At 38.2% G+C, this 72,089-nt stretch overlaps 1 protein-coding gene across 1 annotated transcript; it reads right to left on the bottom strand.

The window, feature by feature from the left end:
• Window positions 1–30,937: 30,937 nt before the first annotated feature.
• LOC149234394 (uncharacterized) lies at window positions 30,938–57,656 on the bottom strand. Its single transcript, XM_089371825.1, has 4 exons — window positions 57,301–57,656; window positions 57,105–57,177; window positions 31,626–31,745; window positions 30,938–31,355 (listed from the first exon to the last, which is right to left on the bottom strand). The coding sequence occupies exons 1-4, from the start codon at window positions 57,472–57,474 to the stop codon at window positions 31,300–31,302; spliced, it is 423 nt and encodes a 140-aa protein (XP_089227951.1). The 5' UTR covers window positions 57,475–57,656; the 3' UTR covers window positions 30,938–31,299.
• Between the last annotated feature and the right edge of the window lie 14,433 nt (window positions 57,657–72,089).

The raw sequence follows: 72,089 nt of genomic DNA, 5'->3' as shown, positions 1-72,089 counted from the left end.
GAGTTGAAGTGGTAACTCAAGGAATGACAGGAGTTGCGTAGAAGAGAGAAAGAAGCATAGTAGAACACGTAGCATGCACATATTGATGAAACTGTACCCATACAAGTTATAGACTCATCCGAGCAGCTGGCACAAAGCAGACAGGGTGAGAAGTCGCAGGAGCAGGACTTGGCTCAAGAGATTGAACAAATGCTAAATCAGATGAACACAGATATGGTGCAACCAAAGTCAGATTAGGATATTGACCTCATGCCTCAAAACCAAGAGGTCACCCCACCAGCTTCACCAGATCCGAAAGCAGAGCAAGTCCCAAGCAATCAAGGAGACATAGAGATCCTTGAAGACAATCCAGAGGTATAGATGCACAACATAGACTTGTGCATTCACGTAGAGTTCCTACTCTGGATGTTCACACATCTCATACGTCGTTTGAAGAACGAGAGATCGTATCTGAAGTGCGCAAGCATCCAATAGCATTGGCGGATGCTACCAGAGCATATGTCAAAGCCACCAGCTCAAGTGTTTGATTCTTAATAGCGGAGAATGAGTGCATGGATAAGGCGTTACAAGCGGCCAAGAAAGGAGGGAAAAAGGTTACAACATCCACCAGAGTAGAGTTGAGAGAAATACTGAATGAAGTATTGTCTCTCGCGACAGTCATGTGGATGTTGTATTCCAGATTTGTCACCATGCATAACTCAGTTTTCCATCTCAACGGTTGGCAATAGCCTTGTGCTAGGAGAGCAAGCATCTTGTCAGATCTACACATTGTTGTTGATCACATGAAAACATGGACAATGAGGCAAAGGGGAGCCCCATTGCATTTGCCAAAGATGATGAAACCAAAGGCAATAGAGTTGAAGGCACGCATCTGGAGTCAGATCCAGAACTATGAGGAACTCCCGCAGTTCATCACCAGTTTGCAGGCTTCACATGCACAGGTATTCAGAAGCATGGATGTCATTATGCGCACGCATGTGATCCCATCCATTGGCACACTCACCAAGGTGAAGACAAAGAACCAAGTCTGACTGGAGATGGACATGTACTTTGATGAGTTGATGCGCATAGCCACCACCGCAGACTTATAGATCAACAGAGACACTATGCATAAGTATGTTGTTGGTCCGGGTGCGCTCAAGACTATGATGCGCATGTTATTAGACGAGTTGGACAGAGGTACCAAATCAGTGTACCCGGATGCAAGAGAGGCAAGATTTCGCTTTCAGAAGGATGTCACCACAGAGTACACAAACACCATCATGGAAAACCAAGCTTGGCATCAATTCGTCACCATCGATCATCGTGAGGATGTCGAAGAGTTGGTCTTCCCATAGTTTTCTGAGTCTTAGTGATGTCTTGCATGGCTTACTCAAGCCTATTTTGTCTCACATGGGTACATGTGTAGATTGTAATGTAACATCTTGTAAAAGTGAAGGACCAAGTGTCGATAGTAGAATGTAACAGTAATGTAGTAGTTGAAGAGTCGTGAGGGTAGGTGAAGAGTCGTAAAGGGGGATGTCAAGGGTCACTCCACCCTTTGCTATTTATAGAAACTCATAACTCATTATAAGGGCTTTTGGGAGCCAAGCTTCCTATAGGTGTAACTTAGAGAAAGCTTGGAGTGTATTGTAATGCACCTTGGCTTTTCCACGGTGTAGAGTTAGTACATCTCTTTGGAGGAGCAGGCGGCAGTGACTATAATGTTCCGCTGTCAGAACTAGTGGTTGGTCATGGTTGTATTGTATGATTGGATCTTTCTTAATATAACAGAACCAGGACGTTTCATGCATATGTTGTTGTTGTAGTTTGGTTGTCCTGGTTACTCTAATGATATATGTAGTTGTTGTTTACTCATGTATGTATGAACTATTTTGTATATGTTTGTATGAATCTTATTGAAATGTGTTGTTGGTATAACCATCACTTTAGATTGTTGGCTAACCTTCTTTCTAGCTTGTGATGTCTTGTTGCTTGTGTGTTCCCTTTCAAGTTGCATGCTATCGTAGGTTTCTATGGGGTGCACTCATTCCCGTCTCCATGTGTTAGAGCCTTTCATGCACCTTCCTTGACTTGATGCAAAGGTCACACCCTTGCTACCAACCAGGACATCTTACTTACCTCTGCATGCAACCGCGATCAAGGAAATAATGTACTACCCCACTGTTGGGACTCCTACACCAAACGGTGTGAGGTCTAGTTGGGACTTCTTACCAGGGAGATCCCCTAACATGTTGGCCGGTCTAGAACTGTCAACAGAACCCTAGCTCATTAGGGTTTGGTGGAATGTGTGAGCAAGAACCTTATATTGTCTTAGAAATGAATCCTTGGTGTGAGTGTGTTTGTCTGATCAAACCCTAGTGTAATCAAATTGATTGTGTTTTTTGTGAAGATGGCTTTGACTAACACATGAAATGAAATGTATTTTTTATGATGATAAAATCTAGGCATCTATATAGATATGTCTTTTTGGTTGAAGTCCTAGGTTGGTCTACGTCAAATGTATTTATGTTATTGAACATATGATATGCTTACGTATGGTTGTGAATTCCTAGATATGTGTGTTGACCTAGTCATTGATGGTCATGAGTCTTAGGATTTAATGGAAGTCCTTGTCTGAGATTCTAGGATGATGATATCTGAAAATCTAGGGTGTTATAGCTAAACCCTATTGAAGTTAATCTATCTAGTATGTGTGATATAACAATTTGAAATATATTTAAATGATTGTTAGAAAATTAAAATATAGGGTTTTTTAAATACTAGTAGTAACATTGTCTAGTGTGAAATGTAAGAACCTCAAATCTGTTGATTTAATGATTGTTGAGATTGTGGAAATCTAAGTTTTTGAAGTTAAACCTTAGTCAAAGTAAAATCTCTGAAATATGATGATTTGAGATCTATGAAATATTTTTGAATTTGTAAAATTGGAATTCTAGGGTTTTGGAGTTAAACCTTAGTTGAAGTAGAAATATCTGATGAATGTTGACTATATGATAATTTAATATTTGTTGAAATTTTGGTTGAGATTGATGATTGAACGAAAATATAGGATTTGAAACTAACCCTAGTGGTAGTTGGTCATGTTAGTGACAGATTAACGGTTGATTGAAAGTCTAGGGGTTGGAACTAGCCATAGTGGAAGCTGGTCAGGTTAATGACTAAGCTATGATTGACTTTCATTGATTCTTTTGAACGAAATCTAGGATTTGTATGAATCCCTAGTGAGAAGTCTAACATATGTATTTTGAAAGTTTTTTAGATGCTTTGTAGATCTATATTTATGTGAATTGTTTCTAGGGTTTTCTATATGTTGAAGGAAGGTATGTAATACCTTTGGAAGAAACATTGAAACCATATATGGAATGAGAAAGTGTTCTGAAGTCGTCTAGGGTGTGTGACAAAAATTCCCTAACAAGATGTTGAAGATTATGTGTCTCTTGTTTGTAATTGAGTTTGGGTATCTGATAGGTATAAATATGAAATGCTTTTGTGATTCTAATATGGCTAACGTCATGTTTCTATAGATTTGGTTGTACTTTCTATATAAGTTGTGCAAGTACACAATCCTAAATATGGTGAAGATGCTCATTGATGTTATAAACATGATGGGGATGATAATAATTCTGATGAAATGGTTGGAAGCCATGAAAGATTCTCTGATGACGAAAAGAAGAAGTAGAAATCCCTAACTTAAGAGGGAGTCTGGATGAAATCTCCCTAGGTTGAGAGGGAGCTCAAATGGAAGGAAACTCCCTAGGATAAGAGGATGGTTGAGAATATTCCTTGTATAGGAATGATTAGATACTGTCCTTTTAAGAGGGAGTGATAGATATGATTCTATGCTTCATGTGTCATGCACTAGACCAGGACTAACAATCGTAAGTCTTAGTGAGGGCCATGAGTAGGAGAAAGAAATTGGAGAATGCATTTTGAGATGTTGTTGAAAGAAGGAAAGCAAGACGATTCAAGAATATGTTGTTGCATATGAAGTAGGAATAATAATGTATGATTGAAGAATCTTTTGTCAAATATTTGGTTGATATTCCTACTATGGAAAGTTGAGAAGCAACATCTATTAGACCCGAGAGGTTTGTATTTTATTATGTACATGTGAAAATATTATTTATTGGGGTTGTGTTTGTACAGGTGAATCTCTCGAAGGATTTGATAGCATGTTGGTTACCAATCAGTTTGACTGGGAGAGATTGGTAATTCTTGATCTGCTGGATCAAGGGGTATTGAGGCTTTGTGAGTGAAGCATTTCCTGGGAAGACATCTGGTTGACACTATGTGTTGATGTATGAAGTTGGAAAGGTGGTGTTATTGAGCTCTATTTTGGAAACACACCTAGATTTTTGGGTTGATGGTTAACAAGTAAGCCTCAGGGTACCTAAAGGGGCTGAAATCTTGAGTCCATCTTAGTCCCACCTGGATAGATTTCCTTGGTTAGGAATCTATTCCATGGCATTGTGGTGCCTAAACTGTTGAGTGACTGTTTGGATAGATTTCCCTGGTCAAGAATCTATTCCATGGCATTGCGGTGCCTAAAGTTCTTCATGGTTCATATAGTTTGAGATCTTCCATTGTAATTGTACATTATGAATACCTCCCTAGTTAAGAGGGAGTGTTGGAAAATGTAACTATGCTAGGCCTTAACTAATGTACTTGAGTCATCATGTAATGTACTTGTCAAAAGAATAAAGCAAAGAATTTTTATTATTATTATTGTGACTTATTAAAGCATGGGTTTCATGCTTGGGTCGCCATGTTTTAGGTCAAAGTCCCCATTGAGGAGTTATAGGATTTATTCTGAGTGTATAGAGTTATTGTACATTTAAAGAGACTCTTCTTGGGATTTTGAATCCTGTAAAAAGGTTAAGTATTGAGTCAAATATGAATTATGTAACCTCCACACCATGTCGGCCTAAGAGAAGATCAAGTCGGCATAAGGACCCTATTCGACCCCACAAGAAGCCTGTAAAAGGGAGGTCATCGAATTCATTTGGATCATTATTCTCTCACAAGTTTCAATTATCTTGTAGCTAGAAGATGTGTGAAAATATCTTGTAGCTGGGCAGAAGTGCGAAGGTGTCTTGTAGCTGGGAAAAGGTGTGAAGTTTTTTGTCAGGAAGTCGAAGTGAATGCAAGTTTGGGAAGTCTAATGAGACAAGGAAAATCAAAAGTTTGGTGTCTCTCTCTCTCTCTATTTCGTGTCCTGGATTAGGAGATCGAATTCTTCAAAGTTACACTGTTATCGGAATTTTCCAGTTGTCATAAGCTGTTGCCTAGTTGAAGTTGCTGGAAAGAGGTCAAAATTGTGGGAGGCTAACTTGGTGTGGACTGAAGGTCTAGTCTTGGTCTAGGGTGCAGAATCTCAAAGAATACTATTGAAAGGAAGAATTTTCTTGACTGGGGTTTCCCCTCGAGGGGGAGTTTTCCCTGGCATGTGCCTACATCTGGTGTCTATTGTTTTATGTGTTGCTACTTTTGTTAATTGCTTGAAGAAGTAAAGAAAGAAGATATAAAGAATCGTAATAATAAGAATCATCACAAGTAATTATAAAGAATAAGAAAATATTTACTACCTTTATGATTTCTAATGTGTTGGAAAATGCAACTATGTTTATTCTTCAATAATGTACTTGAGTCGTTATGTAATGTACTTGTTAAAAGAATAAAGAAAATTATTATTATTATTATTATTGTGATTTATTAGAGCACGGGTTTTATTATTGGGTCACCATTTTTTAGGTCAAATTCCCCATTTAGAACTTCTAGGATTTATTCTGAGTCTATATATTTATTGTACATTTAAAGAGACCTGTATTGGGCTTTTGAATCATGTAAAAAGGTTAAATATTGGGTCAAATATGAATTATGTAACCTCCACACCATGTCGTCCTAAGAGAAGATCAATTTGGCATAAGGACCTTATTCGACCCCACAAGAAGCCTATAAAAGGAAGGTCATCAAATTCATTTGGAGTATCATTCTCTCACAAGTTTGAATTCTCTTGTAGCTAGAAGAGGTGCGAAAATCTCTTGTAGCTAAGCAGAAGTGCGTAGGTGTCTTGTAGCTAGGAAAAGGTGTGAAGTATGTTATCGGGAAGCCGAAGTGAATGAGAGTTTGGGGAAGTCTAAAAAGACAAGGAAAATAAAAAAATTTGTGTGTCTCTCTCTCTCTCTTTCGTGTCCTGGATTGGGAGATCGAAGTCTTCCTAGTTTCACTGTTCTCGGAAGCTGCCAATTGTCATAAGTTGTTGCCTAGTCGAAGTTGCTAGAAAGAGATCAAAATTCTGGGAGGCTCACTTGGTGTAGAGGGAAGATTTGGTCCCTGTGTAGGGTGAAGAGTCTCAAAGAATACTAATGAGAGGAAGAATTATCTTGACGAGGTTTTCCCCTCGAGGGGGGTTTTTCCCTAGCATGTGCCTACATCTGATGTCTATTGTTTTATGTGTGGCTACTTTTGGTAATTTCTTAATGAACTAAAGAAAGAAGATATAAAGAATCGTAATAATAAGAATCATCACAAGTAATTTTCAAGAACAAAGAAATCTTTACTTCCTTTCTGATTTTCTAACATGGTATCAGAGCTTTGATGTAAAATGAAGAAAAAGGCAGTCTCAAGCACTTGATCCATTCATAGGTACTTTCTCAGGGAAGGATTCTAGCATATTCAAGGAGCATATAACTTCAGATCCTGGAAGGAGCATCTAAATTCAGATCCTAGAAGAAGAGGATTGACCTAATCCTCGAGAAGAACAAGGTGTTGGATTTGGCAAAAGGAAATGTGAAGAAGTCTAGTGATGCCCACAAAGCAAAATTCAGATATTTAGAATTGGTGGCTATGACTCTGATGGTAGAATGGATAAAAGACAATCTTGTCCCATTCATAGTTAACACCGATCATGCTCAAGATATGTATGAAGCCTTGTCAAAGTTGTTCACTATTAAGAACATTGGTCAAGTAGCAAGTTTGAAGAATGAGTTGAGGACTACGAAGATGACTAAAGAAGACATTGTGACAACCTTCTTTGTGAAGATAAGTATTTCATAAATTTTCAGTTTTGGGTTCATGTACTCATATAGTTTTGATTATATTGAATAATAATCACCTTTCTCCCTTTATTTTCTTGACTAGGGAAAAAAATATGAAAGAAGGAGGATCTCTCAACACAAGGTTAGTCAAGAAAGAAAGGTAGGCTTTGAATACATTGATTGAAAGGATTATTTGTTTGATGATCTATTACTAGCTCTGTTATGACTAGTTGTATTGAATCTTAGTTACTCTTGAATGGTTGATTCATCCCTAGACCTAGACCAATGTCAAGGCCTATGTAACTAGACCTAGACCATGTCAAGATCTAGACCTAGCAAGTAAACTTGATGGTACCTCATGTTGGAAAATCAAATATATTATTAGGGTTTGATTCTCCTTTCTTGATAATTACTTGTGATTTTGTTGGCTTCTTTTACTTCTTTATTATCTTATCTTTCATCAAGCAGTTATAGACATATGAAGATCATAAAACAAGAGACACAATATATAGGCACATGCCAGGGAAAAACCCCCTTCAAGGGGAAAACTCAGTCAAGATAATTCTTCCTTTCAATAGTATCCTTTGAGACTCTTTACCCTAGACCAAGACCAGACTTTCCCTCCACACCATGTCAGCCTCCAAGATCTTTGACCCCTTCAAGAAACTTCGACTAGGCAGCAACTTCTAGAAACAGTGAAGCTTAGGAGACTTTGATCTCCCAACCTAGACCACGAAACAGAGAGAGACACACACAAAAAACTCAATTTTCTTCTTCTCTGGAGATTCCCCAAAACTCACACTTCTTTCATCCTCCCTGCAACAGACTTCGCACTTCTCCAGTTCTTCTTGAGATATCGAACTTGCTTGAGAGTGAGTGATGCAAATGACTTCGACCTCCTTCAATATATAGGCTTCTTGTGGGTCGAATGGGGGTCCTTAGGCTAGCTTGATCTTCCATATGTCGACATGATGTGGAGGACACATAATTCATATTTGACTTGATACAAAAATTGTTTACATGATTCGAAAGCCCAAGAAGAGTCTCTTTTAATATACAATGACTCTATAAACTCAATATTAATCCTAGGAGTCTACAATGGGGACTTTGACTAATATAATGATGACCCAAGCATGAAACCCATGCTTTAATAAGTCATTTTTACAATAATAAAAATTCTTTTCTTTATTATTTTGACAAGCACATTACATAATGACTCAAGTACATTATTGAAGACCAAACATAGTTACATTTTGTAACACTCCCTCTTAACTATGGAGGTATTCATAATGTACATATACAATGGAAGATCTCAAACTATATGAAAAACATGAAAAAAAATTACACACCTTAATGCCATGGATTAGATTCCTAACCAAGGCAATCTATCCAACTAGTCACTCAACAATTTAGGCACCGCAATGCCATGGACTAGATTCCTGACCAGGGCAATCTATCTAAGTGGAACTAAGGTGGACTCAAGATTTCAGCCCCTCTAGGTACCATCAAGCTTACTTGCTAACCACCAACCCAAAAATACAGGTGTGTATCCAAAATATAGCTCAATAAACAAAAACACATTTTCAATTATGGGATTCCAGAGATCAACAGAGAGTGTTGGCCTGATGTCTCCCCAGGAAATGCTTCACTCGCAAAGCCTTAAAAAATCTCTTCCATTTCCTTATCATCAATACAATCACCAATATCTACCAAACCCAATGGGTTCCTTAGATATTCGAACTTCTTAATAGGAAGAACCTTTGTCAGAATGTTGCTAACTATTCGTTTGTCAGAACATACTCTAACTTCACGATCCCATCCTGCACCAAGTTACCTATAAAGTGAAACTTGTTATTGATATTTTTTGTCCTCGAATAAAACACGGGATCTCCAGACATCTTGATACAACTTTGATTATCACAATTAATCACAGTAGGACCCAGAGACTTCTTGAACAAATCTATCAAAAGATTCCTTAACCAAACAACCTATTTTCCTACTTCACATGAAGCCACATATTTTTCCTCAGCACTACTCAATCATAGCAGCTCCCAAACTAAATCATCCTCTAGTAGTGCTCCTCACATTGCTCTCACTGCCAACACAATCAAAGTCTGTGAAGCCAATTAGCTTGACTTCCTTACTAGAATACTTTAGGCCAGTGATGTGTAGTGCCATGAAGATACCTCAATATATGTTTGGAAGCTATCCAGTGATCATGACGAGGCTCCAATTGAAACTGACTAATAATGTTCACTGCAAAACATATATCTAGCCTAGTATTTACCAAATACATCAGGGTACCCACCAACTGTCGATATGAGGTAGGATCCATAAGACCAGAGTTGGAGCTCCTCAACTTCTTTAGGTTGGTGATCATAGGAGTAATCATCGGCTTGGATTCCATCATCCCAAATTTCTACAATAACTTGATGATCTACTTTCCTTGCCCCAAATATATCTCCTAGGTCTCTACCATACTTCTAGACCTAGGTAGTAATGCATCAATCCTAGATCCTTCATCTCAAATTCAATTGCTAACATCTTCTTGAATTCTTGAATTCTTTGTTCTACACCAGCGATGAATAGATCATCCACATATAGTAGAATAATGACGGGATCAGTATTCATGACCATGATATATAGATTCGGATCAGCAATACTCTTCACGAACCCAATTCTGAGAAGATATGCATCCATTCTTCCATACCATGCCATAGGTGCTTCCTTCAAGCCATATAGGTCATTCTTGAGTCTGCAAACATGAGAGTCCCTGTTATTTACTTCAAATCCTTCAAGTTGTTCGATGTACACTTCCTCAGCAATGGTCCCATTTAGAAATCCAGTCTTAACATCCATTTGATGGAAGTTCCACCCCATTGTAGCAACCAATGAAACCAACAATCTAATGGTAGTGTACCTTGTTTTAGGTGCAAAGGTTTCTTCATAGTCAATGCCTTCCTTTTGAGAGAAACCCCTTGCGACGAACCTTTCTTTGTACTTGTCTATACTTCCATCAATAGCATGTTTGATCTTATAGATCCACTTCGATGTCACAATTGATTTGTCACTAGGTTTAGGAACAAATTCCCAAACCCAATTCTTCATGACGGGTTGGTATTATTCTTGCATAGCTCTCTTCCAAACCTCTTCATGTTCATCTTCCTGGAATGTAGATGGTTCGGATTCAATCAATTTTTTCATATATGTAGCATAACCAGAATACCTTTTGGTTTCTTATTTTCCCTGGAGGACCCTTTCCCAACTTCATGTCCTTCAGCATACTCTAATGTAGCTCTCAACCAATTTGGCCTCTTCCTTGTGTTTGGGATAACCATTGATTGAATATGCTCACTTGGTCCTTCTTCTTCATCATTAGTAGGGTTCTCATGATGAACTTCATCTTCTTCAAATACAGGAACTTCTTCGTCATCAGAATCAATAGGAATGTCCTTTGATTTATTGTAAGCTTGATTCTCATCAAATATGAGATCCATTCTTACTTCAATGTGTCTTCCTTCCTTTATATAAATTCTATATGTTTTTTAGGAAAGACTATAACCAAAGAATATTCCCTTGATGCTTGTCGAGTCCAACTTCTTTCACTTGTCTTTCAGAATATGGACATATGATGGACTTCCAAATATGTGGGGGTTATCCACACTCAGCTTCTTTCCTGTGAATACTTCTTTGGGTGTAGTATTATCAAGGCCCTTATGAGGACTTCTATTTTGAACATACACGGCATTCATCGTTGCTTCACCCCATAAGAACATCAATAGATATTGATCAAGCAGCATAGTTTGAATGCCTCTTCAATTTACCATTTCTTCCTTTCGGCCAATCCATTCTGTTCGGGATAGTAGGGAACAATTAGCTCCCTCTTAATACCTGCATCCTTACAATATGAAATTAACTCTTTAGAGGTGCATTCCCCACCATTGTCATACCTTAGAGTATTTATCTTTTTTTCGCCCCTGGTTTCCACCTCAACCCTGAACTCCTTGAATTTATCAAATACTTCATCTTTAGTTTTGAGTAGGTAGAGTCAAGTCTTCCTTGAATGGTCATCAATGAATGTTACATAATAGAGATGTCCTCCAAGTGTTTTGTCAGACATGGACACGCATACATCAAAAGGGATGAGATATAATATTTCTTTAGATCTAGATTCACTATGATGAAATGGATTTCTAGTATGCTTCCCCAAAGAGCATCCCTTGCACACACCTTCAGGATCTAACTTCATATTAGGAATACCATGAACTAGTCGACTACTAGTAGAGATGACCCTATAATGAAGATGGCCATACCTTTGATGCCATAGTTAGATGGGATTTATTTCCATATGAACCAAAGCTTGAGGAGATGGAGTGATAACCCGGTAAAGACTTCCTTCACGAACTCCAATAACCCTAGATTTTTCAATACTAGAGCTCTTTCCCCAAACCAATACTTTTCCATCAACAAAATAAATCCTTTCCCCTTTATCTTCTAAACAAGAAATAGAAAGTAAATTCTTTTTCAAACCTGGAACATAGAGAATGTTGTTGAGATGCAGCTTCGATCCATTGTCCAGCTTCAATGATGTAGATCTCGGGCCTCTAACAACATAGATTTTGTTGTCACCCAATTCCACTACATGAGAGGATGACTCCTTTGATAGTGTGTGAAGTTGCTTGCTTTCACCTTCCATGTGTCTCGATGCTCCACTACAAATGATTCATGCATTTTCATTGGTAAGAGAACCTATAAGGGCAACCAAGAATCCTTGACTCTTGACTTTGTTGAATAAGTATTAGATGATCTTCTTGATCCATATTCCAACAGAGTTGAAACCCAATCTTATGTATTTCACCATAGAGGGAGAATCCATGCCAACAAAGTGATATTTGACTTCTCTTGACCTTAGCTCTAATACCATGTTAGAAAATCAAAGATATTATTAGGGTTTGATTCTCCTTTCTTGATAATTACTTGTGAGTGTGTTGGCTTCTTTTACTTCTTTATTATCTTATATTTCATCAAGCAAATATACACATATGAAGATCACAAAATAAGAGACATGAGATATAGGCACATGCCAGGGAAAAACCCCCTTCGAGGGGAAAACCCAGTCAATATAATTCTTCCTTTCAATAGTATCCTTTGAGACTCTTTACCCTAGACCAAGACCAAACTTTCCCTCCACACCATGTCAGCATCCAATATATTCAACCCCTTCCAGCAACTTCAACTAGTCAGCAGCTTTTGTAAATAACGAAGCTTAGGAGACTTTGATCTCCCAACCCGGACCACGAAACAGAGAGATAGAGACACCAAAAACTCGATTTTCTTCTTCTCTATAGATTACCCAAAACTCACACTTCTTTCATCCTTCCGACAACAGACTTCACACTTCTCCATCTCTTCTTGAGATATCGAACTTGCTTGAGGGTGAGTGATGCAAATGAATTTGACCTCCTTCAATATATAGGCTTCTTGTGGGTCGAATATGTGTCCTTAGGCCGACTTGATCTTCCTTAGGCCGACATGATGTGGAGGACACATAATTCATATTTGACTTGATACAAAACCTTTTTACATAATTCGAAAGCCCAAGAAGGGTCTCTTCGAATATACAATGACTCTATAAACTCAATATCAATCCTAGGAGTCCATAATGGGGACTTTGACTAATATAATGATGACCCAAGCATGAAACCCGTGCTTTAATAAGTCATTGTTACAATAATAAAAATTATTTTCTTTATTCTTATGACAAGTACATTATTGAAGACTGAGCATAGTTACATTTTCCAACACTCCCTCTTAACTATGGAGGTATTCATAATGTACAAATACAATGGAAGATCTAAAACTATATGAACCATGAAGAACTTTAGGCACCGCCATGCCATGGACTAGATTCTTGACTAAGGAAATCTATCCAAACAATCACTCAACAATTTAGGCACCATAATGCCATGGACTATATTCCTAACCAAGGCAATTTATCCAAGTGGGACTAAGATGGACGCAAGATTTCAGCCCCTTTAGGTACCCTGAGGCTTACTTGGTAACCATCAACCCAAAAATCCAGGTGTGTATCCAAAATAGAGCTCAATAACACCACCATGTTAGAAAATCAGAAAGGCAGTAATCACATCCAAAATCTTTATCTTAATCACATCTTCATAATGAGCTTGTGATTTAATTTTGATTGTTGGAAACACTGAGAGGGAGCTGAATCAGTGTTTCGTAAATTTCAACAATTTAAGTATCAAAACGATTAATCAATAACATCACATCAAATGAACACAAGATATATAAATATATATATATATATATATATATATTACAAAAGAAGCTATAACTATTGGTTTTACAAAAGAAGTTATAACTATTGGTTTAATAGCTACAACTGGAAGGGATACAACCCCAAAATTTACTAGCTCCCACTGGAAGGAGGCGACAACCTCCTAAAGGAAGCTACAACTTCCTTAGCACCATCTTTTCACCCTATAGAATCAAATATAAAATAATATTTTCTTGGGCTCTCGTACCAGGGACAATATCCTAATTACAACAACACTCAAACAACTTCAACTCTGTCCCTTATCATATCAATAGTTTGACTAAGAAGTGCATACCTTAGATCATCAAAACCCAGGTGATATTATCAAACAATCTTCAAGTGGCTACAAGGTTGCTTTAAAAATGGTTTCTCCAAGGTATGTTTCGAAGAGACTTCAAAAGTTGCTTCAAAAGGTCTTCAATATTTATTCCAAGTTTGCATCAATTTTGCTACAAAGAAGGCTTAAAGGGATGTTATAAAATATCTGCAAGATCTACTACAAAATGTCTTAAAAGACTACTCCAAATATGGTCTTAAATCAACTCAAAAATGGTCTTCAAACTTAGCCCAAAACAATTCCAAATTATGCTCCAAAATGTCTGCTAAAGAAGGCTAAAAACAAAGAATAATGATAGCTCAAAGTATGTTACAAAAGAGAGGTTGATTTCTATACTAGCCACAGGTTTGAATTACCTCAGTTCCAAGTCTTGCAAAGGTTCACAAGTCTGAGTTTCATAGTCCAAGTTTGAGGTTGAGGTCTGCTCCAAAGCTAGGCCAAGTTTTGTCTCAAAAGTAGGTTGAATTTTGTACCAAAATCTAGCTCAAAAGATACTAGGTAGAGTTTGCATCTACCTTAGGGTCGAGGTCTATTCCTCATAGTCGAGTTACCATAGGGCCGAACTGAGGCCACAGGCTGAGATGCACTGTAACAAATGGGCCCGAAATCACAGGCTTGAGTTAGCCGCAGGACCGAGTCTTCCATATTTCGAATATTAGGCTGAATTCTTCTCATAGATAAGGGTCGAGGTATGCACCAAAAACTAGGCTAGTTTCTACTCCAAGTCTCCACAAGAGTGGCCGAATTTTGTGCTATAAAAATGTATGTTTCTACTCCAAAGATTGATCAACATAATGTCAATAACCATAACCCAAAATCACAAAGAAACCAAAAACCATAAATAATGCTTCTTCTTCACTTCACAAAGTTCATGAGTTATGAATCTATCTTCCTTAGTCCAAATTGCCTCACCTCCTCTTGCTTATGATTGGACGAGTTGGTGGTCAAATGAGGGATATTTCTCTTGTATTTATACTAGTTCAATCACCCAACTAAACCGACATGTCTATTGGAGGGGGGAGGGTGACTTGTTTAGGGAGGGCCAACATGGACAGAGGCCAAAATTAGGTATAATTTGACTTGAAAATTCAATTTTGCTTCAACGAGGACTTAGGTGGCATGCAATATCTCATTATAAAGGGATTGAAGTTCTCTTTAAACCTATCCTATTTTCTTCTTAAGATAAGCAGCCTTTGACATATCAAACAATTAATTTCTCAATCGACTTTCTATGGCCCTTTGACATCAATGACAATTTTTCCAATAATCTACCCTTTTGTCATGGATGTCAACACACATGCTCCCTCTATCTCCATGTTGCACTTCCTTTTCTCTCCCCCTTTGACATTACTGGAAAAGGGTGACTTGTGTCTTTAGGACTACTCCAACTGAACATAATATGGCACTCGGCATGACTTCTAACTTCTTATCCTTTCCTTCTTTGTCATTCTTACGACTCTGTTAATTGGTTGTAAGTTTCTTATGCTTTCACTGGTCTAGAACACATATGTTGTTTCGTCTTATTGTGGTTTTTGCAACCAATATTCCTCAGTTTTTTGATTCTACACTTCCGAGAATCAAACAAAGAGATTTTACCCATGATCACACATCTTGCCAACACTAAGAAGATTGTGCTTCAAATCCTTAACCAACAAAACATTGTGTGCCTTCATATGTTCACTTCCAAGACTTGTCACACCTTTTCCAAGTATCTTGACAGAAGATTTTTGTCCAAATGCAACATTGCAACTCTTTTCTTTTAAGCTGACAAATTTGTTTCAATCTCTAGTCATATGTGTTAAGCATCCAATGCCTATGTACCATTCATCTTCTTTATCTTCAGCAGTTAATGCTAAGTTTCAATCTTCCTTATTTTTCCTTTCCCATTTCATAGTTGGCTTTTTTATCTTTATGATTAGAGTATTTTCAAGTCTGCAATTCTATGTTTTGTGATCAAGATTATTGCATTTGTAGAACACAATATTCGGATTCATTAGTGGCTTTGTAGTTTCTATTTGTAGAAACATGAACATTTCTTGATTTGTTCCTTCCATAATAATTATTTATTATTGCATAATTGTATCTTGTATTGATTTTACAAATATGCCCAAAATTTCCGCGGGATTAACAATGACCAAGAAAAATACTTTCATACTTGGGAGAGTAGGATGACCTTATGAAGTTGTTTTGTCTCACAGGAAGTTCAAACCATTGTTGGTTTTGGACTTTCTTAGGAACATCCATAGAGCTTATTGAAGCAACAACATTTCCAAAATCCATTTTAATTTCTTCCTTCAAAGGCTTGGAGCTTGTGCCTTCCTTGCTTGAAGATGTGCCTTCATAACCAAGACCTGTTTTATCTCTTGGAGATCTTTGACAACTAAGAATGTTATCCAACACTAGTGAGTTGTTCAAGTTCTTGTTAAGCTTATCAACTTCAGCTTTCAATGTTACAACTTCCTCTTCAAGCTTCTTACACTCTTCTTCATTCTTCTTCATCTGGATCTTCATCACTTCCTCAATTATTTTTTCTTCTTCAAGATGAACTTTCAAAGAGAATATTTCCTCTTCACAGTTTTCAAGAAAGTCTCAATTCTCAAATTTTATTTCTAAGCAAGGCATTTTCATTTTCACTATTCTTCAATTTTTCTTGAAAATCTTTGTCTTCTTATTCGGTCTTTGAATCTTTTTTGAGTCCCCAGAAAGAGTCTATTCCCCTATCTGGTTCTTCATCATCTGAACCATTGACTCCATCATCATGGTCATTATCTTGGTTTTCATGGGTTATGAAGAGAACTTCCCTTGCATTGGGTTCTTCCCATATCACTTTCTTTTGAAGAGTTGTTGTCCTCTTTAGAATAAATATTTTTTCTTGTGAAAGCTTTTATTTTCCTTAAAAGGACATCTCTTAGCATAATGGCCTATTCTACCAGATTCGAAGCATTTAAAAGGTAACTTTCCTTTGTATTTCCCAGTTCCCCTTTTTAGCTTCCTAATGAAATTTGCTTCTTCTACATTTGAATCATCATATGGAGTTCCTTCAACCTTGATTTCTTTGTTTCTTGTCTTCTTTATGGATTTAAAAGTTCCTTCTCTAGATGATTGTTCGTCTTCTGTGTCTATTCTCATTTGGTATGTTGTAAGAGTGCTATGTAATTCTTCCATTGTCACTCGGGTCAAGTCCCTGGTTTCTTCTACATAAGATACTTTGGCATCTTATTTCAAGGGAAGCAATCTCATGACCTTTTGTACGACCAAAAGATCTTCAAGTTTTCATCCTAATCCTCTAATGGGGCTGACAATTTCATATACTCTAAGTAAGTCAGTCGCAACATATTCCTTTTCATTCATTTTCATATTTTCAAACTAAGTTTTATACTTTTGAAGTTTGACTTGCTTGACTTTCTCATCACCTTCATACAAAGTTTTAATTCTATCCCATACTTCTTTGGTTGTGGTATAGGTCATCACCTTGCACTGAATGGTTCTTGACAAACCACCCATGATGGCATGAAGATATTTTTAATTGCAGCTAAACAACTTCTTCTCGTCGGGATCAATTGGAGGATTTTTAGGCACTTTGTAACCATTTATGATGGAGATCCAAACATCCACTCTTAAATCCTTCAAGTGGGTTTCCATACAACTGCTCCTCCTTAGTGAATAATCATTTCTATCAAACATTCCATTTCCATATTTTCTCATCTTCCCTCCAAGGATTAGACAATTAACATGTAACATGCTTTGATATCAATTGTTGGAAATATTGAGAATGGGGAAGAATCAGTGTTTCATGAATTTTAACAATTTAAGTATCAAAATAATTAACCAATAACATCACTTTAAATGAATACAATATATATATATATATATATTACAAAGGATATTAAAACTTCCATTTTAGCAGCGATAACTAGAAGGGATACAACCCCAAGATTTACCAGCTCCCACTAGAAGGAGGTGACAACCTCCTGAAGGAAGCTACAACTTCCTTCCCTAACACCAACATGCCACTCTATAGAATAAAATATAAAAGAAGATCTTCTTGGATTCTCGTACCAGGGACAATGGCCCAATTACAACAACACAAACAACTTCAACTTTGTCCCTTGTCATATCAATAATTCAACTAAGAAGTGCATATCTTAGATCAACAAAACACACATGATCTTACCAAACAATCTTTAAGTGGCTTCAAGGTTGCTCCAAAAAAGGTTCTCCAAGGTTTACATCAAAGACACTTCAAAAGGTCTTCAACATTTACTCCAAGGCTTCCTCAAGTCTGCTACAAAGAAGGCTTCAAGTGCCACTCTAATAGATCTTCAAGATCTACTACAAAACGCCTTGAAATTCTGCTACAAAAGCTCTAGAAAGATTGCTCCAAAGATGGTCTTAAATCAACTCAAAAATGGTCTTCAAACTCGGCCCAAAAAAATTCCAAATTCTTCTCCAAGATGTCTTCTAAGGAAGGCCGAAAACAAAGAACAATGATATCTCAAAGTCTATTACAAAAGAGAGGTTGATTTTTGTACTAACCACAAGCTCGAATTGTTGAAGAATGCAGTAGGGCGGCTATTAATTCAAATTCTCCTTAATCTTATTAATTGCTTGTCAAATTTATTTTTCTTCTTGTGTTTCTTTATTAGATCATTTCATCAAACAATTATCGAGTGCATATACAGTAAATACAATTGACATTGAAATTGGGCTCCAAGCCAATGCAAAACCCCTCCAAGGGGAAAACCCAAAAAACATATCTTATCTTCTTATAGAATATGATTCAAATGAGAAAACCAAGACCCAAACCTCAATACCAAAGCCTCCTCTTGCACCAAGTCATCTCTCTAAGAAGCCCTTCCAATTAGGTCAAAGTCAATCAAGTCAAAAAGAGTCTAACCCTTCCAAAACTGCACCAAACTCAGAATTTCGAACCCCAACTTCAATATTTCAAACTTGCAGTAGGTATGCAACTTCGGCCCTTGCAACAATTCAGTATATTTGCATGTGTGAGAGAGATTAGAGAAAAACCTTGACCAAAACTTGGATTTATTTATCTTCCATCATGCTTTAGCTTCTTTTCTCCTTGCCTTTCTAGACTTTCTCCTTGAACTTTGTGTTAGTTTTTTATGATTGTGTAGAATCAAACAGGGGTTCTAGTCTCGAATTTGGTCAGAGATGATTAAAAATACAAGAACTCCATAACCCAAAAAAAATTTAGGAGAAAACACCTAGAGATGTCTCAATTAAGTTGATTAGTCAATAATTAAATATTTCCTAACTCTAGCTTAGGAAAAGTGATTAATTAACAAGAATTAATTGAGAAAGGTGAGATTTCTCTAGTAACTAACATGGACCAAATCAAAGATTATCTTAGTCATTGATGAGGATTTAATCATGGTAGTTTGTGAGCCAACGAAAGGTTATAAGAGGAGGTTGATGGGGTTGGAGCAAAAATTCACCAGAGACACTTGAGGTCGAGTTCCTTGGTAGAGATCGAGCTTCCCAATTGCAGTGATTCAGCAGAGAGAGTTTGATACAAAGGGGGCGCAGAGTTATTGAGGGGCAAAAACAATGAGTTTGGAGGAAGATTTCTAGTTTTGGAGAGGCAGCAATAGGAGGTCGATTTATCCCACTAGAGGTTGCACAGGGAATGCGCAAGCAGCTTCAGAGTGGCATATCGATTTAGTTGAACAAGGGCTTGATTTAACTTCCAGAGGCCGAGAAAATTTTCCATAGGGTCAAAGGATCACATACAGCAGCAGCAATAGGCACGATGTCAAACTCAGAGGTAGATTCTAGAAGTGTGACTTACAAGTTGCGCAGCGTTTATGCAGAGGCATGCATAGGGGTTTTGGATGACCATTTTTTCTGAGGCAGGTTGTGTCATGATTGCTCATGAAAAAGGGAAATTTTCCCTCAATAATTTTGCCAGATTTTCTTACTGAGGATTTCCAAGTTTTGGCATCCAAATTGTACTCATATTTTCACTGTTGCATACTAATAAAACCCTCATCTATTGCATCAATTCTCCTGCATTAGGTTTTTCTGACGATAATTGCCCAAAAAAAATTGAGTCAAATTTTATGTGTGCGCATCTATATTTCTCAATTCCTGCTTATTTTCCACAACACTTTTATTTGTGAAGCATTGTACTGTGATTTATTCGTTGTTTATCATAGCAAATAAACTACATAATTAATCAGTTATAAGAATAAATTTCCAATTGTTGCAATTTAAGGAAAATTTCACATGATATCAAAGCTACTTTAACATATCAGTGACTCAGAGATGGAGGAGGAATTTCGCAGTTCAGAGGGAGTCTGAGTGAATTTCTTCAAGGTCTGCGTAGAGGCTATCTAGGTAGTTTGAATTGTTCGATAGGGGTTCGATTTTTCCAGTGGCAGTTACCGCAAGTAGTGGTGAAGTTGAGAAGTAGTTCCGGTGAAGCAGATCAATATTTTCAGAGTGCAGATTCTTGATATGGGCGCAGTTGTTTTTGCAGTAGTTTTGCAATAGCAGAATCAGCATTGAGTGGAAGATAAATAAGACACGGATTATACTCAGGATGTCTCCAGTAAATTTTCCAAAATCCTTCAGTATGGCCATGGACAAATTTAATATTCAGGAGGCTATAGAATTGTCTTCCAGATTGGAGGACAAATATGTTTGCTTAACTAGCTCAGCTTCATAGGGAGTTTGGTATATAGATAGTGGAGTGCCAACTCACATTACAAGAGTTAGAAAAAAAATCTCTAGCTATAATGAGGAGAAAATGGACTTCCAGATAACAATGGGAAACAGGGAAAATGCACTCTAGTAGGGAGAGGTACCATTGACTTGGAGAGGGATTCAAGAGAAAGAACGAGTGTTACAAATGTATTGCATTTGTCAAGATTGGGTATGAAATTGATTTCAGAATCCTAGCTATAAGATAAGGGATATGATGTCCATTTTGTAAGGAAGAAGATGTTGATCAAACATCGGAACTGGAAGAGGGTGAAACAGATTGCAGTGCGAAGAAATACATTGTACAAGTTGCAGTTCAATTCTCTAATGGCATTGGTTAGCAATATCAGTAATAGTGAAAAATCCCTGAATGAGTTATGGCATCAGAGGATGGGAAATTTACATCATGGAGCGCATAGAATGCTCAAGGAGACAATAAAAGGTGTTCCGGAATCAGGAATGGAACATGATGATGTGTGTAAAAGGTGTGTGCTTGGGAAATATGCTAAGGCAGTGTTCCCAAGAAGGCACAATAAATCAAATGGTTTGTTACAGTGTATACACTCAACCATATGTGGTCCTATATCCACTAGATCTCTTTGGGGGTACAAGTATTTTGTCACTTTTATTGATGATCATTCCAGGAAACCCTGGATCTATTTTCTAAAGACGAAGGATGAGATCTCTGATCGCTTCAAGGTATTTAAGGATCTACTGGAGAATGTGACAGGGAAAAAGATCAGGGTGTTTCGTTCAGATAACGAAGGTGAGTACACAAATAGTGAATTCACAAGTTTCTGTGTGAAGGAAGGCATCAAGAGAGAATGGATAGCTCCATATAACCCACAACATAATGGGTTAGTGGAGCGGAAAAACAAGTCTATAGTTGGGGTTGTGAAGGAGATGTTATATGACCAATATTTTCCCAAGTTCTTAGGATGTAACACAACTGTGTATATTCAGAACAGGGTTCCTCACAGGGCATTGGAGAAGATAGCACCTGCAGAAGTCTTCTCAAGGAAGAAGTCAGGAGTCAGCCACTTCAGGATCTTTGGCAGCGTAGTTTATTGTCATGTACCATACGAGAAGTGCACCAAGTTAGATCATACTACAGAAAGGGGATATTTCGTTGGGTATAGTGAAACCTCTAAGGCATACAGGATCTATGTTCCTAGCAGCAAGAAGATAATAGTGAGAATGGGCATGAAGTTTATGGAGGAAAAATCCTTCAAGAAGTCTCGCGAAATGCAAGCAGGAAATTAGAGTGAGCAAGCAGAAGTTCCATTGGTTTAGCAATAGGGGTAGTTGTTAGGACTGCCGCAAGCACAGTCACAGGGATCTAGTACAATTACCAAGTACCAGCGCTTCCTTACGTGCAGAGGATCCAGTGAGTCTGCAGCAAACAGAGCAGGTGAGGCAGGATGACGAGTTGGTTGAGCCTCCCACCACTAGTGGTCGAGCCAGCAGGGAAGTTTGTCAAACATTGAGAGATGCAGAGGAGTTCGTTGGTGCTCCTATGATAAACAAGAGAGAATGCAAATAGCCAGACAGGTACCAAGCATTGGTGGCACAGGTTGAAGAACCTTCCAACTATCAAGAGGTCACACAACATCAGGGGTGGATAGATGCCATGGTGGAGGAGTATAGCTCTATCATGACGAATGATGTTTGGGATGTAGTACCGAGACTTGAGGGGAGTTCAGTTGTGGGCTCTTGATGGATCTATAAGATCAAGTATGCTGCAGACGGTAGCATGGAGAAGTACGAGGCTAGGTTTGTGGTAAAGGGGTATGCGCAAAAGGAAGGTATAGATTACGAGGAGACCTTCACCCCATTTACTAGATATGCTTCTTTTCTGTCGATTATATCCCTAACAGCGCAAGATGGGGGGGAAAATTCACCAGATGGATGTCAAGACATCTTTCTTGAACGGGGTGATAGAGGAGGAGGTATACATCGAATAGCCATAAGGCTTCGAGACACATTAAACAGTAACACGTGTGCAGACTAAAGCAAGCTCTATACGAGCTCAAGCAGGCTCTCAGGGCCTGGTACGGTTGGATTGACAGCTACTTCCAACAGATGGGATTCGTCAAGAGTGACGTAGATCCCCACCTTTACTATTTTATGGTAGAGGATGAGCCACTCATCCAAGTATTCCATGTGAATGATCTCTTTTTGACATGGTCATCAGGGCTCATAAAGGGCTGCAAGAAGAACCTGGCAGCAAAATTTGACATGAAGGACTTGGGGCTAATGCATTACTTCCTAGGCTTGGAAGTGTCGCAGAAGGACGGGGAGATCTTCCTTGGTCAAGGGAGATATGCTACAAAGATCATAGCATATAGACAGCGTATCATTTCCCTCATGTATCTGGTCAACACTAGGCCAAATATTTGCTTTGTGGTCAACACTAAGTCAGTTTATCGTGGGATAGAAGAGAGTGCATTGGACAGTAGTGAGGTACATTCTAAGGTATTTACATAGCAGAGTAGAGTATGGATTGAGGTATACTCGATATGATGGTATCAGGCTATGTGGATTCACAGATGTAGATTGGGAAAGGAATTAAGTGGACAAGAAGAGCACATCAGGGTGTTGCTTCAATGTTGGATTAGGGATAGTTAATCGGTGCAACAAGAAAAAAACGTCAGTAGCAATGCGCTCTACAGAGAGTATCATTAGGCGAATTTTGAAGTCTAAAATGGGCCTCCTAAGAAAATGTACAACCAAAATAAAATTTATAAGAACCAATAGGATTCAAGATGGTGATATCAAGCATGGGGGATGATTCACCATTTTTGGAGTTAAAAAGTACAAAAATTAATATAAAAAAAAAAAAAAAAACACTTTCAACTCGTATTTTCAACTTATCTCCCTAAGTTTTTACTCAAATTTCAAGCGGGAGTACTCCTTGGATGCAAAATTTAATTCCTCATCCAAGGAGTACCCATGGTGCATACTTTCAATGGACCCTACTACACGAAAAATGAGACATACATGAAAAACGAGATTGCGATCATGTTTTTCATGTATTTCTCATTTTTCGTGTAGTCGGGTCCATCGAAAATATGCAATATGGGTACTCCTTGGATGAGAAATCAAATTATGCATTCAGCAAGTGTTTCCGCTCGAAATTTAAGTAAACCCTAGGGAAATAAGTTGAAAATACAAGTTGAAAAAATAGTCGTTTTTTTGCCTCTAAAATTTGATGATGTAATCTAATCTTATTTTATAATTTCCTTAAGAGGCCCATTTTAGACCTCAAAATTCCCCTATGATGGCAGCTAACACAGCCACGTGTGAAGCTATATGGCTTCGAACGATGTTGGTAAGCTTATTCAGTGATAGGATGGAGACGAATAGTGTCCACTGTGATAATTAGAGTTGCATCAAGTTCTCTAAGAATCCAGTGTTTCATGATAGGTCGAAACACGGACATTCACTATCACTTCATCAAAAATTGTGTGCAGCATGGAGTAGTCAAGCTACAACATGTTCCCATAGAAGAGAAGGTTGTAGATATACTCATGAAACCTCTAGGGAGAGCTAAGTTTGTCTCTTCTATGGAATAGATGGGTATAGTGGAGAACCCTTTTCAGTAGCAGGGATAGGAGATTTAGTTCTCAGTTGCAATAGTTGCAGCAACAACAATAGCATGAGATTAGTCACAACACATAACAGAGTTGGCAGAAGTACAGGGTGTACAGTGCAGTGTCAACAATAGCACAGATGCAGTATGGTTCAACTAAAAAGTGGCAAATGAATCAGAGTTGCGCAGTAGTTGATGAGAAGTGTCAGTGCATCACAGATGTCAGACATCAGTGGCATATATGAGAGGAGATGTTATGAGATCATCTAAAACACCTTCCACGCTAAGAGGGAGTGTTATTTTTTGATGATTTGGTAGCATCATATAAGTGTTCTAGTTTCTACTTTGGTTAGAGAGGCTTAGAAACACAAGAACTCCAGAAGCCAAAAAAAAATTCAGGGGAAAACACTTGGAGATGGCTCAATTAAGTTAATTAGTTAATAATTAAATATGTATTAACTTAGGAAAAGTGATTAATTAGCAAGAATGAATTCAGAAATGTGAGATTTCTCTAGAAACTCACATGGATCGACTCAAAGATTATCTTAGTCATTGATGAGGATTTAATCATGGTCATTGGTGAGCCAACGAGAGGTTATAAGAGGAGTTTGATGGGGTTGGAAAAAAAATTCACCAAAGACACTTGAGGTCGAGTTCCTTGGCAGAGATCGAGCTTCACAGTTGCAGTGATTCAGCGGAGAGAGTTCGAGCCAAAGGGGACGCAGAGTTAGTGAGAGGCAAAGATTGTGAGTTCGGAGGAGGATTTTAGTTCCAGAGAGGCAACAGCAAGAGGCCGAGTTATTCCACTAGAGGTTACGCAGGCAACTTCATAGTGGCATATCGATTTGGTTAAGCAGGGGGTCGATTCAGCTTCCAAAGGTCAGGGAAATTTTCCAGGGGGTTGGAGGATCACGTCTAGCAACGACAGAAGGCAAGACATCAAACTCAGAGGCAAATTTCAAGAGTGTGAGTTACAAGCTACGCAACATCTACGTAGAGGCCTGCGCAGGGGTTTTGGACAACCAGTTTTTCAGAGGCGGGTTGTGTCAGGATTGCTCTTGGAGAAGGGGAAAATTCCCTCAATAATTTTGCCAGATTTTCTTGTTGAGGATTGCCAAGTTTTGGCATCCAGATTGTACTCAAATTTTCATTGTTGCATAACAATAAAACTCTCATTTGTTGCATCAATTTTCTCGCATTGGGTTTTTCCGAGAACAATTGTCCAAAAATAACTGTCAAATTTATGTGTGTATGCATCTATATTTCTCAATTCTTATTTATTTTCTGCAGCGTTTTTATTTGAGACGAATTGTAGTGTGATTTATTCATTGTTTGTCGTAACATATAAAGTGCATAATTAATTAGTTAAAGGAATAAATTTCCAGTTTCTTCAATTTAAGGAAACTTTCACACTTCGCACCTCAAATTGAAATTCTTGATTGAAGATCGAATTAGTTGCCAAATGAAGTCGAGCAACTTCTATTTATACTCATCTGTGGAGGTTGAATAGCCCTCTTTGGGCCGACTTGTCTCTAGCAGGGTTGACTTGTGCTAGAATGCTTATTTTGACTATCTTGACTCAAAATAAATTCTTTTACATGGTACATCTTGCCCAAATGGGTCTTATATACATGACATTGACTCTCTTGATTCGTGAAAATAAATATTATGACATGACAAACCCTAGAAGCATGAAGAACATGCTTTAACAAGAAGACCAATCAAAATAAATATGAAACCCATGCTTTAAAAAAATATGTTTTCTTTCTTTTTTTTGCTTATTACATAAGATATACATATTGACATGAGTACAATGATAATTATGAAGACTGAAACTAGTTACATTTTCCAACACTCCCTCTTAACTAGGGAGGTATTCATAATTGTACACCCTACTACATGGTTATTCTCAAACTAGAGAGTTCTCATAAGAAGAGTTGGATTCGTAAACCATCTTTAAGCATCAACATCATGACCAGCATTGTCAAGATGGTAAGGCCTTAACTTTGACAAGTTCTTTCATAAGAGCATAATGTTGTGAGGCTTTACGTGAGATACCAAACTACCTCTACAAGGTACATACCCCATCTGGTTGTTCACTATGTATGTCCTTTTAGGACTATTCTTAACTTGGATCCCAATCCTCAAATAATATTGGTCCTCTTCGATCACTCTTGTCTTATATACCTGTCCAATCATCAAAGAGTGTCAGTCCATTTCTTGTCTCGCATTTTTCTATCCTTAAAGAAATCACAGATGCTTATCTAATCCTCCATCCACCATTTTCTCTCCATGCCCTTCACTTAAGACTTATGGTTGTTAGTCCTGATCAAGTGCATGACACATGAAAAAGAGAATACAAATGTGACGTTCATCATCACTCCCTCTCGAACAGAGAGTAGATCCTCATTCCCTCTTGATTAGGGAATAGATCCTTGCTCCTATTTAAGGAGACTCCTTTACTCCCTCTCCGATATAGAGGAGATTCCTAACTTCCTTTCAATTGGGAAGTTACGGCGACAAGCTCTTTAGCTTATCTTCATTAGTGATCAATTCTTCATGGATATCACTGCAAGGTTCCCTTTCTTTTCATTTGTATCATATTGAGCTTATTCCTTCTTGGATATTATGGAGCCATTTTCTTCCTTCCATATTGTGATAGGGTTCAAGTCATCAATCTTGCATATCGCTTTCCTCTAGTCATCATCAATGAAGGCATTATATTGAGCCTTTTCAAACTTCAAGCTAGTCATAGCTCCCTCTTAAACATGAAAGTGATCTTTGTTGATGAACATTAGGTTATCTTCTTTCACTACTACCTTTCAATCCCAAGGTGATGATGTGAACACCTTGACTTCTTAATTGCCAAAACCATATACTCAATTCATATGTTCTTTGAATTGAGTTCAACACCTACAGTTGAACTTGCCTCAACTGTCATCATGCATTCCTGAAATATCCTTCCAGGTAGCAAAACAATATGTTAACCAGATAACCAATATCAAAATATTAAATATTAGACTTACCTTGTCATGATGGCCCTTTCATCAAAGCATCAGCTTACTTGAGTTCTTCGAGACCAACATCCTTTCACATGATCCATCTCCATATGAATCTTTCCATGCATTCATTTTAATCAGAGTGCCCATGAATCAACCTTGATTAGCAAGCTACAATATCTCCCTCAAAGTTGTCATTGTTAACACTCTTTCTTTCTTTTGGAGAGTGTACTTGATGTTGAACAACATTGTTATATGCCATGCAATTTCGTGAGAGTCTTGATCTCCATTTATTCCAAAGCATGTCAAATTTCTTCTTTCGAGCATCATGCAGCGATATGGAATACTTACCAAGCACATTCATAACTCTTTTCTCATGATTCTTATAGATATGAACCACGCTCTAGGGAAGAATAACTTCAAATATGCCAACCTTTGCTCTTCATATAATCATCTAGCCATCCTTTGATCAAGCTTGCTTCTTATCTCTATCAAAGATAAGTTTCATTTTCCAAGAAGAGAAAGACTTTCATTGTCTTTCACACTATAACTTGACCATTAGCATTCCTTCATCCTTAGCAATATTGTTTCCAAACTAAATGGAATATATATCAGCCATAATGTTGCTTCCAAGTATCTTCCATAATGATGATTCTTATAGGATCTTGAGGATCCTTCTTTGCAAAATGACTACCTCTAACATGATGTTAGAAAATGCTTGGATGAACTATAATATGCAGTATGGTTTCAAACTTCTCAATCTCTTTAAACTAGATGATCATTCCCAAAGAAAATTAAACAAGTAGATTATAATCTTTCTACTATCATGTGCTTCTATCTATGATGTCATGCTTTTTACGAAACCAAGAATCTTCTAGAGTAATAATGTATGTTGCTCTCCATTTTACTTAATAAAAGAAAGAAAAAAAATTATAAAGAACCTAACAGAGATGAGACTTCCTTCAATAATAGAGATCCTTGGGATCCTCTCCTTTTGGCTTCTCAGGTTCTCCCCTTTCCTCGGTTATGTGAGCTTCACTTCTTTCCTTCTTTTTTTCATTCACTTTATTATTTGGACAATCCCTTTTAAAGTGTCCATACTCATTGCATCCAAAGCATTGAATCTTGGACATGTCTGTCTTATTCTTGGACTTTCCAAACTTCCCTTTCCTCGACTTCTTTGTTCTTGCAATGAAGGCTTGAGATCTTTCATTTGATTTAGTATCATCATTTGCTTTGATCCCATATTCTTCCAAGATACATTGAACCCATAATTCATCAAAGTGTGTGGTATCTTTCTTTGAGTAGATGCCCATTGCAAAACTACTCCAATCAGGTGGCAAAACATTTAATACATAAATAGTCATCTCAGAGTCTGTAACAATCTCCCCAAGCCCTTACAACCGGTCTCTTACTTGTGATATCTTCATTAGATAGGTGGCCATGTCTTCATCCTTTGACTTCCTTATTCTATATAGTTTATTTCTCAAGGAAATATGTTGACCATGTGTACTTATGGAGTACAACTTAAACAACTTATCATACATAGCCTTTGATTTCTTCAAATCAACAACAAAGGGAACAAGATGATCTTTAATGGACTCGACAATGATCCCTTGTGCCCTTACTTCTCCCTTCTTGTATTTTGCTAGCTATTGAGTCTTCTCTTTGTCTAGTATAGCTACTTCTCCCTGAGCGTACTCCATGACTTCATTCTCTATGAGTGTCAAGTCAATCCTCTTCTTCCATGCTAGGAAGTTTGTTGATCGCACAAGCTTGTTGCTTTCCTTGCAAAATGTATCCATGTTATATGTAGATTGAGACATAGAAAACAATATACCACTTATTTGTCAACCAAGAGTCCTAGATGATGTCTCCAACTATCTTGATGCCTTCAAGACCTCTAAGGAGACTTAATAAGATGCCTTAGAATGATATCTTCTCGGATGCCTTCAACAATGATGTCTTCTTCAAAGAGTGAATAATGAACGCAAGACTTCTTGTTGCTTCCTTCTTTTCCAAGGTAATGAAGTATACTAGAGAACTTCCAACAAGCACTGTGTTCTTTCCTTGATGAGAACTTGATGATGGGGTCTTCTTCAATGTAATGACCCTTTTTAATGGGTCTTCTTCTTATTTCCTTGTGTCCTTCTGCACATGATTCCCCTTGAAGAGTAAACTCTTCTTCTTCGTATCCTTTCAGCTGCCTTCTCTTGTTCACCTTAGCTCTCATACCATGTTGGAGAACACAGTAGGCCAGTGATTAATTCAAATTCTCTTTAATCTTAATAATTGCTTGTCAACTCTATTTTTCTTCTTGTGTTTCTTTATTAGATCATTTCATCAAACAATTATCAAGTACGTAAACAGTAAAGACAATGGACACATAAATGAGGCTCCGAGCCAGGGAAAATTTCGTGCAAGCGTGTATTGTATAGAGCAAGCAAAATAAGATAGCAAACCCAATATAATCAATCTAACCCACATCAACCTAGATTCAGTGTTGGGTTATTCATATTCTCAGTTTGGCCAGGTAGATTCTTTTTTAATACTACAACTGGGGACCCCAAAAAAAAGAAGCGACTGCATTCTATTGTCTGGATGGAAGTGGGAATATCCATCAACTCCGTTTAACTAACAATGCATTCAGTCTGTTGTACAAGGATACTAAATCAATCCCATCTTAACATGGGTTTGATACGTGCCTCCATGTTGTGAAGCTCAAGGATGCGTATTTCAGGTTCACACAAATGGCCAAAGCCCATATGCAATCTCAGGCTTGGCATCCACAAGGTGCATGTCAGACCCAGTTCTAGATAGTTTAGAATAGTGTATATAACATATTTTTAAAACCATGTGCAGCTTATAAAACTATAACATTATTGTCTGTCTATGTAGGAAAGTCGTTAAAATAATATTAACCATTCTTTTTTTCGGAGATCGACATGAACAATTTTGCTCGTATTATTGCTTTATACGTGACCATATCCATGACAGAAGTATGCTACAGAAAAACTGCAAGTCGGAATTTTTTAAATTTAGTACTGAAATAATCAATTACGTAGACCAACTGTCCACAAACAACGAAGTCATCAATCATCCACAGATCATTTGCTAAGGACAAAAAACTGATGGATTCAACAGGATTTAAGTCACTGGCTTAGTAGAAAGTACTTCAAACTGACGTATTCCAAATGTCATGACCGTACTTGCAATGCAATGGTGTATTGGTGGCAACGGTAATACAAGTAAGAAGCTGAAATAAAAATGATGTTTTCTGTTGTAACAAAACAAGCACATGAAAAGCTCTTGAAGATTTTCAGAAACAAATAAGAATAGCAATATACTAAGCTTTATACTGAAACAGATGCATTTGCAGTATGCTCAATAATTCATCACCACAGAAGTGAAACCTTGTCACAGGCAGATTGATAGTGTCTTAACACGTGCTCATGTAAACCAGCCAAATAATCATTCTCACGACCAGAAACCATAGTTCGTAATCAGATTATTTTACATGCCATTTTGATATACAACAAATTGGAAAATGAAGTTGCTATGAACATAATGTGTTCTAGTAATTATTATGCTCAAAGAACATTCGGATACGCATATCTCGTGATATTATCTCGGAATAGCGACAACAAAATATCTCGTGAACTTAAACCATGCACGACCAGACACATACTATTTCAAAGCCTACTTCAGAATAATTTTTCCCCCTCTTTTCCCTGTAGGAGTTGCTGCATCATGAATGTCCTCACTGCATGATAAGTCTGTTCTTATTACATTTCTCTAGATTTTTCCGTTTCTGATTTCTAGTTGTTTAAAGAGTGCGAATGCCAAAACTGTAATCTTAAGGATATTAATGAAATAAACTTTCAACAAATCTCGGGAAACATGAGCTGTAGTGTAAATATAATAAAACTGCAAAGGAAGCCGAACCAGTGTACAGATGATGGCTACAAATTACCTGTTTCCTTTGTTGATGCTCTGGAATTGGCCATCTTTGGAACAATACAAAATTTGACCATTAAATTTTTTTTCTTGTATGAGAGTAAATTACAAGGATAGAGAATGTTGATCATTCTTAACAAACTCAAAACTCAATTCCATTCAAGAGTAAATTATACTAAATTCCATGCATAAAGCAGTCATCCAAAATGCACTTCATGGTTGAAAAATCCCTTTTCCTACATGACAAAATTGGCCCCCAAATGCATTCGTCCTTTAAAATCAGGACCCTCAACATAAGGCCTTGCCTGTAATCATTCTACGATTGTATCCGCATGACTTGATGGATCACCTTTTGCATTTGCTTTGCCTGCAGTGAAAAATAAATTATAAATTTCACATCTGTAGGTACATTTTTCTGATGCAATTTTAATAAATAAGACGAGTTATAAGAAGTGGCCAGGCTACGGGATGACTAACATTTCAATGCACTAATGTGTGAAAAAGATCAAACAGCACTGGCCAATTCACTGGGCCAGCCAGTACTGAGAGGCAACATAACAAATATATTTCGTGGTGATTAACTTATTCCAATAGAATGGGATAAAAACCTATAGAACTGGAAAAAACATGCCTTTACCTCTATTTTTTCCTTTTCCTTTGCCTTTCCTAATCCTCAACTTTGCTCGCTTCTTAATTTGTAACTTCATTGAGCCGCCCTTTGCACTAGAATCCAGAGTGCTTTTCTGCAAGTCTTCATCTGAAACAAAGAACATACTTATTCTAAAATGAAAATACCACCCAAAAATTTTCAGAAGAGTAAAGGAATAACCTCCTATATTACATAGAAGCCACAATGAAACAACCAAGAAGAACCAAAAAGGTTCTTTACAAGCTCATCGTTAGCATTGAGACTGAGACATGGGACTTTGCTAGAATGGGAAGATGAAATCGGAAGCCGGACTGCTACAAGCAGCAAATGTATTAAATCAAATTATTGTACAGGGATTTTATTTGAAGTTTCACGTGGAATTAGAATTTTCTGCCACAATTGTTAGGCTTTAGAATATTAGGGAGGATAACTTGAAAATTCATAATATGCTCATTAATGGTAACGATAAACCAAAATATCACTAATTAAGGAATTCCTTTTTATGCCGCACATGTAAATCGGTCCTCTTTTTTCAGCCTTTCTCATCAATACAAGTCTCCCAAAGAATTCCATAAGCATAGATGTCTGTGTTCACATATAAACACATATATGTTACAGACTCACAATCTGAGACTCATATTTATAGGAACACCCCTTGATACATCTACCAAAAGAAAAGGCATCACCTAAGTCGCCTAGTTCATGTTCGTGTTTGAATTCAACAACAATGAATGTTGAGAAATATTCACCTAACCAAATATCCTTGACAGAATTTGCCATTAAAGTCGAATGTGTGTGCGTGTGTCAATTGGGTCTATCTTTAGTGGTTTGGAGAAATGATTGTTATCATCCGCACCTATGTTCAATACCTGCAAGTGACATATTGAACTTTGTTGTAATGCTTTCGAGCTTTCGAGGACAGAAACATATATATTTGTCATATGGACAGCAAAGATATTTCTCATGGATATATATATAAAAGAAAATTCTAAATATTTTATTTATTTATATAAAGTAAATAAATTAGCCCAAAGGAGTTGAATCCAATGGTGGAAAGAGGGGAGTTTTTCATTATTGGGCAAGGTTCAATTCCCACAAGGCCTAACCTGAAGCAATGGGGGCACCTTGAGATAGTAGTCAAACGTATAATTGCACCCAAAGATATTATATTAAATGATCTCAAGAGCCATGCACACATAAGTGGAATGTCCTTAAATTTTTTCTTAGTCAATTGGGTTTATCTTGGCTGGTTGGGAGGAATGATTATTAACTTTGAACTGCTCAAAATAAACGTCCAACAAACAAGGTATTTAGTTCAAGAAGTTCAATACACATACACATTCCAGTCAGGCCTGAGTAAGCAACTATTGTATCAAGGGTAAATTTGTGATGTGAAGATTGGAATTGAGTTTCAATTGCACAACAGCCAGTCTCTCAAACTTTTGGATGCATATGAGTTTTGGCTTCTTGGTCAGGCACGCACTTCATCATGACAGAAGTGACATCTTGAATATTTGCAAGAATTTGAAGATACATCGGTTACATCATCTGGCATTCACTATACAACACTCCATTATCATCAATACCATATAGAAGTTTGACAACAGTGGTCTTGTGAAGCAAAATCTCTTACACTGTAGCCTCAGTTCGCATCCTCTAACAGAATAGGGCTCAGTGGTTTATACAGAAGCAGTGAGTAGTTTTGGATAAGGGTTTCATTGATTTCCAGTAAGGGTCTCCTACAGCCATCTCGGAGTTGCTTCAGTATTGAGGATTTCATATCATCAAGCAGCAGTAAAGATTTTTGCCAATCATTCAAGCAGTTAGTGTTTACAGCAGTCTCTCACAATCAGCAGTGCCATCACCAATAAGAGTATTTGTCATCTTGTAATATTTGTTGAAGCAAGGGGTTTGGGAGTAAGGGCATCTGTAAGGGTTTTATTGTTATCATCATTCATTGTAAGTGGACCATTATCCCTGGTACGGGAGTCCACAGCAGTTAGGAGATGTTTATTTATTGAGAAGTGGGTCATTTTCCCACGTTAGTTTGTCATAGTTCATTCTCATTTTCAACGAGGTAGGGTGGTGCTAGGCAGGTGGTTGGAGTCACTTTCAGGTTGGATCCTGAAAACACTTTAGAGTGATAGGGTGTTGCTAGGGCGAGTTGGAGCTTGCTAGGGTGTTGGAGCATCCTTTCAGCTAACTGCTGATAAAACCAGGGCGTTGGAGTGTCCTTCCAGTGGGAGCTGGGAAATTGAAGGCTTTTCTACAGTACTAGGGAGTTGGGGCTTCCCTTTCAGTTGGAGCTGAAGCATTTTTTGATGTACTCATAAAATTATTAGAAAAGCGTTCGGTGGTTTTTTGTCCCGGAGGGGGTTTTCCACCTAAAAATTCTTGTGTCTATTGTCTACTACTCTTTTATGATTTTGAATTGATGTTGAAGATTAATTAATGCTCTGAAAAAGATTAATAAGTTACTAATTGCTAAGAAATACTTATTCACCTCCCTCTCAGTATTTTCAACACTTCAAGCTCTATGATAGGAAATGAAGCAAAGCAAGGAAGCTATGTTGATGTGCTCAAAGGTACTATCAAGAAGGAAGAATACAAGCCGCTAAAGGAGGAAGTACAACAACCAGCAATGAAGAAGATTCAAGAAGAAGATCATGGCTTCAAAAAGACAACACCATCAAGAAGACCGCCTACGATCAGGGACCAGTATATTTTTCTTGGCAGTGTGTGATTCTTGTAATAATTTTAGGCATGAGGCTATAAACTGTAGAGCCTATGTAAGAAGTAGAAATACAAGAAATAGTAAGAAAATCCCAAGAACTACAATGAAAGCAGTTATGGTAGAAAATATCACAACATTTTCAACAAAAATTATAACAGTTTTAGCGCGCTATTAGTTATGAAACTGAATGTTACAAATGCAACAATTTTGGACACATATTCAGAATTGTAGAAGCAATTTGATAGCTCCTTCAAGGGAAACAAGGCAAGTTCCTGTCCATCATATGGGGAACAACTAAGAACATGGAAAAAGAAGCAGGAAGATTTGAAGGTTGAGGAATGTGGACTTGCCTTACAAGCCCAAAGCATAAGAAGTCAATGGTATATTGATTGTGGATACTCAAAGCATATCACTGGAAACAAAAACATATTTGTAACATTGAAGAAAGAAAAAGAAGGATTTGTCACTTTTGGGAATGATAACTATGCCAAAATTATAAGGAAAGGCACAGTTAGCCTTGGAAGCAAAGATGTGGTGGCAGAAAATGTTTTACTTGTTGAAGATATGAAGCATAATTTGCTAAGTGTTAGCCAAATCTGTGATCAAGGGCACACTTCTATTCAATTCAAGAGTGTGAAATGAGGAAAAAAAGGACCAGAGAAAATGGTTGCAACAACAATAAGAACTCCAAACAACATATACATGCTGAATGAGATTGGAAAGGAAAGATGTTGCCTAGGAAAGGAAGATGAAAGTTGGCTTTGGCATAGGAGATTGGGGCATATACACTTTGACAATCTTGTCAAGATCAGCAAGAAGGAAGTTGTAAGGGATATGCCTGAAATTACAAAGCCTTCAAATACTATATGCAAGTATTGTCAGCATGGAAAACAAACAAGAGTTGAGTTCAAAACTAAGGAACATTCCACGACAAAACCACTGGAACTTGTACATACTGATTTATGTGGGCCAACAAGAACAAAAGGACTAGATGGAGAACAATACTTCATGTTGCTTGTTGATGACTACACAAGGATGACCTAGGTTTGTTTTCTTAAAAAGAAGTCAAAAGCTTTTGAAAATTTCAAAATATTCAAGGAACTTGTTGAAAATGAAATTGATTTGAAAATCAAATGCTTGAGATTAGATAATGGAGGAGAATTTACTTCAAATGAATTCAATGACTACTATGAAGAACATGGAATAAGAAGACACTTCTCAACAGCTAGAACTCCTCAGAAAAATGGAGTGGTTGAAAGAAAGAACAAAATTGTGGAAGAGATGGCTAGAACTTTGTTGCACAAATCCAAGCTAAGTAATATCTTTTGGGTACAAGTAGTACATACAATTGTTCACATTTTGAATAGAGGATTGCTCAGAACCCGTGTTGTGAAAAGCGCGATTAAATCGCGCTTTTTTCAAAAAAGCGCGCTTTTTTCCGCGCTTTTTTCAAAAAAGCGCGCTTTTTTCCGCGCTTTTTTCCCTAAGACGATTTAATCGCGCGTTTTATGGGAAAAAAGCGGCTAAAAAATTTTTTGCCGATTTTTTCGAAAAAATCGCGCTTTTTTCGGAAAAAAGCTCGGGGTGTCAGGGCAGCACGATTTTATAATTTTTTTTTGGTTTTTCATTTGGTCATTTGGGTTTTTTCATGCAATTTTTTTTGAAAGAAACAAATAATTTTTGAGTGGGGCAGCTTAATGATCAAGTCTAGGCCCTAGTATGGATATGCTATTCATGGTAATGTTAAATTCTTAAAGTAAAAGTGACATTCTCCTTAATCTTCATTTTCATCCTTTTACTTAAATTTTTAACATTACCATGAAATGACTCAGGATGTTTGAGAGTGGTTCCAGCCTCATTGGATTTCATATGGAGAAAGTAGAATTTTAGATTTCATTTAAAATCCAGCAGACTTATCAATTTTTCAGGATTTCAGGATTGGGAGATTGTAATGTTTCCAGGTGACACCACCTGCTCGGGCTACCCCTGCCACCAGTAGAGGACGTGATCTACCTCCTATAGCTCCTACTTCTAGTTCTTCAGCTTCTAGAGCACATCAGACTCCACTACCATCTCCACTAGCACAGGCACCAGCATCCTACATCTAGAGGGAAAGGGAAAGCTGTGGCATTTTCTCGCAAGAGGGGCAAAGGAAATCAATAGGATTAGACCTCATTTTATTGTATATGACATTATGACATGATGAGATACATTATCATATTTTTTGTTGATATTTTGAGGCTGAGTTGGGACTCAGGAGTCAGGACTTACTATTCAGGACATGATTCAATGTTATGTGTGATTTTAGCGCTAGAAATGATATTAAACATCTTATATATTAGTTTTTTTATCATATTTATGTGTCAATGTATTTATTTTATGTTGTAGATGGTTTAGATATTAAAAAAATTGAAAAAAAATGAAAAAAAAATGAATATTTTTGTACCAAACGCTTTTTTCCCGCTTTTTTCCGCTTGTTTCCGATTTTTTCCGCTTCATTCCCGGCGCCGATTTAATCCCGCTCGCGCTTTTCACAACATTGCGAGTCAGAAGCAACAATGACAAAACTCCGTATGAACTATGGAAGGGAAGACCAGCTAGTGTCAAGCATTTCAGAATATTTGGAAGCAAATGTTACATAAAGAGGGATGACCAGAAGTTAGGAAAGTTTGACTCTCGGACAGATGAAGGCATACTTGTTGGGTACTCATGTAAAAGCAAAGCATACAAGTGCTACAATCTTAGACTCAACAAGATAGTAGAAAGCATCAATGTAAAAACTGATGAAACAAACTTGCTGAAGACCAAGAAGGAAAGCAAAAAATTCACACATCTTTGAAGAACAGGAAGAGGAAGAACCAAATCAAGAGAAAAACAAATAAGAAGAGGAACACCAAGAAGAGAAGCAGCCAAAGGCAAAACAAGAAGAAGCAGATAATCAACAAGATTTTCAGACACCTCCCAAAACACCTAAACGTTGGTATCAGAAGAATCATCCACCAAAACAAATCATTGGGGAGAAGAGTGCAGGAGTAGAAACCAAAAGAACAAAACAAGCACAAACACTGGAGCAAGGGCATCTATCACTATTGTCCACAATTGAACCTAGTAACTGTGCGGAAGCTAGAAACGATGAACATTAGATCAAGGCTATGGAAGAACTAAATCAAATAGAGAAGAATGAGACATTGGAAGTGTTCCAAGACCCAAGAACAAAATGTGATTGGTACAAAATGGGTCTTCAGAAACAAACTAAATGAAGATGGAAAGGTGACCAGAAACAAAGCAAGGCTAGTGTGCAAAGGATATGCCCAAGTTGAAGGGATAGACTTTGAAGAAACTTTTGCTCCAATAGCCAAAATGGAAGCAATCAGAATGCTCTTGGCCTATGCATGCTCCAAAAGAATCAAAGTGTATCAGATGGATGTAAAATCAGCCTTTCTTGATGGGGAGCTAGAAGAAGAAATCTACATAGAACAACAAGAAGGATTCCTATTATCAAAAAAAGAAGATTATGTTTGTCGATAGAAGAAAGCCTGGTCTGGACTTAAGCAAGCACCTACAGCTTGGTAATCAATATTGGATAGGTATTTGCAGCAACAAGGATTCAGAAAGAGAAATACAGACAGTAATCTCTACATAAAGGAAGATCAAGACAATATGATCATCATTGAAATATGTGTTGATGACATCATCTTTGGAAGTGACGATGCTAGATTAAGTCAGAACTTTGCAAAAGATATGCACAAGGATGTCGAGTTCAAGGATCATTTTTTGAGGGAAGTTGTACTACTAAGAAGTTCGTGTTTAGGGAGTCGAGTGCTTGTGTGAAGGACAAAGGAGCAGCTGCCAAAAGGGAAGACTCCATTTGACTAATATTGACTCTTATACAAGCTTTGGTGCTAATAAATCAAGGAATTGATCGTTCCTTTCAGATGTTGTTGATAAACAAGGGAGTTGGTGCTTCCTTTCAATTGGTGTTGATAAACCAGGGAGTTGGTGCTTCCCTTCAGTTGACACTTATAAGCTAGGGATTTGGTGCTTCCTTTCAGTTGATGTTGATAAATTTGAATGTACTATATATATATATATATATATTAAGAAAAGCATTCTATGTTTTCCACATAGAAATCTTTGTGTTTTGTATATTTATGTGCTTTGCTTTATAACTGTGGATGGATTTACAAGTTTTTGAAGTTAAAAACTGTTAATATCGATTCACCCCCCTCTCGGTATTGTTGAATAATTCAACAACTAGTGCACATTCTTCCATTCCAAACTGCTTGAGCATCTCCTTGAGGTATTTGGTTTGGGAAATGAATATTCCTTCGTTGGTTTGAGAAACCTGTAGTCCAAGGAAGAAGGATAATTCTCCAATCATTGACATTTCAAATTCCTTTGACATTTCTTGAGCAAATCCATGACTCATATCATCATTATTGCTTCCAAAAATGAGATCATCCACATATACAAGTGTAATTAGTAAGTTTTCCTTTTCCATCTTAATGTAGAGATTGTTGTCAGCAACCCCTCTTTTGAAGCCTTGTTGTTGAAGATAGTGGTCCAACCTGACATACCAAGCTCTTGAAGCTTGTTTTAACCCATAAAGGGCTTTCTTCAATTTGCACACATAGTATTTATTTCCGGGCAAGTCAAAACCTTTTGGTTGTTCGAGGTATACTTCTTCCTTTCGATTTCCATTTAAAAAGGCTAATATAACATCCATCCGATAAACTTTGAAGCCTTTCAAACATGCAAATGCCAAAAACATTCTTATTGCTTCTAATCTGGCGACCGGAGCAAAAGGTTTCATCAAAGTCAATTCCTTCAATTTGTGCATAGCCCTTACAAACAAATCTTGCCTTATTTATGATAATTTGTCCCTCTTCATTCATCTTGTTTTTGAATATCTGCTTAGTCCCAATCACATTTTTATTTTTTAATAGTGGCACAAGGTCCCAAGTTCCATTTTTCTCAATTTAATTCAATTCTTCTTCCATAGCATTCACCCAATGATGGTCCCTACTAGCTTGTGCAAAATCCTTTGGCTCTATTTTGGATAGCAAGGAAAAATTGTCTTTCTTGGTGTATTGGTCATTCTTCTTCGGATTTGTATAGCTGCATCAACATCTCCAATGATTTGGTTCTTTGTGTGATGTTTTTGAGCAAATTTAAACATTGTTTTGGATGGAGACTATGATTCTTAGTCCACGTAGATGGTATCTTCTGAATTCTCATTTGTTTGTTCTGCTTCTTTTTCTAGCCATGCTTTGTTTATTCTTACATTAATACTTTCCAGTTCCACAACTTTGCGTAGTCTTTATTGTAGCATTCGTAAACTTCACTTCCTGTTGTGTATCCAAGGAAGATTCCCTCATCTACTCTAGAATCAAATTTGCCCAATTTATCATCATTTATCATCAACTAGTGCGCATTCTTGCATTCTAAACCGCTTGAGCATCTCCTTAAGGTATTTGGTATGGGCAATGAATATTCCTTTGTTGGTTTGAGAAACCTATAGTTCAAGGAAGAAGGATAATTCTCCAATTATTGACATTTCTTGAGCAAATCCATGACTCATATCATCATTATTGCTTCCAAAAATGAGATCATCCACATATACAAGTGTAATTAGTAAGTTTTCCTTTTCCATCTTGATGTAGAGATTGTTGTCAGCAACCCCTCTTTTGAAGCCTTGTTGTTGAAGATAGTGGTCCAAACTGACATACCAAGCTCTTGAAGCATGTTTTAACCCATAAAGGGCTTTCTTCAATTTGCACACATGGTATTTATTTCTGGCCAAGTCAAAACCTTTTGGTTGTTCGATGTATACTGCTTCGTTTCAATTTCCATTTAGAAAGGCTAATATAACATCCATCCGATAAACCATGAAGCCGTTCGAACATGCAAATGCCAAAAACATTCTTATTGCTTCTAATCAGGCAATTGGAGCAAAAGCTTTCATTGAAGTCAATTCCTTTAATTTGTTCATAGCCCTTACAAACAAGTCTTGCCTTATTTCTGATAATTTGTCCCTCTTCATTCATCTTGTTTTTGAATACCCACTTAGTCCCAATCACATTTTTATTTTTTGGTGGGGCAAAAGTTCCCAGGTTCCATTTTTCTCAATTTAATTCAATTCTTCTTCCATAGCATTCACTCAATGATGGTCTTTACTAGCTTGTGCAAAATCCTTTGGCTCTATTTTGGATAGTAAGGAAAAATTACCTTTTCTTGGTGTATTGGTCATTCTTCTTTGGGTTTGTATAACTGCATCAACATCTCTAATGATTTGGTTCTTTATGTGATGTTTTTGTAAAAAATTAAACATTGTTTTGGATGGAGACTATGCTTCTTCTTCTTGTTCTTCCTTTTTAGTAATCTCTTCTTAGTTCATGTAGATGGTATCTTCTGAATTCTCATTTGTTTGTTCTGCTTCTTTCTCTAGCCATGCTTCGTTTATTCTTACATCAATACTTTCCACAACTTTGCATAGTCTTTATTGTAGCATTTGTAAGCTTTACTTCTTGTTGAGTATCCAAGGAATATTCCCTCATCTACTCTAGAATCAAATTTTCCCAATTTATCATCATTTATCTTCATGTAACATTTGCTCTCAAAATTCTGAAATACTTCACTGAGGTTGGCCTGCCTTTCCATAGCTCATATGGTGTCTTGTCGTTGTTAACTCGGAGTTGTCCTCTATTCATGATGTAAACTACTGCAGCAATTGCTTCACTCCAAAACTTATCTAGTAATTTGGCCTCTAACAACATCGTTCTTGTTTTTCGCACTAATTTGTACTTTATTTCGACAACTCCATTTTGTTGTGGAGTTCTTGCAACTAAAAGTTGTCTCTTGATTCCATATTTCTCACAAAATTCATTAAAATAATTTGAGGTAAATTCACCTCCTTTATCTGATCTTAAACATTTGATTCTTAGATCGCTTTCATTTTCAACTAAGGCTTTAAATGATTTGAAAGTATCTAGTGCTTTTAATTTTGCTTTAAGAAATGCAACCCAAACCATTCTAGTATAATCATCAATAAACAACATAAAGTACCTTTCACCTTGCAAGGTTGGTGTTCTTGTTGGTTCGCATAGATCTGTGTGAACAAGCTCTAGTGGTCTTGATGTCGAGCACTCCTTTGACTTGAAGCTCACTCTTGTTTGTTTCCCATGTTGGCAAGATTTGCAAATGGCGCTTGTTGGTTTTGAGATTTTGGGCATATCTCTCACTACTTGTGTTCTATTGATTTTTATCAAACTGTCAAAGCTCAAGTGTCCTAGCCTTTTATGCCATAACCAACTCTCATTTGTCTATCCAATGTAGCATTTTTCTCATTGAATTTCATCAAGAATATATATATATATATATATAGAGAGAGAGAGAGAGAGAGAGAGAGAGTCCTTATCGTTATTCCCACTAATCTTCCTGAATTAGTCTTCATTATTTCACAATCTTTAGTATGAAAAGTGAGATCATAACCTTGATCGCACATCTGGCTAACACTTAAAAGATTATGTTTGAGTCCTTCAATGTACAAAACATTTTGTGCTTTATTCCTACCATTGTCAAGGCTTACAGTACCTCTTCCAACAATTCTTGCAAATCCATTGTCTCCAAAAGACACATTTCCTCCTTTTTCTTCTTTTAGAGTAATAAATTTATTTTGATCTCTGGTCATGTCTTTAGAGCACCCGCTATCAACGTACCACTGGCTTTGATTGTTTTGAACATACATAACTAGTCCACATTTTTCTATTGGTAGTTCTTCCCGTTTTCTCTTCTAAGACCCTTCCCTTCATTTTGTAGGACAGTCTCGTGCCATATGCCCAAAATTGTTGCATTTGTAGCACTCCATACTATACTTGAAAATGGAGCAAATAAATTATGATTTTCTTATTAAACCCATCAATATCTCTCATTTTATTGTCTTGTCTACAAGCTTATTCCTATAGGTTTGGTGAGAACCTCTGTCATAATTATTATAAGCTCTACACTCTCTTGCTTGATGTCCAAAATTTTTGCATAAGAAACAATGACCAAGAAAAATAGTTTGATACTTGGTTGTGTATGATTGCCTTAATGGAACAGTTCTTCTAGAGTTGATCTACTTTGGAGAAGATTGTTGGTCCTTGTCCCTTATTGTATTGCTATATGCATTGTGAATGGACTTCTTGAGAGCATCAACATAGCTTTTTGGTGTAGCATTGTTTCCAGACTCTTCCCAACACTTTTGTCCTTGCTCTTGTTGAGATTGGAGCTTTCAGGCTTTTCTTCAACTTCCTTACCTAGTGACTTGTTGTTTACATCTTCTTTATATGAGGGCTCACCAATATAACCAACACTGGTCTTGTTGCTCTTGTTGAGAGCTTTCAGGCTTTTCTTCAACTTGCTTACCTAGTGACTTGGTGTTTGCATCTTCTTTATATGAGGGTTCGCCAATCTAACCAAGACTGGTCTTGTCATATGGTGATCTTCGACTATTGAGAATAGAATCCAGGGTTTGAGAGCTTCTCATGTTTTTGTTGAACGTATCTAGCTATTTCCTTAACAAGACAATTTATGCTTCAAGATTTTCACAGTTTTCTTCCTTTTCTTTTAGTTGATTGTTCAACACTTCTTCCACTCTTTTTGCTTCCTCTTTTGTAGTCTTGATAAAGATGATTTCCTTGGATAGTCATTTGTTCTTCTTCCTTGTTTAAAAAGTAACTATGTTCGGTCTTCAATAATGTGCTTGAGTCATTATGTAATGTACTTGTCAAAAGAATAAAGAAAAGATTTTTTATAACTGCAACAATAACTTATTAAAGCATGGGTTTCATGCTTGGGTCATCATTATAATAGTCAAAGTCCACATTGTGGACTCCTAGGATCAATATTGAGTTTATAGAGTCATTGTCCATTCGAAGAGACCCTTCTTTGGCTTTTGGATCATGTAAAAAGATTTTGTATCAAGCAAAATATGAATTATGTGTCCTCCACGTCATGTCGGCCTAAGGAAGATCAAGTTGGCCTAGAGACCCTAATTCGACCCACTTCAAGGCTATATAAAGAAGTCAAAGTCATTTGGAAGCATCACCCTCACAAGCAATTCGATATCTTCTGGGAAGTGCTAGGGAGTGTTGGGGATGCAAAGTCTGCTGCCAGAAGGAGGAAAGAAGTGTGAGTTCAGGGGAGTCTCTAGAGAAGAGGAGAATCGAAGTGTTGGTACCTCTCTTTCTCTGTTTCGTGGTCTCGTTTAGGAGATCGAAGTCTCCTAAGGTTTTTCTACTGCAGGAAGTTGCATGCTGCTAGGATCTGCTGCATAGTCGAAGTTGCTGGAAAGAGGTTGAAGATCTTAGAGGCTGACATGGTCTAGAGCTATGTCACAAGGTTCGTCGGACTTCAACCTTGAGGTTTGAATTTTGGCGAACGTTAAATTTTTTTTGAGGTTTGGCGAACCTCATAGCCATTGATCAAGTCTGTAGATCAAAACTCATAACCTCAGGTCACAACTCAAGCTTGTAATCTATTCTCGCAGTTTTTATGTCCGTGATAGCATTTTTTATGTTTATTGATGTTGATTTCTTACTATTTTATCCTATATCTCATTTCAAATTCAAAATATATATATATATATATATATATATATATATATATATATATATATATATATACATAGAAAATGTATATGGACCAATGTTGCACGAAGCGAGGACGAAACGGGGACGTTTTTTGGAAGCGGGGACGCGGAAGCATCATTTTCCAAAAATCTAGGAAGCAAAGCATCTCGGAAGGGTCTACTATATATATATATATATATATATATATATATATATATATATATATTATTATATTTTTTGCATTGATATTAAAAATACATCCAAAATACCAAATTAGTTGTGGAAGACATGAAAACATGCATACTTTTACATAAATCAAGATAGATATGGCATCCATTGTACATCAATGATTAATTATTCTAGCATCAACCATCTACAATTTATATTCCTCTTCTCTTGTCTAGCCTTTGCCTCTACTTCAATTTTATAGGGATTTTAGTCAACATTGCCTAATTTTGATCAAATAGCTTAATCCAAGCCTTATAAAATAGTAGAGAAAGCTTAACATGCCTGATCAATGATTTTAACTTGAGTCAAGGGTACATAATTGCTAAGGCCGTGACAAAGGAGTTCAACGATCAATAACACCAACACTGGGGTACATATAGGGCTTGTTGCTCTTGATTAAATGCCAATAACATGCCATCATACATGATATAATCCAATGAAACGCTACAATCCCATTGATCCTGAAAATTGCTAAGTCTGTTGAATATTGAATGGGATATGAAATTATATTTTCTCCATATGAAGTCTGATGAGGTTGGAACCACTCTCAAACATCCTCGGTCATTTCATGGTAATGTTAAAAATTTAAGAAAAAGGATGGAAATGAAAGATAAAGGAGAATGTCACTTTTACTTTAAGAATTTAACATTACCATTAGGGAGCGTCTAGGAATCGTCTAGGGAGCATCAAGGGGCACCTTGGGAGTATTCGGAAAATGTAGTTCCTCATAGAACAGTTCGAAATTTCCAAAAACCAAAAAAAAAAAAAAAAAATCCCCGCAAAACCGTCCACCTTCTCTCGGATCCACTCGTGATCCGCAGTGGATACACGCCAGAACCTCCACAGATCTGCACCTGACCCTATCCAGATCCACAGATCGGGAAATAGGAGCCGCGGATCAGGCAATAGGAGCCGCAGATCGGGCCCCCACGAATCCAATTTTGCAAGAATCGCCAAAAAAAAGGAGGAACTGCAAATCTGATTTTCCGATCTGCGGTTTCGCCGAAGGATCGGTGGCGGATCCATACGAGACGCGGATCTACCTTTGGATCCTTTGGGGGGGGGGTGGGTTCCTGCAACACTGATATGGACGAACTTAATGGCGAAACTCATCTGAACCTTAAAAAAAAAATCAATCTCAAACCGAACCTAATTATTGTCGAACCCGAACCATGTGACTTAGGTGTGGAGGGAAAGTCTGGTCTTGGTCCAGGGTGAAGAGTCTCAAAGAATACTATTGAAAGGAAGAATTACTTTGACTGGGTTTTCCCCTCGAAGGGGGTTTTGCCCTAGTATGTGCCTATATCTTGTGTCTCTTCTTTTATGATCTTCATGTATGTATAATTGCTTGATGAAAGATAAGATAATAAAGAAGTAAAATAAGCCAACACACTCACAAGTAATTATCAAGATCGGAGAATCAAACCCTAATATAATATCTTTGATTTTCCAACATTCCTAAGGTTATCAAACTCTTCTAATGCATTAATAAAATTTGCTTCTGTTGGGAAATCCATAGGTTTGGCAGTTAAATGAATTCCCTTTTAATGACATTATCTTGTGATGTTTTCATCATTATTATTAATTCTTATTAATTACCTTTCTTATCATAAAGACTAATGCCAAGTAACAAATAGAAGAGAACACAAGCTATAGGCACGCTGATAGGGCAAAACCCCCCTCGAGGGGAAAACCCAATCACAAATTCTTCCTTCAGTAGATTCAAAAGATGAGACGACCAAGACTCTTACAATCTAGACTCGAGACTACCTCCATCAATCCATCCTTCTTCCTTTCACTTGTCACTACATTATCATTGAATTCTTGTTATTGTAATATCATTGAGGCTTTCTCATTGTAAGAGCACTAAGACCTCACTGTGAGAATATTGAATCCTTCTTACTGTAATGGCATCAAATCCATATCATTGTAGTTATATTGAACCTTCATCATTGTGATTACATCGAGACTGTGGAATGACAGCACCGAAACTGTGGTAGACTGATCCTCCATCCGCATTCCCTAACAGTGATAGCACCGAGAGCATTTCAGAGCCTAAACCGAGCTCCTAAACATTGCCTTTGAGATTGTTGAGATACATCTCTGAAATCCAAACTTGATTTCTCTGTTTATGCGAAGTCCTTATGTTATTTTATGTGAGCTTCTATATCTTGTTATAGCACCGAACCTTGATCTCTGAAATCCAAACTTCTACGATTATATAATGCGAAGAGGTTTGACTTGTATATATAGTATTTCGTCTGACCTAAAAGAGTCGACATGACATGTGAATAGGTTTGACATTGTATGAGGCCGACATGAAGATAATTTATATAAAGCCGACTTGAAGACTTTGATGTAGAGGCCGACTTGATGACTTTGCTTGAAGAGGATGACTTGATGGAGGAATTTTTGACCCAACAATAAATGACTTTGACAATAACCTAAAGCCTACAATGGAGGCTTGACCTATAATTGACCCAAGCATGAAATCCATGCTTTAATAAGTCAATTCAATTTAATGATAAAATTCTTTTCATTACATTTTGACTTCAAGTACAATTATGAAGACCGAACCTAGTTACATTTTCCAACAGCTTCAAGATCCACTATGCCTTCAACATCTTCTTCTTCTGCTTTTTTTTACTACTCTGATTTGTCTATCTTGGATTCTTCATTTGTGGATAAAAATAGGATCTCTCTTCTATCATCATCAGAATAGTATTCTTCTTCTTCAGAAAAACAGTGTCCTCTTTGGAATAGAGATTTTTCTTTTTTGAAGAACCTTTTTTTGGGTTCTTCCTCATCATCACTATCTTCCCTGAAAGGACACTTGGCAGTAAAATGCCCTATTTTACCACAATTAAAACAAATGAGAGGTAACTTACCTTTGAATTTGGAGCTTTTCTTTAGGTTTCTGACTAGCTAAGCCATTTTTGTATTAGATTCATCATTGGAGCAATCACCAGACTTGCATTTTCTTGAATTCTTAGATGCTTTAAATGTTGTTTCCTTATGTGATGAGTTTCCTATCCTCATTTCGTATGCAGTGAGAATTCCATGAAGCTTGTCCATTTTTAGATTCTCCAAATCCTTTAATTCTTCTATGGCAAAGACTTTGGCATCAAAACACAAAGGAAGAGACCTCAAAATTATTTGAACAATTGTTATTTCTTCAACCTTTTCACCAAGTCCTTTGAGAGAATTAACCACTTCATCTACTCAAAGAAAATAAGCAACAACATCTTCATCATTCAATTTCAGGCTTTAAAATTGTCTCTGAAGATTCTGAAGCTTTGCCTTCTTTACTTTGTCATCTCCTTCACAGTTGCTTACAAGCTTGTCCCACATCTCTTTCGCTAATTCACACTGCATAAATTTAACAAATTTTGAATTTGACAAGCCACTTAGAATGGAATCCATAGCTTTTGCATTAGAGACATAAGCCTTTCTCCCATCTTGATCAATTGGAGGAGAAGATGGGAGCTTATATCCATCTATAACAGACTACCAAACTTCGACACCGAGAGACATCAAATGAGTTGTCATTCTTATCTTCCAAAAGGCAATATTTGTTCAATCAAAGAAAGGAATTTTGATTGATACTTTCCAATTAGTCATGGCCCCTGTAGGATCTTCCAGTTGTTAAACTGTTCTTGAAGAAACCTACTCTGATACCAATTGTTGGAAATGTTGAGGAGGGGGGTGAATCAGTGTTTCATTACTTTCAATAATTTTTCAAATTATTAGTCTGAAACGTCATCACATGATTAATCATCGACACTACGCGTGATCACAAAGATTGAAGTGCAAATTCAAATTCGAAGAAGAAACACTTAAATGTTTTTCAAACAATCCTCAATTTCTTACAATCACTTGGGAGGACACCAATCCTCTATAAGCAGTGGCACCAACTTACAAAATTTGCATGCTCCAACCTATCAAGAAGATGAGGACACCAATCCCCAGTAAGCTCCAAATTACAGTTGTTTTAATGTTCAATAGACAGTATGTAGCCTTAGAAACTGATCAAAAAAAGATATACCCTCCTAGTAGCTTGTACCCAACTCAAAATGCAACTCGACCTCCACAAGGACTACAACCCGGCCTCAACCAATACTGCAACTTGACCTCAACCAGGACTACAACTCATACTCCAACAGAGTTATAACTCAGCTTCTACATAACTGCAATTCAACCTCCAACAAGTCTATAACTCAACATTTTCAACAGGGTTGAAACTCAGCCTCCAATCAAGACTGAAAATCAGCCTACAACACTGACAAAACTCTACCTTAATAGGAATAGGACTCTGCCTCCTTGAACTCAACCTCAGCCTCAACAAGAATAGAACTAGGCTTACATGACAAATCTATACTTGGCCTTCAAAACATCAGAACTCAACCTTCAATCTAGACCTAAAGTCAGCCTTCAAAGCACCAAAACACTGCCCTCAATAGAAACGAAACCCTTCCCCAAACAATTATGCCAAAAACCCTCAACCCAGCTGATATCTCCATAATCCTCAGTTAGAACTCAACTTCACTCCTTTTCACTTGGTTCAACAAGTATGAACCTCAGACCTATTCTTTGTGCTTGCTTAGAAAGACTTGAATTGGCTTTAGCGAGTGACCAAAACACTCCTCACACCTATATATTGTACATTTAACCCCAAAAATAGGGTCAACTTGTCTTCCAGCAAGGTTGCCTTGTGGGTAAAGGCGGGATATTATATATATAAATGAATATCTTCAAAAAATCATATCTCCTCAATCGTGCGGAGCTAGAGGGCAACCCACATATCATTGAAAAGGTCTCGAAATGTGTTATTTGGCTATGTAGCTTTCTCCTTCATTTGGACAACCTTTGACATCAATAACAACCATTTTCAACATTCACAACCTCTTTAAGGACTCGAGTATATCCCTCTCCACATTCTTCTAATATCCCGATCAAAGATGCCTAGCCCTCTTCATCAAGGAGAAACTAAACCACAAATCATAGTTCTTGGGTGCCCCAACAATAAGAGACTAACAAATCTTCAAAATATCTTAGAGCATAGAGTTGTGAGACCTCGAGTCTCCCCTCAAGTGTCCCCCCCCCCTGGAACCCTGAGCCATAGACTAATATTCTCGATGCCAATTCAAATATGTCGAACCAAGCCTTAAACCACACATCATCATAATGATAGCAGGACCAACTCCATATAGAACTAAAGCAAGGTGCTTATTGGTTGTCGGGTTACCCCTCAACATCAATGGAGAGGCCAGGGTTCTATCCAAAACTTCTTTCATTCAACTTGGATTGTAGGAGAACCATCCCTCTGCCCCCCCCCCCAAAGGATCATACAGTTAGATCCCTCTACCACTATAGTGCCCGACAACTCCTACAAGGAGCCAATGCCTCAGCCGATCCGCTTGCCCTTGGTCATCAAGACTAGGAAACCTTCACATCATCCTCATCTCTCCCAATCTCAAATTCTCACATTTTATCACTTCAACCATGATGTTGTTATATATCATTTGTCTAGATCCTTTGGTTAGAACTAGTTATTAGCTTGGTTATGCACTTATCTACGTTGCACTATTTATTTTGCTTTATTTATATTGCTTTCAGCATTACCAAGGAGTTGTTTTTGTACTCCTATATTATATTAATGCTAGATGTACCTTTTAGTCCCACTGACCTACTTTTGTAGTAATTTGTTGTACATCAATAAACTTATCTTTTTTTCTTTACAATAAAAAAATCACATTTTATATTCAAAAAAGTTTATAGAACACATTCTTCGAGTGTCGAGGAACATAATACATTAAAAATGAGATATATCAAATATCACCTAAGGTCGAATAATAGGAACTGACATAATGTGCAGCCACGTACTTGCAGTAACATCAGGTACTAAATGTCCCCACAAGTATAAACTGACATAATTACAGTCATCCAGAGATAATAGTAAGTGTTAAAAAACACATACTTCAAAAACTGTCTAATAGTTGCAGGATTTGTTAAAAGAATGATCATAAAGCATGTTTATATTCAGTAGAGAACATCTCAATCAGCTCTTCCATCAGCGAATAACCTGGTTCCAGAAGTAATCCTTGCTTGGATAAGGTATCAGCTGCAACATTTAGTTTGTTTTATACATGAGTAAATGTTAATCATCTCAAACTCTGCAGTAATTTCCTTGACTTGTATGGCCAAAGGCTGTAGAGTAATATTATGATTCTGCAGATAATATATCATCCAGTTTATCACTAACTTTAAATCACCAAAAATTTGCAATCTATTAACCCTCTTGAAACATCCACAGTCATCAATGACCTAAGAGCCTCTGATCCTGCATTGTCTTTATCCTTAATACTATCTTTTCCCATAGGACACAGTATCACATCCTTATCATTGTTAAGGGTTACAATAATATCATGCTTTTACCTTCATTTTTTTTCATCCCTTTCTAAGAAATATAAAAAATCCTTCTCTGTTTCTAGTTCCATGATATTGTTTGTTGGATTTGAAATCCAACACTTTATTTCGTTCAATGTCAACATTAATGCAAATTCCAAAATAAGCATCCAATAGTAGCTTTTTTGTTTGTTTGGAAAATAACACAAGTTCCTATTGTGTTTCCCATTTTTGGGTGAATTTGTTCTTCCATAAATGCCTTGGGAAAAAGCACAATCATACCAAAATGAGGATCTTTTTAAGAACTTATGTGGGGTCAAAAACCAATCTAAATATTCAAACATAGGCAATTGTTCCCCATGAACTAAGGTCTACTTCTAATCCTCCAATCTTTGGAGGGCAAATGCAAAGAAATTGTAGAAAATCCATGAAATTCTGCAACTGCTCTAATGACTAATTTGAAAACTAGTTTCTTTTCATTAACACTCAGAATTTCTCTACTTGTTTGCAGCGGAATAGGAACAGAAATAAACACAGTCACACAATGAACAACAATAACAAGAAAACACAATATTTTCCAGGGAACCCAACTGGGGAAACCCTCTTCTTGTTTGAGAATTTTACTGATAGAATTTTGAGCAATCGATCTCTTACAATACAACTTTGTTTCAATAGAAAAGCAGTCTTGTTCTCCCTGCTTATCCTAAGTTGAAACACCTTGAAAGAACCCTGATCCTGCTTCCCTATTTCATTGCGCAAACACCAAGGAAATTCTCCTCTGCCAACTGCGCACAGGTTTTTCCTTAGTATGCCCTTCCCACACACAAACTTGTGCTCTCTATTGCCTTGTCTCACCAACTCGTGCTCACAAAACAATGATCAGTTTTGTGCCTTCGTCCTCCTTATAAGCTTTTTGAATAGGCTAAATCTGGCAAGTTTTATTTCTGGAAATTGAACTAGTGATTGATGAGTTAACTGAATCTAACTGACTCATGCAACTCATCCTAGCCACAAATAACCTGAGACTGGTCACTTGTCTTTTTCCAGAGCTAACTCACACTAGGAGACAAATAATTGAGCCTCCAACTATTCGCACGAGTAAAACTGCTTCATGAACTTGTCCTGATTTTTAGGAACTCGTCCTAATTTTTAGGAACCCGTCCTAATTTTTAGGAACTTGTGCAAGCGGAGGAAAAGCTGCTTGTGGTCACTTTGACTAAGGCACAAGTCAAAGAAGACCTTACTCGCTACTATTTTCAACACTCCCTCTTAGCAAGCAAGGTGCTTCTGGAAGAACCTCATCCACCTGGATCTGTCTCCAACACTACCATATTCTCCACTATTGTTGTTGCTCCCTCTGAACTAGGAGACTTCCCTGCTTTCTTCTGCGGAACTTGATATAAAGACCTATTCTTTCCCACCATACTTTGTGAGTCCATCACTTCAGTCATAAGTGCCATGTACTCTGTATACCTCTGTGTTTACCTCTTCTGGCTGAAGGTGATATTGGAAGATCCAACTCTCTCGTGATCTCCCTTAAACAAATCCTCTGCCCACTTAGCTCGAACTCTCCCTATACTGGCAGTCACTGACTAATTGACTACCTCCACTCACCCTGGGCTATGCTCTTCATCATCCCGCTAGTCGTCCAACTTGCCAACTAGCCGAGAATCAAATTATGATACTGGCTAAGGCTCCTTCTTGGGAGCTCTAACCTGCTCTCGCTCTAAGGACTTCCTCAGGGTTTTACTCTCCTCAACCCTCATGTCTCTACTCTGCACACTTCTTGCCTTGATGCTCGAGGCTGCACCTGTCTCTACCTGCAACTTTTAGAGATTCTCCACCCTCACACATATCTACTTCTTACATCCAGAAGCTAAGTGTTGGAGGTATGCCTTACCTATGTTGAAGATGATATCATATCCCTTGTCTCAAAGGGTAGAAACCAAAACAAGACTCTGCCTTGATTCTGGAACATAGAGAACATCTATGAGATGAAGAGGATTACCTGACTCCCTCTGAAAATTGGCAGTACCAACTCCTTTAGCTGCATATTGACCATCATCTCCTAGCTCAATCTGAAACTGCATATCCTTCTCCTTTAGGTGGTTGAACCTCTTCTTGTTCCAGGTCATGTGGAAGGATGCTCCTGAATCAATATACCATATATTGTTATATGTTGAGCTTGCCATGCAAGCAATCAATGAGGAACCTTTCTCGAACTGGGCAAAAAATGCATCTACCTCCGTTGATGCAAGGAAATTATCCTTATTGGACTCCTTCTTCCACTTAGGACACTTAGTGGCATAGTGTCCAAACTCATGGCAATGGAAGCACTTGATCTTGCTTAGATCCTTCTTCTTGCCCTTCTGACTGGACTCAACCTCTCCTTGGCCCTTCTTGCCCTTGGCCTTGCCTGTTAGGGCAAGGTTCTCCTCGTCCACTATCGTAATTAATCTACCATCTCTAGTCCCTCTTTGGATCTCTTCCTGAACATAGTCAATCCAAAACCTTTCACAATTGGGAAAATTCTCTCTCCCACTAACAGCGTCCTGGAAGCCCTGCCAAGACTTATGAAGTCCAAGTAAGGCAAAACTCACAAGGCCGTGATCAACTACAATCACGCCCACACCACCCAATTCATCTCGTACTTAAGTGAACCTTGACAAATATGTGACAGTGGGCTCATCCTTGTTCATCCAGATACTCCTCAGCTTCTCATTAAGAGCAAGCTTCCCAGTATCATTGGTACTCTGATATAATTGTAAGATGGCTTGATACATATCATATGTTGTCTTCTTCACATGGATACGAGGAACTATATGATCTTTGACCCCTTCTAGAATAATCCTCCTTGCATTGGAATCATTCTTAGTATGTTGGGTCAACTATTGGGGATCTTGTGGTGGTAGTATAGCATTCTTGACTAACTCTCCAACCCCATGATCCTCCAAAACTATCATGATCGTACCTTTCCATGGAACGAAGTTTAATGCTCCCTCTAAATAGTGGTCTGATCTCAACCCTTGGAATGCCATCCTACTTCCCAGAGAGCTCTCCAACACCTATGAACTAGGGTTGATTCACTAGCCCTCTTGGCAACCCCTTAGTCCTTCAAAGTTCAGCTCCAATAATTCTGCCTCTTTTATTAGTCTTGTAGTCCTTCACAGGGACTAAACTTAAGGCTCAATAGACACCATCTAGCAGCCTCCAATCTACTCTTAAGCTATCACCAAACTTATCCCAAACTGGACACCATCAATCTAGCAAACCATCAACATGGAAGGGCATACATACCTCTTGAAAGAAGACTTTTTTCCCCTCTGAAACCAGCTTTTGTGAATTACGGCCCTAGTTAAGTCTACCTGTAGCAACTACTACAGCCCTCCTACTCAGCCTCCAATCCACCTTCAGAACTGCCCAGACCTCTCTTCTACCTAGCCCTACTTCTGCGTTGGCCTTGAGATTTACTCGACCCCCGTTGCAGATCCTAGTTAGACCTTACAACCCTCCAACACTAGGCTACATGAGCTCAGCCTCTTCCCAAAAACACACAGAACCTGTGGCCAGTTCTTGAAAGAATTGGCACCCAAGACTATGCACAGATTTGCCCTCAACGTCTGCCTACAACTACCCTAAACTCGGCCTTCTTCGAGCACAAAAAGAACCCAAAACAACTCATCCTCCTCACCTTAAAAAGACTCCTATAGTGGTTGTGACTACTTCATATCAGACATCCTTCCTCTATGATGAATTCACACTTGTGATGAATGTGTTTATTCATGCTCTGATACCATGTAGAGAATCCACGAAATTCTGCAATTGCTCTAATGTAAAATCCGAAAACTAGTTTCTTTTCATTAAGACACTGAATTTCTCTACTTATTTGCAGCAACATCTGAACATAAATGAACACAGTCACACAATGACAAAAAAAACAATATTTTCTAGGGAAAACCCTCTACTTGTTTGAGAATTTCATTGATAGAATTTTGAGCAATAGATCTCTTATAATACAACTTTGTTTCAATAGAAAAATAGTCTTGTTCTCCCTGCTTGTCCCACGTTGAAACACCTTGCAAAAACCCCGATCCTACTTCCTTATTTCCTTACACAAACCCCGAGGAAATTATCCTCTATCAATTGCACACAAGTTTCTTCTTAGTACACCCTTCCCACACACAAACTCGTGCTCTCTATTGCCTTGTCTCACCAACTCATACTCACAAAACAATGATCAATTTTGTGCCTTCGTCCTCCTTATAAGCTTTTCGAATAGGCTAAATCTGGCAAGTTTTATTTTTGGAAATCGAACTAGTGATTGATGAGTTACTTGAGTCTAACTGACTCATGCAACTCGTCCTAGCCACGAATAAACTTTGAGACTAGTCACTTGTCCTTTTCCAAAGCTAACTCACACTAGGAGACAAATAGCTGAGCCTCCAACTATTAGCTTGGGTAAAACTGCCTCATGAACTTGTCCTGATTTTTAGGAACTTGTCCTAATTTTTAGGAACTCGTCCTAACTTTTAAGAATTTGTGCATGCTAAGGAAACAATGCTTCTGGTCACTTTGACTACGGCAAAAGTCAAAGAAGACCTTACTCACTACTATTTTCAACAAAAATTCCTTCCTGTTAGTAGCTATTTCAACTGTCTACTTTAGCTTTAATTCCCAATTCATTTCCCCCAACTCTTTAAGACGCTAAGATTGAACTAAGAATTCTTTAAATTTCCCAAACAAAGCACACTACACTTGCTAGGGTTTGTGACTTCATCTTAAAATTCTACAAAATTTTGCTACCATTTTTTTAAAAATATGTTTTTTTTCCCTACTTTGAGGGTAAAGATTAGTGGTTCACATATAATAACAAGTATGCATGAAAAATTCTTAATGGCAAGTGTTGACTCATGATACATGTCATATCTAGGAATACCTAGTAATAATAGAGAGTATGCCAAGTTTTAACCAGTCAATACTTGGTCATAAAGAGTCATAAGAGCATGAGCTAGGTGCTTTTCCTAATTCCATATTCACCATACTAAAAGAGTACTTGTAAGTCAAAATCAAAAGTACTTGGGAGTCATACTTAGGAGTACATGGAATTATTTGGGAATCATACGAGGAAGTATCACAAATATGGACTTTCATATAGGTTGTCACCCCCTTTCTGGTCCTAGTGCTTGAACAGGATGTTAATCGATTGGGAGAGCTATAGCTCCCAATCTCAAACACATCCGCACTTCTAAAGCTCCCAACTTTGCAATTTGAAATATAGCACTCCCTTGTTTCTTCTAATTCAAAGCTCTCCAAAGACTTTTGAATTCATTCCCACTCTACAAGTCAAATCAATATAACTGATCAGTGGATTTGCAATCCCTTAAACCTGGCAAGTTATGGTCCCTTGGAAACCATTAAATAAAAAATAATAAAAGCCCTGCCACAAAAAGCAGCCATCGCCTATGCTACCCAAAAACACACTAAGGTGGTCGTTCTCTGGCAGAAACCTGTCCCGAAATCAAAACACACCAAAAACCTGTTTCTATGTCCATTTCCCATTTCTGGATGAGAAATCATTACTCGAGAAGCAGTCAGTATTTTCATTGGCCACTTCTAAGTTCTCACAAGTTCCTGGCCAGCACAAAAAGTCCTAGTTCAAGTTTGTATTATTAAATTTTAAATCACGCCATCTCCATTTTGCTCCACATGTGACTAGTTCACCGGCATTTTAGAAAAATTGGAGTAGATTTCCATCATACATTCTCAGAAGATGACTTGCCTAACGTAGCAAAATCCTCAAACTTTGGTCTGTGTTTACTCAAAATCTCTGTCTTTTATCATGCGACAGGCCACCTTGTTGCACCCACTAGGATATGGGATTATGGCAGTTTTAAAATGATGCTGATATGAACTGACCTTCGAAGTGCTGCGGGCATATGCAGAAAAGATGTTAGAAGGATGCAGCCATAATACCACTGATCCTGATCAAAGTGGTTCCATATTAGTCTACTTGTGAAATGATTCATCATGTATGAACTGAACAGTGTGGACATTTTGATATTCACACGGTTGTCGTTTTCAGGAAAGTGAATCATGTTATTGAGAATGGCCAGTTTTGTTGTGAATATAAATATAATCTTTCTTTTTAATTTTATACCTTTGAATAATTTGCCAAAAATAGAATTGTATGACAGAGTGTTGGTAGTTAAAACTTTTAATCATTCTTGCATATGTATTGGAAAAACCCTGAAATGTGTCTTACCGTCGAACCTAAGAATTTCAGTTTCCTCTTTTCAACCCATTTCTCCTTTCGCTTTGTGCTTCTCAATTGTGATAAAATGCGACATCCCCAGTTGAATTAAACTATAGGGTTACATTCATTAGATTAATAAAATATGGCCACCAGAAAACACATCATGTGTATTTAACATGGAAAAACCCTAGTTACAGCCCCAAACTTATATTTCTTTAAAGAGTAAGGAAACTAACCATCGTTGTCGATGGACATCATTTGAATGTCTTCCATGGTCACCAACCCTTTCTCCATAGCTGCTCTCTGATCCTGTGACACATTGAAGAAAAATATATGCATATATTTACTACGCCATTGAAAAGGGTTTAGCGTGTAATAAAATGCAGAGAAGAATAACAGGCTGGGGGTTTTCATTATTGTTATTATTATTACCTGGCGCCATTTTTTGAGGAGCTTGCGCTTTCGTTTGCCGGAGAGGGAGGCGGGGGGCGGGACAATTTTGAGCTTCCCGGTGATGGCGTCGCCATGGGCCAGTCTCTTGAGCTCGGACTTCTTTGCTCGCAGCTCTCGTTGTTTGTTTCGCAGAGGAGCGTTCATTTTTGCCATTGTGGTATCAACTAAGTGAAGTGTGGAGTCCTCTGTATATATTTATATATGCACACTTCAAAGCAACATGGAACTCCTATTTCACAATGAGCAAGGCGAGAGGGGGAGGAATGCTCATGGAGACAGTAACAGGAGGGAGATCAAAGAGTACATAATCACGTGTGACCCTAGTGATTGCTATAAGCTATCGAATTGTGACTTTATATATACTTATGAACTGTAGATTTAACTATGATTCTATATAGATTTATGAAGTGCAGATGAGTAGGTTTGTATTGGGGTTAGTTTTTATTAGGTTATTGATTCAAATCTTATGGGGTAGGTGTTGAGGGTTACACTTATTTATGGGGAAAATTTGTTTTTGGGCAATTGTCTAAGGTGTGTCTAGGTTGACGTGACAATATTTCGCATATGGGGAGATCATTGGACAATTGTGAGAGGTGTGCCTAGGTTGACACAATCCTAGTGACAACATCTTGCATATGGGGAGATCATTCTTCCATGCAACATTAGCGTTGAACTTAGCTTAAGCTTAGCCTATCTTTAAAAAAAAATATTGTGACTTCATATATATATAGGGGAGTGGTTAAGGGTGGGAGCTACCTATGGGTGATAAAATTGTACCAGGTTGTCCAGGTTACACAATCCTAGTGACAACATCCCGCAAATATATATATATATATATATATATATATATATATATATATAAGGGAGTGGTTGAGAGTTGGAGCTACCTATGGGGGACAAAATTGTCCCAAGGGTGTCTAGGTTACACAATCCTAGTGACAACATCTCACGGATGGGTAGATCATTCTTCCATACAGCATTAGGGTTGGCCTTGGCTTAAGCTTAGCCTACCTTTTAAAAAAATTATGTGATATATATATATACTTTAAGCATTGTGTATTTTATTGTTTATTATTCTAACTTCCATCCACACAACATTAAACTCCATCAAACTCTCCATGTATTTATATCATCGCTATCATTATACTCCATTAAGTCCCAAACTTATTTAACTGGTCCAAATTGGATCATCATATTGTTTGTCGTCCATCTCTATGCATTTGGAGTGGAAAAAGTGGAGGAATCAACTCACAGGACCATTTTTATTAGCGGGACCCAGTTTGGCGAAACGGGGTTTGAAACCCTCCAAGAGCGTTTTGAGGCATCAAACGACATTTTTTGGGGGGTAGAACTTTGTTGATAAAGCATAGTACCTTTTCATGTTATTCTACACACAGAAAGCTTTCCAACTGTGCAAGAATCGCATCAATTGGAGTCCATATGCAAAAGTTATGCCACTCAGAAGTTGACCTTCCCGTTTTCACACCTATAGTTCAGGAGGATGTTGCGTCAACCCCCATTATTCATGGAAAAGGGGCTAGCCACGTGTTTATGATGTAAAAGAATCTAGAAGAGTCTATTTTGTAACTCTAGTTAAGAGTTGATGTAGTCAAACTTAACCACTAGTAGGCTATTGGGTTGTGTTATAACCGGGCCACTAGGAGGAAGAAGCATTTCATTCTTTCAAGAGCATTTTGTTCCATAGTTGAGAAAAGATAGCCAGGAGAGATAGGAGGTAGAGCACACATAGAGGATTTGTGCACTATAGCAGCCCACAGGCCACAGACATTACTTCTTTGTATCTGCAACCATATTTCCAGACAGAGAAAGAGAGCGAAGCGGCCTCACCTTCTAGCTGGGTTTCTCAAGAAAGGGTTTCCCAGAGAGCATATCTTGTCTATTATGTGTGTGTGAGCTTATTTTGTCATTCTCTACTTTTCTGCTTCATTTATTTTACATGCATGCACTAATTACATTTAATTTCACAAATCTATAAATTAAATAAAATTGTAATAGTGTAGAATCTCATATTTTTAATATAATATTATCATATATGTTGTGACGAACTACCTAGTGGAATATCCAAGGTAGTTTACGGATCATTTGGATATTTTGTGGAGATTATAGGGATCTAGATCGGAGAGGCCGAAAATCGTAAAACCTTAATCATGGGCAACGAATTTGTAAACGAACCTCGTGATCCTGCAGAGGTGAGGTTTTTGCGGCTCGAAGAACAAGTCATAGATATAAACCACAATGTCAACCTCCTCATGGCGCCCTAAGCAATAAGTTGGGGATGTTTGGAGAAGAAATGGGTTCGAATGCAGGGGACAAACCAAAAGGGGGATCGGGAAGACGCAGATAACCAGCCGAAGAAAGAACCCGGAAAAAATCAACCCAGATTGAGTGTCGTGAACCAATCCCTGTTTAAAGTGGAAGCAAAAGTCGATATCAAGTCATACCACGCCGAAATCGACGCTCTGAAATTGAACCACTGGTTGCAGCAACTAGAAGTTTATTTCAGTGTCCATGGACAAACGAGGAAGGGCAGAAGATCTCATTCAAGCTGCTAAAATTGGAGAGTCGTGCACTGACTTGGTGGGAGAGCCACACAGAAACCCTGAGGTTGGAAGGAGAACCTCCAGTGACTAAGTGGGAGGATTTCAAAACCCTCATTAAGTCACAGCTTTATCCGATTGGGTATGTGAAAGACCAGTGGATCTGGTGGCATTACTTCAAGCAAAATTCAGGCCAAAGCACGCAGGAGTACACCATAATATTTAGATGATGGCTATAATGTTGGGTATCTCTCCAAAGAACCCAGATGTACTCCTTAAGTAATTAGGGGTTCTGCACTACCATTTACATGAGCAAGTGATGTTGTTCAAGCCCAGAACGGTGGACGAGGCTTGTGTACAGGCATAGTACATGGAGAACATAGGTTTGAAAATAGCACAATCAAGTGGATCGAAGCAAAAGGAGCAACGGGATGCTTTTAAGGAGGGGAAGAAGAACCAAAAAGGGGGAAAATTTCAAAAGACAGCAGCCACGACACACCAGTGCAAAGATCCTAGCAACCACTGCAACATTGATGATCATAAAGAGGAGAAGTGTTGGAAGTTACATCTAGAGCTAAACCTGAAGAACAAGAAGAAAGATAATAAGAAGAAGAATCTCATGGCCATTGTTTTGAGCAACCAAGTTGAAAGCAACTCAGATGTGGATGAAAAGATCGTTTATACATCAGTGCAGAAGGAGATGAATCTGAGTAGCCTTCAACAACAGGAAGAGAAAGAAATGACCAAACTCTTCCATGTAAAGATATAGGTCAAGAAGACAAAGATTGATGCTCTGTTTGACTCAGGATCGCAGCAGATCTAGTCTAGAAGATGGGGCTGGAAGTTCATCATCATCCAAACCCATATCCACTGGGATGGGTACATAAGGATGCAGAGCTAAAGGTAACAAAACAATGTAAAATTAGATTTGCTATCAGTGTTGATTTTATTGATGAAGTAGATCTAGATGTGGTTCCCCTTTATGTATGTGGAGTCGTGTTTGGGAGTCCATACATGTACATGTGTGATGCAATATTCATGAGGAGAGTTAACCAGTACCGACTCATCAAGGATGGAAAATCATTCATCATCAACGCACACAAAGGCAAGTCAAAAATTTCACTGGTAAGTGCCAACCAAGCCAAGAAATTGATCAGTTCCAGCAAGAAGTATGTTTTATTGTTTTTAAGAGAAAATCAGTCTGTAGAGGAGTCAATAAGAGGTAAGGCATCCCTAGAGGGGTGTATTAAGAAACAAAAACAACAATTGGAGGAGTTGTTACATGCATACAAGGACGTGTTCCAAGATCCTAAAGGGCTACCCCCTAAGAGAGAAGTGGAGCACGAGATCCAGTTATTGCCAGACTCCCCATTGCCAAATATTGGGTTGTACAAGCAGTCTGTTATAGAAGCAAGTGAGGTGAAGAAACAATTGCAACAGTTGCTGGAACAGGGTGTCATTCGATCAAGTACATCACCATGTGGGTCACCCATCATCATTGTGCCAAAGAAGGATGGGACTTGGCGGATGTGTATAGATTACAGGGCGTTGAATAAAATCACGCTCAAGAACAGATACCCCCTGCCCAGGATAGACAATTTGCTAGATCAGTTGCAACAAACAAAGTATTTCACCAAGCTGGACTTGAAGTTTGGATATCACCAGGTTCGAGTCAAAGAAGAAGATACATGGAAGACCGCCTTCAAAACCAGGCAAGGTTTGTATGAGTGGTTAGTTATGCCATTTGGCCTATGTAATGCACCAACTACATTTACGAGATTAATGAATGATGTACTGCACCCTTATATAGATTCATTTGTTATTGTCTATTTGGATGATTGTTGGTATATAGTGCTACCTAGGAGGAGCATATTTCACATTTGACGCAGGTGCTAGAAACATTAAAGAAGCACCAACTGCTATCAAATCTCAAGAAGTGTGAGTTTGCGCAGCAGTCCTTGGTGTATTTGGGATATGCGATTGGTGGAGGAGAAATGAAGATAGATCCTTCCAAGATGGAGACCATCATGAAATGGTCGATGCCTATTAATGTTACTGACATTAGGAGTTTCATTGGAGCAGCACAATGTAGAAATTCCCATTGTAGATCAACAGATTATGCAATATACTAAAACACAATACAATATCTACTTCTACAACACTTTGCGGAAGCTTAATCAAATTGAGCAAGATCAAGAGAACACATATAACTGAGAATGAGAATTCAATCACACATAACACAGAAGAAATAACCCAGGGAAAGCCTCAGCCTAAAACCCCAACTTTGTATTATCATACAAGTGGAAATCTTGTTCAAGTTACGAAAAGAATTAGCTCTCAAGCTATCCTACTCTCTCTGCAATCAAACAATACATCTCACAAACTGAATAGACACTGTATATGTCCTCCTCAAGCCCTCCAAGCCTCCTATTTCCTTGCGCAATTTTTCTTGGGGTCCAATGATGTCACATGTGTGAATTGGCCTCATCACACTCACTAAACCTGAAGAAGTAACTGCGCAATCCTCAAGGAAAGAATTCCTTCTACATGCAAGAAATATTCACAATGGAATATTCTAGCAACTGATAGTACACTGCCCCTCTATCTGATCTCAACTGGGTCTTTGTCTGAACTGACATGCATGAGTTATTTATGAGAGAATACTCAGTTATCTGAAGTGCAGTAGTTACATGCATGCAAGCATTAACTAACTGAACTTACATTAATTCAACAAACTGTTTGAATTAATCTAACTGGACTTGACTCAATTAACTAAGTCAACTAATTACAACTCAATATTACAACTCATCCTTATCTCTTTAACTGATGGATAAATTCCTCAATTAATGGAGACATTGTTGCATGTCCCCACATAGACTTCAAGTTTGATTTTCCTTTACCAATTAACTAAAGATGAATTAATTAATTATTTTACAAACTGCTGCTAAGATCAAATTCGAATTTTACTTCACTATTTTAGTTTAGGGACTGACTAAAATAGGAAGGTATCCTGAAATGCTATTTTTAGCACTTCCATTTTTCCATCCATTGTTGCTAAGATCAACATTGGCTGAACTGTTATTTATAGTATTGCTATTTTTATCAATTCTATTTTTAGCATTTCTTGTCGCTATTTTCAACACTCTCTCTCAACAAGAAAGGGATTATCAGTAACCCCAATCCTGTCTCTGTGGAACTTGAACTTGCATTTTGACAATGCCTTAGTCAAAATATCTGCATCATGTTCCTTAGTCGAAACATACAGCAACAACATGATCCTCTTGACCACACAGTCTCGAAGATGGTGATACCGGATATCAATGTGCTTGGACCTGTCATGAAAAACTGGATTCTCCGAGAGTTTGATACAACTCTGGTTATCGCAGTAGATCACTGTAGGATCCATCATCTGACCAAACAATCCCACTAGAATCTTCCGCATCCAAATGGCCTCACATGCAACCTGACTAGTAGCCATGTATTCAGCCTCTGCTGAGCTAAGTGCAATTGATCTCTGTTTCCTGTTGTACCAGGAAACTGCAGCTGAACCAAGGTTGAAGATTCCTCCAAAAGTGCTCTTCTGGTCTGATGGACTCCCTGCCCAATCCGCATCTGTGAAGCCCTGAAGCTTCACTCCCTCTGTCCGTCTGTACCACAATCCGAACTGAGATGTGCCTCTGAGGTATCTCAACACATGCTTCGCTACCTTCCAAAATAGCTTGGTAGGCTGAACCATAGCTTGACTCAACTGGTTCACCGCAAAGCATAAGTTGGGTCGTGTGTTCACCAGATACATAAGTGAACCCACCAACTGCCGATAAACAGTAGCAGCTACTACCTCACCTGAAGTAGCATCCTCCTTCCTCCAGTTCCCAACTAGAGGAGTCTGCATGGGCTTGCACTTCTCCATGTGAAAGCGCCTGAGTATCTCATTGGCATACTTGCCTTGAGACACAAATACTTCCCCATCTTTCTGCCACACCTCCATGCCTAGAAAGTAGTGCATAAGGCCCATGTCCTTCATCTCGAACTCTCTTGCAAGGTCCTCCTTGCAAGACTGTATCAACTGATCATCACCTGTCAAAATCAGATCATCGACATAAAGAACAATGATCAATGGTTTACCTTCTACCATGATGTGGTAAAGGTTTGCATCTGCTTCACTCTTAGTGAAGCCCAACCCGGTGAAATAGTTGTCGATCCTGGTGTACCAAGCACGGGGTGCTTGCTTTAGCCCATACAGAGCCCTCTTGAGTCTGCACACATGCGACTCACGATCGAAAGTTTCGAAACCTTCTGGCTGCTCAATGTACATCTCCTCCTCAATCTTCCCATCGAGGAATGTTGTCTTCACATCCATCTGGTGGATCTTCCACCCCATCTGAGCTAATAGTGGCAATATCGATCTAATAGATGAGTACCTTGCTACGGAGCAAAAGTCTCATCGTAGTCGATCCCCTCGACCTGTGAGAAATCCCAGGCAACAAACCTTGCCTTATGTTCCTCAACACTGCCATCAGCTGACTGCTTTACCTTGTAAAGCCATCTGGAACTCATCACTAACTTGCCCTAAGGCCTTGGGACAACATCCCACACACTGTTCCGAATGATAGAGTCGTACTCCTCTACCATTGCATCAACCCAGACTGGTTGTTGCAATGCCTCCTCGAATGAAGAAGGTTCGATATCTACACACTCCCAACCAGGGCCATGTACCCAGTGTACCGCTCGGGTGACCTCCTTTGTCTGCGCTGAGAAGATGGTTGTCCCACATTCTCCCGCGCATCTAGCATCAACCTGTCAGCTTCCCTTGAGCATTTCTGCCCATCTTTGGATGTATCAGCATGAGTGGATGTCTCCACTCTCGGATCCTCTGCATGCAGCTGCTCCGCATCAATCTGAGGCTCCTCATCCTTAGGAACTGAAAGTTCCTCATCTGCATGCAACTCGAGCTCCCTCTCAAGTGATAAGCGCATGGCTTTCTACTCGTCGAACTTCATATCCTTGCGTACCACAGTCCCTTAAGTGGAAGGAAGGTACACCCGATAGTTGTGGGGTGTATCCGTGTACCCCACAAGTATTCCCAACTCAGTTGTTGGGTCTAGCTTCTTCCTGGCATATTTGGTCACATGACAGTAAACTGATGATCCAAAGATTCGAAAGTGACTTACATCAAGTCGCTTCCCGGAATAGGCCTCCATAGGTGTCTTCATCTCCAGTATACGGTGCGGGATTTTGTTCTGCAAGTATATTGTTGTATTGCATGCCTCAGCCCACAAATGCAATGGTAGGCTTTGGTCATGCAACATCGCTCGAGTTGCTCCCACAATCGATCTGTTCTTCCTTTCAGCCACCCCATTCTGCTGTGGGTTATGGGGTGCCGTCAATTCCCGTTTAATACCTTCTGCAGCGCAGAAGTCTTTAAACTGTTGGGAGACATACTCTCCACCATTGTCGCTACGCAAGGCTTTTATTTTCTTTCCAGATTCTTTCTCTGCCAAGGCTTTAAACTCACAAAACCTCAAGAAGGTCTGATCCTTCTTTTGCATAAAGTAGATCCAGCATCTACGAGAAAAATCATGAATAAAAATAACATAGTACCTTTGTTTAGCGGTGGAGGCTGTAGAGAAAGGTCCACAAACATCTAAGTGAACTCGCTCCAGGATTGCTCCAGCTCTACTGTCTCGATCCGAAAAGGAAGATTTCGCATACTTACCCAAGGTATAACCTTTACATGTAGTCATTTGCTCAAGTTTTCCCTTGGGTAATCCGGTAGAAATCTGTTGCATGATCTTCACGGCTCCATGGTGCAAGTGGCCCAGTCTTCTATGCCATAGCTCTTCAACATCTTGGCTCTGCACCATCTCAGCTTTGGAACTCAAAGTAGCACAATTGTCTACCTCCAGCTTGTAGAGATTCTTAACTCGAATCCTTATTCACTTTATCTGTCCAGTATCGATATGCCTTTGGAATACCTTTCCTTGAATAAAGACTACATCATAGCCTTTATCTTCTAGCACAACGACATACACAAGATTCTTCTTCAGACCTGGTACATACTTTACATCAGTCAGGGTGAGGGGAGCTCCATGCTCCCTCTGAAACACAACCGTACCTTCACCTGAAACACGGTACTTTCCATCATCGCCCATCTCAATTCGCATCTGGAGATCCTTCTCCTCCAAGGAACTGAAAAGATTCTTGTCACCTGACATGTGGAATGAAGCTCCACTGTCCAGGTACCACACACATCCCACCATGGATGAAACTATGCATGCGATAAGCGAGAAATCCAACTCAAACTGTGAGGCCAGTGCCTCACCATCAGATCCCTTCGAGGAACCCTTCTTGGATTTCTTCTGTGGACAATTCATAGCATAATGGCCCACTTCATGACAATGGAAGCATTGCACTTTCGATTTGTCAATCTTCTTCCCGCCATGGGAAGAACCGGATTTGGGATGGGATGCCTTCCCTTTCCCTTTCCTCGCCTTACTCAGTAAGGCTAGATTTTCCTAATCATCTTGCTTTGATGAGGATCCATCTCTGGTGCTTCTTTTGATTTCCTCCTGCATCAGATCCGACCAAAGTCATTCCCAATCTGGCAATTTTTCTCTTCCATTAACCGAGTCTTGGTAGCTATGCCAGCTCTTAGGAAGACCAAGGAGTGCAAGAATCACCATGTCATCATCAGCAGTCATGATCCCTACACTTCCAAGCTCATCCCTGCAGGTGGTGAGCTTGTTCAAATATGTAGAGATCGTGTCGCCCTTTTCACACTTGATCTTACGAAGCTTGTCTTTTAGCGCCAACTTCCTCTGATAACTGTTGTTCTGATATAAATCTTTCAATGTTTTCCACATCGAAAATGGTGTCTCCTTCCCATGGAGGCTCGAGACAATGTGGTCTCGAACTCCCTCCAGGAGGATTCTCCTTGCTCTAGCCACATATTTATTCCATTCCACCAGTTGAGTATCATCAGTCGGCTTGGGGACTTCTTGATCAATGAAGTCCTTTAGATTGTTATCCTCCAATACTGCCTCCATGCGATCCTTCCAGGCTATATAATTTGAGCTGCCATCAAGGGCATACTCGAGTCTTAAACCACTAAACGCCATAGGTGAAACTGAGATGTGATAAGAACTTGATATCTTTATTTAGGAACCAAACTTCGAACTTCTCCTTCTTGTATATTGTTCTTCGCCTTGATCACCTTTGCTCTGATACCATATAGAAATTCCCACTATACATCAACAGATTATGCAATATAGTAAAACATAATACAAGATCTACTTCTACAACACTTTGCGGAAGCTTAATAGAATTGAGCAAGATCAAGAGAACACATATAACTGAGAATGAGAAATCAATCACACATAACACAGAAGAAATAACCCGGGGAAAGCCTCAAAGTAAAACCCCAACTCTGTATTATCATACAAGTGGAAATCTTGTTCAAGTTACAAAAAGAATGAGCTCTCAAGCTATCCTACTCTCTCTGTAATCAAACAATACAGCTCACAGACTAAATAGACACTGTATATGTCCTCCTCAAGCCCTCCAAGCCTCCTATTTCCTTGCGCAATTTTTCTTGGGGTCCAATGATGTCACATGTGTGAATTGGCCTCATCACACTCACTAAACCTGAAGAAGTAACTACACAATCCTCAAAGAAAGAATTCCTTCTGCATGCAAGGAATATTCACAATGGAATATTCTAGCAACTGATAGTACACTGCCCCTCCATTTGATCTCAATTGGGTCTTTGTCTGAACTGACATGCATGAGTTATGTATGAGAGAATACTCAGTTATTTGAAGTGCAGTAGTTACATGCATGCAAGCATTAACTAACTGAACTTACATTAATTCAACAAACTATTTGAATTAATCTAACTAGACTTGACTCAGTTAAATAAGTCAACTAATTACAACTCAATATTACAACTGATCCTTATCTCTTTAACTAATGGATAAATTCCTCAATTAATGGAGAAATTGTTGCATGTCCCCACATAGACTTCAAGTTTGATTTTCCTTAATTAATTAACTCAAGATGAATTAATTAATTATTTTACAAACTGCTGCTAAGATCAAATTCGAATTTTACTTCACTGTTTTAGTTTAGGGACTGACTAAAGTAGGAAGGTATCCCAAAATGCTATTTATAGAATTTTATTTTTAGCACTTCCATTTTTCCATCCATTGTTGCTAAGATCAACATTGGTTGAACTGCTATTTAGGGACTGACTAAAGTAGGATGGTATCCCAAAATGCTATTTATAGAATTTTATTTTTAGCACTTCCATTTTTCCATCCATTGTTGCTAAGATCAACATTGGTTGAACTGCTATTTATAGCAGTGCTATTTTTAGCATTTCTTGTTACTATTTTCAACACACAATACCTTAAGAATTTCATAGCCTCGTTTTAAGCGGTAGCAGCACCGCTCCATGCCATAACAACAATTGGCAAGAGTTTCCAGTGGGGAAAAGGAGAAGATTTTCGATGAGTCAAAGAAGAAGATCAGTGAAGCACTAGTTATAGCATTACCAAACTTGCAATGGCCCTTTGAAGTGGAGACAGATGCAAATGGGTATGCTATGGGAGTCATCTTGATGCAAGGAGGAAGGCCCATTTGCTACCATTCTGAAGTATTTGCTGGGGCAATTCTTAACTACCCTACCTACGATGAGGAGCTCTATGCCATGGTGCAAGCTATGAAGAAGTGGAAGCACTATTTGATGGGAAAGGAGACAATAATCCATATGAATCTCCAGTCGTTACAGTGCCTACAGGCCCAGAATAAACTACAACAGACCAGGCATAACAAGTAGATGGGATTTTTACAGTGGTTTCATTTGGTGATCAAGTATAGGAAGGGAAGCACAAACAAGTTGGCTGATATGCTTTCAAGGCCACCCACATCAAAGATTACAGCTTTGGGAACTCTTATGCACATGGAGCCATTCAACCATAATGCATACAAAGAAGCGTATTCAGAAGATGAGGACTTCAAAGAGGTTTATCAATAGTTGCGAGTCAGAGTCATGTGCACAACAATGACAACACCATTGACTACCATCTCCAGGATGGGTTACTCTACAGACTGGATAAGCTATGCGTTCCTAAAGGTGAGTGTTTGCAGCTGATTAGAGAGGCACACACTTCCAAGGTTACAAGGCACTTTGGTGTAGGGAAGACCGTGGCTAACTTGGAGAGGTATGTGTATTAGCCCAATATGTAAGAACAAGTAGCTAGGTTCATAAGAGGATTCGTGCTTTGTTGTACCAACAAGCCTAACAATAGGAAACAGGGTTTGTATCATCCCTTACATGTACCAACTTGTCCTTGGGAAAGCATTTCCATGGACTTTGTGGGAGGTTTACCGACAACGAAGAAGGGACATGACTACTTGTTCATGGTAGTTGACAAGTTCAACAAGATGTGTGTTTTGATGCCATGTGAAAAGACCATCAGCGGACAAGAAGCAACAAACTTGTTCTTTGGACAGGTTTGGGTACACTTTGGGATACCAAGGAGCATCATTTCAGACAAGGATACAATATTTCTCAGTGCAATCTGGACTACACTGTGGGAGAATATGGACACGAAGTTGAATAGATCTACAACACTCGATGGCCAGACAGAAGTAGTCAACATGACTTTGGTGCAGCTTCTGAGGGGTTACAACTAGAAGCATCTGAAGAGTTGGGATGAAAATCTAGAATATATAAAACATTCTTATAACAGAGCAGTCCACACTTCTATAGGAAAGTCCCCATTTGAAATTGTTTTGGATATCTGCCACCTTCACCTTTGGATATTGCACATGGGCAACAAGGAGGAGTGAAGGAATACCCTATAGGAGATGCTCTGAGGGCTGAAAAAATTATTGAGAAGATCACGCAGATCCATCTATAGGTACAGGAAACACTGCAGAAGTTGCAGGTGAGGTATAAGGCCAAGCATGATCAACACAGAACAAAGAAATCATTTAAGGTGGGAGACAGAGTATGGCTACAGTTGAACAAGGAGAGGTTGCAAAGGCCTAGTAAGAAAATCAAGGCTCTAAGGTATGGTCCCTTTGAGATACTGGAAAAGGTGGGTGATAATGCCTATCAACTCAATTTACCACCATATATGCATATTTACTCAATTGTAAATGTAGAGAATTTGAAACTCTATGAGCCTTCCATGCTAGATCAAGAAGAGGAACAAGTCCTACCTTCTGTGGAGGATTTGGCACCAGATGCTCAGGCAGAGTTGACAGAAGATACAGTTTTGCAAAAGAGATCCAGAACTACAAGACAAGGGTAACAAGACCTTTGGTAGATTGGGTTGAAGGGACAACTTCCAAGCAAATACTAATGTACACCAAAGAGAAGGTGGATGAAAATGGGGAGGTGTGATCCAAATTGGATATCATATTGTTTGTCATCCATCTCAATGCATTTGGAGTGGGAAATGTGGAGGAATAAACTCACAAGACCGTTTCTACTAGCGGGACCCAGTTTGGCGAAACAAGGTTTGAAACCTTCCAGGAGAGTTTTGAGGCGTCAAACGACGTTTTTGGCAGTAAAACTTTGTCGCTAATGCAGAGTACATTGTCATGCTATTCCACACACATAAATATTTCCACTGGTGCAAGAATTGTGTCAATCGGAGTTTGTATGCAAAAGTTATGCCACTCAGAAGTTGACCTTCCTGTTTTCACACCTATAGTTCGGGAGGATGTTGCGTCAGCCTCCATTATTCATGGAAAAGGGGCTAGCCACATGTTTATGGTGTAAAAGAATCTAGAAGAGTCTATTTTGTAACTCTAGTTAAGAGTTGATGTAGTCAAACTGAACCACCAGTAGGCTATCGGGCTGTGTTATAACCGGGCCACTAGGAGGAAGAGGCATTCGAGAGCATTTTGTTCCATAACTGAGCAAAGATAGTCAAGAAAGATAGGAGATAGAGCACACAGAGAGGATTTGTGCATTGTAGCAGCCCACGGGCCACAGACATTACTTCTTTGTATCTGCAGCCATATTTCCAGACAGAGAAAGAGAGTGAAGCGACCTCACCTTCTAGTTGGGTTTTCTCCCGAAAGGGTTTCCTAGAGAGAATATCTTGTGTATTATGTGTGTGTGAGCTTATTTTGTCGTTCTCTACTTTTCTGCTTGATTTAATTTTACATGCATGCACTAATTACAGTTAATTTTACAGATCTAGAAATTAAATAAAACTATAATAGTGTAGAATCTCATATTTTTAATATAATATTATTAGATCTATTGTGACGAACTGTCCATTGGAATATCCACGGTAGTTTACGGATCATTAACATAACGCATATAAATTATACATAGTGTTCTCCGCCTTGGGGCATCTAGGTCCTCTCTTGTTCCCTCGCATCCATATATAATCCCTCTTTCAAGTGATTAACCCCTACCTCTTTGTCATAAATACACTTTCCTATACCAGTGCGACTAATGCTTGGTTTATAATGTACCATGAGTCCCACATCAACATGTGATCCATATGTTCTTCTAACATATTAACAACGAACTATTTGCACTTTGTCAATTCCATTTGTTTGGCCATGTCAATGGGGTATTATAGTTGGCAATATCAACATCCCCACCAATTGAGGTAATCAAGGTTCACTTTACAACATAAATGACTTTTGATCAATCTAGCTTGTATAGATATGCATTAGCCCATATGTAAAGGTATGCATAATTCAACAAATTGTGATCTTTAGAAACTTCGAGTTGTATACAATTGTTATCACAAGTCAATAGACAATAATATCTGACATTACTTTGACCCCTTATGTAAGTACCAAATAAATGGCATTTAATCGTTCTAGCTTGTATAAATATCCATCACTCTACAGGTAAAGTTATGTGTGACTTTTGCAAAATGTGATGTTTAGCAAAGATGACTTGTATACAATTGTTATCACAATTTTAAAGACAATGGCATCTCTCATTACTTTGATCATGTCATTCTTTGTAGTGTATTTCTTTTGTATTGGGAATAAATAAACAATTTCCATATGTCCTAGTTTGTTGATTATTTGAGGATGGCTCTCTAATATTATTGTTATATTTGTGTTAATGGTCACTTGCATCATTTACTACACTTTATAGTCGATTTAGTTATTTGTTTGTGACGTATTGATGATCCTCATATAGTATTAATTGTTTTTACACCCTCA

Source organism: Pinus tabuliformis, chromosome 8, assembly GCF_031772625.1.
Source record: "Pinus tabuliformis cultivar Carrire ecotype Pingquan chromosome 8, CPIR1, whole genome shotgun sequence".
NCBI lineage: Eukaryota > Viridiplantae > Streptophyta > Pinopsida > Pinales > Pinaceae > Pinus > Pinus tabuliformis.
This window is presented reverse-complemented; position numbering and strand designations above follow the sequence as displayed.

What these genes read in the sequence shown, in the direction of transcription:
- LOC149234394 (XM_089371825.1), bottom strand. Translation starts at nt 57,474, where the DNA reads ATGGCAAAAATGAACGCTCCTCTGCGAAACAAACAACGAGAGCTGCGA. An exon ending in TCCTCAAAAAATGGCGCCAG is followed by an intron (nt 57,178 to 57,300) that starts GTAATAATAATA and finishes AATGTGTCACAG; the next exon opens with GATCAGAGAGCAGCTATGGA. An exon ending in GATGTCCATCGACAACGATG is followed by an intron (nt 31,746 to 57,104) that starts GTTAGTTTCCTT and finishes TCTTTGTTTCAG; the next exon opens with ATGAAGACTTGCAGAAAAGC.